At 45.4% G+C, this 72,089-nt stretch overlaps 1 protein-coding gene across 1 annotated transcript; it reads left to right on the top strand.

Annotated features, from left to right (window-relative positions):
- Positions 1 to 13,480: 13,480 nt before the first annotated feature.
- On the top strand, positions 13,481 to 38,339 carry LOC120999347 (nicotinamide N-methyltransferase-like). The gene is made up of 3 exons (XM_040430218.1): positions 13,481 to 13,646; positions 14,820 to 15,027; positions 37,740 to 38,339. Exons 1-3 carry the CDS (start codon positions 13,496 to 13,498, stop codon positions 38,161 to 38,163), a joined length of 783 nt encoding a protein of 260 aa, XP_040286152.1. The 5' UTR covers positions 13,481 to 13,495; the 3' UTR covers positions 38,164 to 38,339.
- The last annotated feature ends 33,750 nt before the right edge of the window (positions 38,340 to 72,089 follow it).

Here is a 72,089-nt window from a genome sequence, read left to right as displayed (position 1 = left end):
ATTTCTCCTGGACTCCATGCAAATTGAAAAACATCAACATGCCTAAGAGTGGGCCCCACGAGTATGCTTTGGTCTGTGTAGACCAGTTTTCTGGATGGCCGGAGGCTTGGCCCATTAAAAAAGCTAATGCCACAACGACCGCCAAAAAGATCCTTTCTAAGGTTGTCTGTCGATGGGGAGTACCCGAAGCCATTGAATCCGACCGGGGGACTCACTTTATGGGACAAGTTTTCAAGGAGATATGTGAGGCTCTCCACATCAATCAGGCTCTCTATACTCCTTATCAGTCCCAAAGCAGTGGCAAGGGGGAGAGACTAAACAGTACTATCAAGAACAAGATCTCAAAGATCTCTGCTGACACGGGTAAACCATGGCCCGAGTGTTTGTCCATTGCTCTCTACTCTGAGCGCAATGCACCAAGACGGCCTCATGGGCTGTCCCCATATGAGATTCTGTTCAGGAGTAGACCAAAGATGGGGTTGTACTTTCCCCAGCAGCTGTCATCTTTACATTCTCAGCTGACAGAGTATGTGCAGTCTCTTCAACGGGAACTCCAAAAGATACACCAGAGAGTTTATGAATTTATTCCTGATCCAGAATCTATAACTGGTTTGCATTCTATACAACCAGGCGATTGGGTGGTCGTTAAAAAACATCAGCGCCAGGGACTGGAGGCGAGATATACCGGGCCTTACCTCTACTTACAACACCAACCTCCCTCAAGGTCGAGGAACATGACGGATGGATCCACGCCAGCCATTGCAAGAAACTACTGGACCACAAAGCGCAATGATAAGGTACCTCGTATTCCTTTATTCTTTCTGTCTAATGCACTTTGGAAAATGTTATGAGGAGTCACATCCGAATTTGTTATTCAGAATGCATTTGCAGTTAGCAAAGACGGCAAATAGATCCAACTGCTGGGTGTGCTCCAAACCACCTCCGGGTCAGAGCCTCCCGGCCATGGCGGCAGTTCATGCCCTTTATGACATCAGGGTGGGCATGAGAAAAATCAACCCTTTAGGTAAATCTATGGAGCGTCACCTATCCATAGAGTTCAACCATACATTCTTAGATGGTAACGTCACTTATGGTCTTGATTTCAGCCCTGAGACTTGTAGTAGGCTTAGTAGACCCGTGTGGGTATCCGGTCGATTAGGGCGACCCCAGATTTGTTTTAATATCAGCTCTGGATTTGGAGCTAAGTCCATGGGTGGGACCGAATGCCCATCTGGGATCACTGTCCATATCGACCATAGAATCCCTGACCGTAACAACCTAACCACCAGACACGACTATATCTGCTGGGGGGAGGGTGTGACATTCAGGACGGTGCAGAAATCCCTTTATCCATACAGCTGTTGCTCAACTCCCATAACCGGAACCCTAATGACCTTTGTGTCTCTCTAACTGGGCCCTATTACTTCTTGTGTGGGCAGGCTGCTTATAGAGTCATTGCCATGAATGCTAGAGGGTCATGCTCCTTAGTCAGGTTAGTCCCCGCCTCCTACATTGCTGATGGTCACAAGGATCTGATGGTGCAGAGGAGGGTGAGTATGGGAAGAAGGACTAGGAGGGAGCTGTTCTCTGCAGGGGACCGTGCTTGGGCACGGTTTCCGGCATGGACCGGATGGGGTATGGAACTTATGAAGCGGCTGAACAAATTTTCTACCATAGTGGATGAGATGTTCAACTAGACAGTTGAAGCCATGAGAGAAGTCTCCTCCAAACATCAAAAGTTTAAAACTCTTCTCCTTCAGGAGTAGATGGCTCTCGACTATCTTTTAGCTGAAAAGGGGGGTTTCTGTGAATTCATCGGGGAGGATTGCTGCACCTGGGTGGAAGATACTGGTGACAAGGTGCAGGTCCATCTAGATAAGGGGAGTTAAGGCGTTACAGTGTGATTGCAGATGAAGGTTAGAACCCCTTTAAAGGTCTGGGGGGCTTCGGTGATATGATGTTCTCTATAGGATCGTGGCTTAAGGAAATAGGAGTGTATGTCCTGTTACTGCTGTGCTTTCTATTTCTTTTCTATGTGGCGGTGAGAATGACCTGCTGCTTGATGAATCGAGTCTCGAGGAGCCGTTCAGAGGACCACGTTATGATCGCAGAGAACCATCGCCTAGAGCAACCGGATTCTTACTCCAGGAGGACCAACCCAAGAAGAACCACCGCATTTTAAGGAACCGTCATGGAGAATCACCCTTCCTTTTGAAGGCATTTCTTTATTAGAGACACTTTAGAGACTTTTCACTGTCACCACCCTTGCCGGATGTCGCGGTCAAGCAACTGAAGAGGCCCAAGAATGATAGGCCAGGATCTTCTTGTTAGTTCATCTGTGGTGCAGCATGTTCCCCTTTACATGTTTATTCCCTTTAGAGGTCTGATTTGAGTGATTGTAGTGTTAGGAAGCCGCTGAAATGACGACATATGGCGAAAAAGGGGAGAACTGTTGTGGAAAATTATTGTTCGCCGTATGGTCGCCATCTATCCTATGGAGATGCGCAGATTCATTCTTATTCGCATCTGCGCAGAGACTTTCGCACCATGGTCTGGTCGTCCCGACCTGTAGCTGATTTGTGCCCGGCCTGGTATTGCTGCAGGATACCAGTGTCATGGCGCCGGCTGAGGCAGGAGGGATGGGGACCGTCGAACAAAGGTTTCTTCATCCACGAGGATAAGCGTCGCAACGGAAAGGGCACGAATAAGTGTGCGAACATAAGTTTGCGCGATCATTCACATCTTCGCCAGCCAATCACTTCATACCATAATCTGTCTCCCTATTGGTCATGATTGTAAGACCGCCTTCCAGCCAATCACTTCATACCATAACCTGTCTCCCTGTTGGTCATGATTGTAAGACCGCCTCCCATCTTCTGGTATACATAAACCACGCCTAGCCGTTGGAAGCAGGCACATTATTGAAACCTACTTGAGAACGTCTCTGTGATGTTATTTTGGAGGAATTGCGCACACATCGACGCACACTACACCAAGGATTTCCCGATTGTACTTTTGGCGGTCGTTTTCGGTTGTGAGAATGAGACAAAAGAGCAAACGGCAATATCAGAACATAACAGGCAGTACTACTTTACATACCCGAATATACCGCTCCCTTATACTCTCCTATGTTCATAAAAAATTTTTTACATTTTTTTTGTAATACTTTATAACTGCTGCATAAAAGGAGAAATATGATGCAGTTAGGAGAAGTAATCTCCTACACTCCAAGCTGTAAGGGAAAAACGGGAGGACACCCAGAAGGACTGAGCTTTACCTAAAACCAGCTGCAAGAAAACCTGCCGAAAGACCGGTGGGACCAAGAACCGTTACATGGATTATGTGGGGTATCGTATAGACAAAATAAAGAAACTGGCGACTTAAGTACTACCCATTCTGGACTCAACAAGATTTTTACACCATACAAATTAATTACTTCAGACGACCACCTTAGGAATCCATTTAAAGGGGGGCGTCGTGCTTCCGTGCCGGGGGCAACAGACGTCACGAAACCAACACTGACAGAGGGGCTTTGTCACTTTCTTTGTTTGTTTATTTATTTAATTTATTTTTCTCTTTAATTTTTTTAATGATTTTTTGTGGACGTATAGTCTGGGAAAACCTCTTCTATAGGATATGAATACCCCAAGTGCTAAACCCGCAGTTGCACAAGCTCAGGTAAACTAAACCAAAGGAGTTTTAAAACCAGAAATGCTACCCATGAAGCTATTGCAGTACCACGGAGCTACCAGCTCGACTGGAGGGGCGGGGGACCCCGTATCTAAAAGTGCCCATAGTAATGATTCTAAATCTGCACAAGACCTCCCACCCCCCATCCCCCAGAGCATTAGTACTCACCAGTCATAGGAAGGGACAGCACCACCGAAGAAGCGGGTACAGGAATTCCATCCTGGTGGGCCGCTGCAGTGACCAGGCGAAGAACCCTGGATTTATGGTCAGGCACCAGCCTCTTACAGTTTTCGATCGCAACATCAGACCAGACTCCTCAGATGCACCTGACATTCCGTCCGAAGACGACGGTAAGTGCCACCTGGAGGATCTGGCGCGCCTACTTTTCCCGGAAACCCTGGAACGGCAACGGGACTGGCGTTTGCAGGACCCACGTCAGCCATGCCTCCTGACCACCTGCGAGGAGGAGAAAAAACAGAGAGCTCCCTGTGCCTGTGTGACCCCGTGGGGAGAGGAGTGCCAAAATGGGTTTCAAATGAGTGCTGAAGGGGCACTGATCACAGAAGTATGGACAGCCGGAACACCCCTTCGAGGCAAGCCTATAGGCATGGGTGCACTGCAATCAGGCATGGCGAGAAAAACAGGGGGAGGGGGGGTGCCATAACAGGCTCCAACAGAGACCCCGATCACCCCACAGTACTAGTGGGGCACTGACCACGGAAGTGGGGGTGGCAGGAACTCCCCTTTGAGGCAATATTATATTAGCGGTAACATCGTAATCCGGAATGGAGAATGGAGGGGGGGGTATGGGGATGCCAGGGGCGGGCGAAGAGCTCTCCCGAGGCCTCAGAGGAACAAACAAACTCACCTGCCAAGCGTCGCCCATTACGAGCGACCTGTAAACGCTGCAGGGGAAGGGGGCCCTACATTTGCAAGGAGGGGGGCACAATAGTCTACAATGGAGGGGGTGTGGGTCTAACAATCCTGCCTGGCATGCGTTGCCCAACACCCATGTACCAGAAGTGCTGCAAGGGAGGGGCGGAGCCATGGCACAGCGCCGCAAAACTTCCCTAGGCTGGGCTGGAAAAATGGTGCACACTCCACTCTAGACATGCCGGGGAGAGTGGGCAGCTGGGGGATTATGACCGAGTCGAAGGGGCCCTGCCTGAAGCAGTGGGGGTTGCGGGTGACCACCTCATGCTGCCCTACATTAGCAGGGAGGGGAGGCACAATAGGCTACAATGGGGGGGTGTATTTTTTCAGGGAGTGAGGAGCTGTCTCGCGCCCCCCCCCCCCCTCATGTCTAACAATCCTCCCTGGCAAGCGCTGTCCATTCACGTACCAGAAGCGCTGCAGGGGAGGGGCGGAGCCACGGCACAGCGCCGCAAAACTTCACTAGGCTGGGCCGGAAAAATGGCGTGCACTCCGCTCTAGACATGCCGGGGAGAGCGGGCAGCTGGGGGATTATGACCGAGTCGGGTGGGGGGACGAGTATGCCGAGCAGACCGCCGTTCCCCCCCCCGCTGAAGCGCTGGAGCGGCACGAAAGCAGGCACAGGGGAGGAGGATGTCAGGTGAGAGCCAAGGCTGCTCAAAACTGAGAGCAGCTAACCCTTACCCTCCTCATGAACCTCGCCAGGAGGCTTCCTTAAGGGCAGCATCTCCCGCGTCATCTTGGTGTGGACAGAGCAAAGAGGTACATACCACACCAATCTGCTTTCACTTGCAAGAACAGAGAGAAGGTATATGTGACCTTCAGGATTTCCTGCACCGCCCCCATCATGTCTAAGGAGGATCCCCAGTGAATTAATCCTTAATGGCCCTAATCTGAAACCTACTTAACCACTTCAGCCCCCCTAGCTTAAACACCCTTAATGACCAGGCCACTTTTTACACTTCTGCACTAAACTACTTTCACCGTTTATTGCTCGGTCAAGCACTTACCACCCCAAAATTAATTTTACCTCCTTTTCTTCTCACTTTCATTTGGTGGTATTTCATTGCTGCTGACATTTTTACTTTTTTGTTTATTAATCAAAATTTAACGAAATTTTTGCAAAAAATATGACATTTTTCACTTTCAGTTGTAAAATTTTTCAAAAAAAAAGACATCCATATATAAATTTTTCTCTAAATTATTGTTCTACATGTCCTTTGATAAAAAAAAATGTTTGGGTAAAAAAAAAAATTGGTTTGGGTAAAAGTTATAGCGTTTACAAACTATGGTACAAAAATGTGAATTTCCGCTTTTTGAAGCAGCTCTGACTTTCTGAGCACCTGTCATGTTTCCTAAGGTTCTACAATGGCCAGACAGTACAAACACCCCACAAATGACCCCATTTCGGAAAATAGACACCCTAAGGTATTCGCTGATGGGCATAGTGAGTTCATAGAACTTTTTATTTTTTGTCACAAGTTAGCGGAAAATTATGATTTTTTATTTTTTTTCCTTACAAAGTCTCATATTCCACTAACTTGTGACAAAAAATAAAAACTTCCATGAACTCACTATGCCCATCACAAAATACCTTGGGGTGTCTTCTTTCCAAAATGGGGTTACTTGTAGGGTAGTTATACTGCCCTGGCATTCTAGGGGCCCTAATGTGTGGTAAGTAGTTTGAAATCAAAATGTGTAAAAAATGACCTGTGAAATCCTAAAGGTGCTCTTTGGAATGTGGGCCCCTTTGCCACCTAGGCTGCAAAAAAGTGTCACACATCTGGTATCGCCAGATCCAGAAACATACCGGAACACGTCACACTGTAAGGGGCACGCTCCCACATGCATCCATAAACATACTGGACACAGTAACACTGTAAGGGGCATGCTCCCACATGCATCCATAAACATACTGGACACAGTCACACTGTAAGGGGCACGCTCCCACATGCATCCATAAACATACCGGACACCGTCACACTGTAAGGGGCACGCTTCCACATGCATCCATAAACATACCGGACACCGTCACACTGTAAGGGGCATGCTCCCACATGCATCCATAAACATACCAGACACCGTCACACTGTAAGGCCCCCTGCACACGAACGTGTGCGCCCCGTGGTCGTGCTGCGGCCCGCAAAATGAGGGCCGCAATGCACGAACACAGTCAGTGGGACAGCCACAGCGGATCGCTGACCCATTCACTTGAATGGGTCCGCGATCTGGCCGTTCCGCAAAAAGATAGGACATGTTCTATCTTTTTGCAGTACGGAAGTACGGGACGACACCCCACGGAAGCACTCCGTAGTGCTTCCGTAGGGTTTCGTTCCGTCCTTCCATTCCGTACCATTCTGCATCTCCGGATTTACGGACCTATTCAAGTGAATGGGTCCGCATCCGTGATGCGGAATGCCCACGGAATGACACCTGTGTATTGCAGATCCGCAAATGCGGTCCGCAATACGGCAACGGGAAGCACACATTCGTGTGCAGGGGGCCTAAGGGGCACTCTCCCACATGCATCCATAAACATACCGGACACAGTCACATTGTAAGGGGCACGCTCCCATCATAAATATATATATATATATATAATATATATATATTCAAGGTAAACCTTATATACTGACCTGGCAATCAGTTAAAACCGATGTATAAGGGTACTTTCACACTTGCGGCAGGACGGATGCGACAGGCCGTTCACCCTGTCGGATCCGTCCTTCCGCTATTTTGCCGTGCCGCCGGACCGCCGGACCGCCGCTCCGTCCCCATTGACTATAATGGGGATGGGGGCGGAGCTCCGGCGCAGTTCACGGTGAGAGGCCGCCGGACTAAAAAGTCGGACATGCAGGACTTTTAGTCCGGCGGCCTTTCGCCGTGCACTACTGTGCTGCGCCGGAGCTCCACCCCCTTCCCTTCCCGGGGGTCCGGCGGCAAAGCGAAATAGCGGAAGGACAGGTCCGACAGGGTGAACAGCCTGTCGGATCCGTCCTGCCGCAAATGTGGAAAGTACCCTAACCACAGGAAAGTGAAATGCACACACTGCAACTCCAAAAAGGAGAATGTGCAAAAAGATTCAGTCCAAAACACAAGTACGGGTGCCTAAAAAAAGGATTTTAAACTAGACAAAAGCAGCCTTATTACAAAAATAGGATTATCCGTTATATTCAAAGTTTATGTTATTAGATTACTAATAGACAAACAGTCCCCCAATCCCGGACAACCCCTTTAACCATTACCGTGACGGGGCCAGATTCCATAAACGCCCCTAAGGGGAAAAGGGTGGAGGGGGAGGACCATTAGTCCCTAAACACCCTCCCTATACAGTCGGGCACTTTGCCATAGTGCATTGTAAAGGGGATCAGACCCCAAAAGTTGAAGTCCCAGAGTGGGACAAAAAAATAAAGTGAAACAAAATAAAAATAAAGTTTTACCACATGACCTAACCCCTCAGATGAACACTGTAAAAAAAATAAAAATAAAAAGCCCTTTTTGTCACCTTACATCACAAAAAGTGTAATATCAAGTGTGGCGAAACCAAACCTCGCCACTGGTGGTGGAGAATCCTGGTTGCCAGCCTCTTGCCTCAGGATTATGGGCCCTCTCATCAGCCCATGCTAAACTAAAACTCCATGGCGATTTGACTGTGTTCTTGGCATCTGAGCGCTGTTTGGATATTTTGAACGCTCAGATCCAAGCCATCTGGGGATATGTTAAATGTCTATGTTAATGTAATGGTTGGGACATTGTATATTTAAATAGTGATGTCTGTCCTATTGTCTCCACGTGTGTATTTGCGATTTCCCTTTGTCCTGAGAGATAATTGAATTACTCCTCGGTTGTCTCCAGGTCAGAAGACATTGGCCCAGATTCAAGAAGCACTTGCGCGGGAACAAGTGTGATTTGCGCCGCGCAAGTACTGATTTGCTCCTATGCAAATTTGCGGCTGATTCTGTAAACCAGTTAAGCCTGAAATGCGGCCATTTTCCCGCGCACGCAGCCTAGCTGTTCCTGCGCAATTTTGCGCGGGGTGTAAGTTGCGCCTTCATGGAATTCCCTCAGCGAATATGCAATTAGGTAACTGCCGATGATCAGAGACATGCGCGTGTGATGCGCATCTTGCGCTGGAAGCGTGCAAGCTTTTTTCCCTGGGCAAACTTGCTCCTGTTAAAAGCAGGGCAAGTAGCAAAGATGGCCAAAAGGTCATCTGAAGGAGCGCGCAACTTCAGCAGCACCTAGACAGACGATCTGAACAAGCAGAGCACCACATTTTCGGACCTCACATCTGTGCACCAACATGCAGGGGCAGCTATGGTTCTTGATATTCTATTGACTGAGCCGACTCGTAGGAGGGCACGGGAGAGGATTTACAGAAGGGCGCTACAACCTTTTTCAGATGACTGATACTGAGGTGTATCGCATGTTTCGCTTTAGCCCTGAAGTCATCCTTGAGTTGGTAACATTCCAGCAGGAGTGCACACCCCCCCCCCATTCACACACCAGTCACACTGTGTATATACACTCCTCAACCGTGTGTAGGGACTACAAATAAATATAAAAAACTCATATCCTGAGCATATAAAAAAAAAATAATCTCATACCCTGAGCATATAGAAAAATAAAAAAAAAAATCATATTGTGTTGAGCAAAAAAAATGTAGACATAAAATTTATTTTTTAGTTTTTTCTTTGGGCCAAGGGTGCCCCGGCTCTGGCTCCTCAATCTCCGTGGTGCGGAGAGGCATGGGGTGGGGATGGAGGGGGTGGGGGGAGGAGGGGGGGAGGAGCATCAACCCCTACTTCCACACTCCTTGCAGGTGGTGGCTGCATGCCCTCCATGGCGTTGGCCAGGCGGGCAAGGATGGTGTTGGTCTGGGCCAACATCCGCATTTGGCGGGTGGTGGTATCCCGCTGATGCCCGGCGGGTAACTCTCGCCTCCTCCTGCACTGCAGTGGTGTTGGCCTGCACCGCAGCTGTCATCCTGCTTAACAAAGCTGGTGTGGTCTCCAGAGCCACCAAGCAGGTGACTATGGCCTTAGAGTTGCCACTAATTTCCCCCAGGCTCTGTGCCACATGTTTTGTCCTCCGGTCTTCATGCAGGGTGAGGGCATGCTGCATAGAGGTGGAGGTGGATGCCATGCTGTCCGCCAGACGAACGCACCTCTCCACCATGGCCCCTATATGGCGGGTCTGTAGGGCCTGGCTCCTCCAGCAGACCGTCACGGAGGCTGGAGGATATATGCCTCGTTTTGGACAGAGCCTTCCTGGGAGGAGAGGCTCGGCCACGGACAGAGGGAGAAGGGGAGGGGTCCACAAGGGAGGGGCTTGCCCTGGAGGGGGATGACGTGCTGGGCGGGGGGGTGGTGGGTTGCCACAGGGATGGTGGTATCCTCCTGGAGGGAGCCAGAGTCCTCCTGGATGAGGAAAAAGGAATCCTCCTCCAATACCACTTGCTCCTCCATACTTGGCCCCGGTATGATCTCCTCCTGGACCAGCATAGCCAGAAATGTCCATGGGGCCTGACTGGGACCCCTGGCTCTGGTCTGGATGGGCTGGGTCGAGCCCGCAGCCGAAGACGGCCCAGCTTCTTCTTCCTCATCACCACCTGTGGATGACACCAAAACGACATATTTTGCTGTTGCAACACACTTCTCATATGTTCACTTGTACCCCCTCCCATGATGCACAAGCAGATATGAAAGAAAAATAACTTACCAGTCCCCAAGTTCCCAACAGTGGAGTCGTACCCTTCAAGTCCCTCCACCTGCTCCTGCACGAACGTTGTGCAATAAGCTGCTCCTCCTGATTGAGCCGGATCATACATCGCGGACCACCTCCCGTGCCACCGGGTATGCTTCCTGATATGAGCCAGTTTTTCACGGACCCCTGCGCCTCATATCATTTAATTTCTTCTGGATGTCATCCCAGGTACGCACTTTCATTACCCAGGGCATTGATGTCCAGGGCAATGGCTTCATATATAGCCCTCCTTTGGGCAATGGTGGTGTTTGCCCGCTGGGCACCATATAGGACTTCCTTATGCTGCTGGAGTGCAGCAATCAGGATGTCCATCTCTGCAGCCACAAAGTTGGGCTTCCTTTTTTTGGTCCCTTTGGGAGGTGCCATGTCTTGCAAAAGGGCTGAGAATTCCTTGCTCAGGGGGGGTAGAAGGAAAAAGCAGGATGAAATTCAGCAAAGAACCTGCGCAAGTCTGCTCCTATTTATTTGCTCAGTGCAAGCAGCTGAGCAGGATTTGCCCTGAAATTATGCTAGCAAACCTCTGCTGAGCCGAAAATTCCTCATTTACATAGGGGCACACCCACTTTGACTTGCACGGCCTTGCGCCCTCAGCTTTGCCTTAAACAGGAGCAAATTAAATGAACAAACGATTCCTGAATCAGGTGGCAATTTGGCAAAATTGCTCCAGCGCAGAGAAATTCAGCTGAGCGGCTCAGGTGTAAGTAATGGGCAAATCTACCTGAATCTGGGCCATTGTGTATTCTCCTGCCTGTGATAATGACATCAACCCATTGTGTAAGGTAATTGTATCACAGGCAGAGGGGAGGATTTTGTGTGGGAGTGTTTTACTGTATTGTACGTGTTTATTGGTTGTTTTTACAAAACCCTGTGGGTGGTACTAGTGTGTAACAATGTTATATAAGATCAATAAACACACAGCTCTGGGTGACCACTGCTTGACCCTCAACACGGAGCCTCGTCTCGTTCTTGGGGGGATTCACTGTATGCTGTTAGAGACTGATTGCTAGGAGTGTAAGCCGCTTGGGTGCGTTTCCTATTCGTCTGCTAGCAGCTATTCGTGAGGTTCCGTTCGGGAGTTTGGAGCATTCCCTTGTATGCCGTAACACCAAGCGATGAAAAAGTCATAAGCACCCCAAAAGTGTGCCAATCAAACCATCATCGCATCCCGCAAAAAATGAGACTCTACCTAAGACAATCCCCTAAAAAATAAAAATAAACTATGGCTTTCAGAATATGGAGACACTAAAACATGATTTTTTTTTTCCAAAAATGCTGTTATTGTATAAAAATTTAATAAATTTAAAAAAGTATACATATTAGGTATTGCCACGTCCTTAAGAACCTGCTGTATAAAAATATCACATGACCTAAACCCTCAGGTAAACACTGTAAAAAAATAAAAAAATAAAGTGTGTCAAAAAAGCCATTTTTTGTCACCTTACATCACAAAAAGTGTAATACCAAGTGATCCAAAAGTCATATGCATCTAAAATAGTACCAATCTCATACAAAAAAAGAGCCCCTACATAAGACAGTCACCCAAAAAAATTACAAAAAACTATGGCTTTCAGAATATGGAGACACAAAAAAATATTTTTTTCCAAAAATGCTTTATTATGTAAAATTGAAACAAAAAAACTTAAAAATAGTCATATTTGGTATTGTTGCGTCCGTAACAACCTGCTCTATAAAAATACCACATGATCTAACCTGTCAGATGAACATTGTAAATAACAAAAAATTAAAATGGTGCCAAAACAGCTATTTTTTGTTACTTTGCCTCAAAAAAAGTGTAATATAGTGCAACCAAAAATCATATGTACCCTAAAATCGTGCCAACAAAACTGACACCTTATCCCGTAGTTTCCAAAATGGGGTCTTTTTTTGTTTGTTTCTACTCTAGGGGTATATCAGGGGGTCTTCAAATTTGACATGGCAACTTAGAATTATCCCAGTGATATCTGCCCTCCAAAAACCATATGGCATTCCTTTCCTTCTGCGCCCCCTGCCATATGCCTGTACAGCAGTTTAAGACCACATATGTGGTGTTTCTGTAAACTACACGATCAGAGCAATAAATATTAAGTTTTGTTTGGCTGTTAACCCTTGCTTTGTTAGCGGAAAAAAAATGGATTCAAATGAAAAATCTGCTAAAAAAGTGAAATTCTGAAATTTCATCTACATTTTCCTTTAGTTCTTGTGAAACACCTAAAGGGGTTAACAAAGTTTGTAAAATCAGTTTTGAATACCTAGAGGGGTGTAGTTTCTAAAATGGGGCAATATGGGTGGTTTCTATTATGTAAGCCTCACAAAGTGACTTCAGATCTGAACTGGTCATTAAAAAGTGGGTTTTGCTTCTAAACTTCTAAGCCTTCTAACGTCCCCCCAAAAAATTGCATTTATAAAATGATCAAAACATGAAGTAGATATATGGGAAATCTAAAGTAATAACTATTTTAGGAGGTATCACTATCTGTTTTAAAAGCAGAGAAATTGAAATTTTGAAAATTGTGAATTTTTCTCCATTTTTGGTAAATTTTGTATTTTTTATAAATAAAAATTAAATATTTTGACTCAAATTTACCACTGTCATGAATTACAATATGTGACTAGAAAACAGTCACAGAATGGCTTGGATAAGTAAAAGCATACTTACTTTATTACCACATAAAGTGACACTAAAAATGGCAAGGTCCTTAAGGGGTTAAATTGATCAAATTGATTTGCTTATCTTTAGCATGTTTATTTATACACAGTATCCTTGTCTCTCTCTCTCTCAAAATTGTTTCGTGTCCAAACAAAAAAATTCAGCTAACCTGAAACCAAGCGAATCTTAAAAGGTTTGCTCATCTCTAATGTGAATCTATTATACCACATATTCCTGTCACTGTCTAGTGAAAATAACAACTCATGATGTGATAAGTAATCCTTAGTTACATAATTTTTCAAATTTATTATTGCAAATGTTCCCATGACTGTCTCATGAAACATGTATGACCTGACAAGTAATTCTTGGTTATATAAACTGCAAATCTAATCCAGAAAATTCAAAACCTAGAACGTCAGTGTAGAAGGTGTGAAACCATCTGTGACAAAAGATTTAACAATGGATTCCAGTACCCACAAGTTCTATCATTTACATGATTTCGATTCGAGACAATATCTGGAAAATTATGTTTCAAATAAGGACGACATGGTCTTTGCAGAGGATTCCTTGTTATTTCCAATTGAAAATCTTACAAAAACCTTTGCATCAGGTAAGTCTTTTTCCATACTTAATAAATTGTATTTCTTTTTTTACTTTTAGTGTAGAACATTTGTAATTCCTGCAACATTAAAGGGACGTCTGAGACACATCGCTAGGATATGCCCCCATTGTTTGATAGGTGCAGGTCCCAGAGTTTCATTCCTTCTTTATTACTTTTATTGTAGAACATTTTCAATTCCTGCAACATTAAAGGGATATTCCCATATGAGACAATGGGGCATATCACTAGGATATGCCCCCATTGTCTGATAGGTGTGGATACCACCTCTGGGACCTGCACCTACACCGAGAATGGAGCAGGGAAGGTGGTGGCTGGAGGACCCTGTGTTTCCCCGGGGCCGGCCACCACCAAGCGCTCTCCCCACAGTATGAATGAGTGCGCAATGCGCTTGCGTGGCCACTGCTCCCATACATTTCTATAGGGCCGACGGAAATAGCCGAGCCAGCACTATTTTCAGCAGCCCCATATAAATGATTGGAAGGTGGCTGCGCATGCGCAGTGTGCCCTCCACAACTTTCAGGACTCCGTTCTCGGTGTAGGTGCAGGTCCCAAAGGTGGGACCCACACCTATCAGACAATAGGGCATATTCTAGCTATATGCCCCCATTGTCTGAGATAGGAAAACCATTTTAAGAACATTTCATTATTAACATCACAGTATCTTTTTGGATTTTAAATAATTGACTATGAATATGATGGAAAATACAGCATGGTTTAGTAGTTAGTAGTAATTTGTGAGTAATGTTCCATGTAGTAATAATCTTTGTATGTTAATAAGCAATCTTATTTCTTATAAAACCGTTTTAAAATGCAAAAAATGAACTGAAAAATTTCCAACATTGTTTTTTTTGGGGGGGCGGAAGGGGTAGAAAAAAATAATAAATGTACATTTGGAGGGGGCGGTTGTTTTTTTATTTCATTTAAACAAAAACTTACTCTGTGGTATAAATTATATGTTAACTGTATTTTACTGATTGATACAAATATAGTGACACACATTTTTATATATTTTTTTAGGTATGTTTTATTATGGTTTACTACTTTTAATTGGTAAAAAAAAACATATTTTGCCACATATAGACGTAATGTGAGTCACTGTTCATCCACAACTTCTTTATACGTTTAACATATTAGATATGTTAATACAAAAAATTTTTGCAGGTCATATTAAAGGAGATATCTTGATTGACCTCACCATGGGTTCACTGGTTCATCATCTGTATACAGCCTGTGAGTTTTTCAAATATATCATAGTGCTGAAGGTCAGTGATCGATGCATCATGGAGCTGAAAAGATGGGTCGACACACGTACAGGAGCATTTGATTGGAGTCATGCTGTGAAACTTCATGCAGACATTGAAGGAAAAAGGTGAAGAATTTATGCAAATATAGGGGAAACCCACTATCATTGTCATTGTAGATACTGTACTAAAAATATGTAGCATATCTAGGAAATGTTTAGGCTGTATACTTCTACCTATATTATATTCAAATCAAATTTCTCATCTATTCTGAATCATCTATATTTACTTACTCCATTAAATATTTTCATCCATATAGTTCCTTCTGTTGGAACAATAAACTGGATACTTAGTACACCAGCTTTGATTGAATTCAAACTTTTCCTCCAGTAATGGAAACCAATAGAAATCAGCAATTCTCTTGAAATTCGTTCAAGGTCTGAATTGTTCAAAAGATTTGATTTGGGTACTAATGAATTCAACCCGAATCAAAAATGCTCAGATTGTCCTGAAAAGTTGTGTATGGCACATATCACATGTTCGTGATACAGCAAAATAAGCTTATTTGTGCACTTAACTGTAGAAATTAAAATTAACTGTAGAAAATTTGCAACAGGTGTTTGGAATGAAAAAGGAGTAACTGTGTAATGTCTATGACATAATCCACGTTGAAAATATATTCATTTGTACTAGAGATAAGTGATTCAGTTTGTAATGAATCGGGTCATTACGAACTTCCTAAAGTTTCCAAATGAACCCAAAGCTTTTCAGCTTCGTTTTTAAGCAATTCCAGTAAAAACAGCACACAGTGCCATTTTGCTGCACCTCGATGGGAAAAAAAACAAAGGAGGAAGAAGAAGGGTACTCACATCACATGACCCTAAGGTGAAGTGGAGGGGCACTTGCCCTCATTGGCTCACAGGCTAACAGACAGCCTAGATAATTCAATCAATGCTGCAGAAGCCTGGGAGGTGCCCTTGAAAAACAAGCTGAACATTAGTCTGTTTTGGGCTATGAATGAGGGTGGATGGGTCTTTAAAGTGTCTGACAGAAAATGATCATAAGGACAGTATGCAGTCACAATCAAGCTACTATTCTAGTGTCGGGGACTGTTTATGGAAAGGCTAGACAGAAGAATAATTGTGCAAAATAGGGGAAGGCAGGGAAAGCTTTAAGCCAGGAAGTTAGGAGTGAGGGGCTGAGGCTGGGTGTGCTAGGTAGAGCACAGGGGCAGCTGCTGAAAAATCTCAAAAGGAGCTACATACCAGAACATTTTATTTTTTTCCCTTTTGAACAGAATTACAGCATTTTTTTCCAAGTGTTGGTGAGGAGGAATAAGCTCAGCACAATTGACAACAGGTATTTTATCATACAGAAGATAGTGTTCTCTCAGTGAGAACACATGAAATAATAGTCTGAAATCTGTGAATCTTTTTTTTTTTTTCTTTGGGGGGGATAGCAATATACATGTTTAACACGTGTTTTACAATCCAGAGGGTAATGTTTTAACTCTCAGTGACAACACATGACATAATAGTACAAATTATGGGACAGAGCATCTCCAGACTGCTTAAAGGTTATTTTTGTTTTGCGAAAAATAGCAAAACAAATGTGCAATGCATGTTTTAACCCCTTGGATACCAGAGTTTTTTTTTTCGTTTTTGCTTTTAAATTTTTCTTCCCTGGAGCTATCTTCCTGGAGCCGTAGCTTTTTTATTTTTCCCGTTCACATATCCATATGAGGTTTTTTTTTTGCGGAATAAGTTGTAATTTCTAATTCTTCTAGTGGGAAAAAATTAAAATTGGGTGGAATTAGAAAAAAACGCAATTCCTTCACTGTTTTACAAGTTTTCTCCCTACGTTGTTCCCTTTGTGGCAAAACTGACCTGTGCCCTTAATTCTCTGGGTCAGTATGATTACAACTAGAGTTGAGCGAACACCTGGATGTTCGGGTTCGAGAAGTTCGGCCGAACTTCCCGGAAATGTTCGGGTTCGGGATCCGAACCCGACCCGAACTTCGTCCCGAACCTGAACCCCATTGAAGTCAATGGGGACCCAAACTTTTCGGCACTAAAAAGGCTGCAAAACAGCCCAGGAAAGAGCTAGAGGGCTGCAAAAGGCAGCAACATGTAGGTAAATCCCCTGCAAACAAATGTGGATAGGGAAATGAATTAAAATAAAAAAAAAATTAAAAAAAATTAACCAATATCAATTGGACAGAGGTCCCATAGCAGAAAATCAGGCTTCACGTCAGCAGAGAATCAGTCTCTTCATGCCATAGCAGAGAATCTGACTTCATGTCAGCAGAGAATCAGTCTCTTCATGCCATAGCAGAGAATCTGGCTTCATGTCAGCAGAGAATCAGACTTCATGTCATAGCAGAGAATCAGGCTTCACGTCACCCACCACTGGAACAGGCCACTGTCACATATTTAGGCCCAGGCACCCAGGCAGAGGAGAGAGGTCCCGTAACAGAGATTCAGGCTTCATGTCAGCAGAGAATCAGTCTTCATGTCATAGCAGAGAATCAGGCTTCACGTCACCCACCACTGGAACAGGCCACTGTCACATATTTAGGCCCAGGCACCCAGGCAGAGGAGAGAGGTCCCATAACAGAGATTCAGGCTTCATGTCAGCAGAGAATCAGTCTTCATGTCATAGCAGAGAATCAGGCTTCACGTCACCCACCACTGGAACAGGCCACTGTCACATATTTAGGCCCCAGGCACCCAGGCAGAGGAGAGAGGTCCCATAACAGAGATTCAGGCTTCATGTCAGCAGAGAATCAGTCTTCATGTCATAGCAGAGAATCAGGCTTCACGTCACCCACCACTGGAACAGGCCACTGTCACATATTTAGGCCCAGGCACCCAGGCAGAGGAGAGAGGTCCCATAACAGAGATTCAGGCTTCATGTCAGCAGAGAATCAGTCTTCATGTCATAGCAGAGAATCAGGCTTCACGTCACCGACCACTGGAACAGGCCACTGTCACATATTTAGGCCCCGGCACCCAGACAGAGGAGAGAGGTCCCGTAACAGAGAATCTGGCTTCATGTCAGCACAGAATCAGTCTTCATGTCATAGCAGAGAATCAGGCTTCACGTCACCACCACTGGAACAGGCCACTGTCACATATTTAGGCCCCGGCACCCAGACAGAGGAGAGAGGTCCCGTAACAGAGAATCTGGCTTCATGTCAGCAGAGAATCAGTCTTCATGTCATAGCAGAGAATCAGGCTTCACGTCACCCACCACTGGAACAGGCCACTGTCACATATTTAGGCCCGGCACCCAGGCAGAGGAGAGAGGTCCCGTAACAGAGAATCTGGCTTCATGTCAGCAGAGAATCAGTCTTCATGTCATAGCAGAGAATCAGGCTTCACGTCACCCACCACTGGAACAGGCCACTGTCACATATTTAGGCCCAGGCACCCAGGCAGAGGAGAGAGGTCCCATAACAGAGATTCAGGCTTCATGTCAGCAGAGAATCAGTCTTCATGTCATAGCAGAGAATCAGGCTTCACGTCACCCACCACTGGAACAGGCCACTGTCACATATTTAGGCCCAGGCACCCAGGCAGAGGAGAGAGGTCCCATAACAGAGATTCAGGCTTCATGTCAGCAGAGAATCAGTCTTCATGTCATAGCAGAGAATCAGGCTTCACGTCACCCACCACTGGAACAGGCCACTGTCACATATTTAGGCTTAGGCACCCAGGCAGAGGAGAGAGGTCCCATAACAGAGATTCAGGCTTCATGTCAGCAGAGAATCAGTCTTCATGTCATAGCAGAGAATCAGGCTTCACGTCACCCACCACTGGAACAGGCCACTGTCACATATTTAGGCCCAGGCACCCAGGCAGAGGAGAGAGGTCCCATAACAGAGATTCAGGCTTCATGTCAGCAGAGAATCAGTCTTCATGTCATAGCAGAGAATCAGGCTTCACGTCACCCACCACTGGAACAGGCCACTGTCACATATTTAGGCCCAGGCAGAGGAGAGAGGTCCCGTAACAGAGATTCAGGCTTCATGTCAGCAGAGAATCAGTCTTCATGTCATAGCAGAGAATCAGGCTTCACGTCACCCACCACTGGAACAGGCCACTGTCACATATTTAGGCCCCGGCACCCAGACAGAGGAGAGAGGTCCCGTAACAGAGAATCTGGCTTCATGTCAGCACAGAATCAGTCTTCATGTCATAGCAGAGAATCAGGCTTCACGTCACCCACCACTGGAACAGGCCACTGTCACATATTTAGGCCCAGGCACCCAGGCAGAGGAGAGAGGTCCCGTAACAGAGATTCAGGCTTCATGTCAGCAGAGAATCAGTCTTCATGTCATAGCAGAGAATCAGGCTTCACGTCACCCACCACTGGAACAGGCCACTGTCACATATTAAGGCCCCGGCACCCAGACAGAGGAGAGGTTCATTCAACTTTGGGTTGCCCCGCACTATAATGGTAAAATGAAAATAAAAATAGGATTAAATGAGGAAGTTCCCTGGAGTACAATAATATATTGTTAAGGGGAGGTAGTTAATGTCTAATCTGCACAAGGGATGGACAGTTCCTGTGGGATCCATGCCTGGTTCATTTTTATGAACGTCAGCTTGTCCACATTGGCTGTAGACAGGCGGCTGCCTTTGTCTGTAATGACGCCCCCTGCCATGCTGAATACACGTTCAGACAAAACGCTGGCCGCCGGGCAGGCCAGCACCTCTAAGGCATAAAAGGCTAGCTCTGGCTACGTGGACAATTTGGAAACCCAGAAGTTGAATGGGGCCGAACCATCAGTCAGTACGTGGAGGGGTGTGCACAGGTACTGTTCCACCATGTTAGTGAAATGTTGCCTCCTGCTAACACGTTCCGTATCAGGTGGTGGTGCAGTTAGCTGTGGCGTGGTGACAAAACTTTTCCACATCTCTGCCATGCTAACCCTGCCCTCAGAGGAGCTGGCCGTGACACAGCTGCATTGGCGACCTCTTGCTCCTCCTCTGCCTTCGCCTTGGGCTTCCACTGGTTCCCCTGTGACATTTGGGAATGCTCTCAGTAGCGCGTCTACCAACGTGCGCTTGTACTCGCGCATCTTCCTATCACGCTCCAGTGTAGGAAGTAAGGTGGGCACATTGTCTTTGTACCGGGGATCCAGCAGGGTGGCAACCCAGTAGTCTGCACACGTTAAAATGTGGGCAACTCTGCTGTCGTTGCGCAGGCACTGCAGCATTTAGTCGCTCATGTGTGCCAGGCTGCCCAGAGGTAAGGACAAGCTGTCCTCTGTGGGAGGCGTATCGTCATCGTCCTGTGTTTCCCCCCAGCCACGCACCAGTGATGGGCCCGAGCTGCTTTGGGTGCCACCCCGCTGTGAACATGCTTCATCCTCATCCTCTTCCACCTCCTCCTCATCCTCGTTTTCCTCGTCCTCCAGTAGTGGGCCCTGTCTGGCCACATTTGTACCTGGCCTCTGCTGTTGCAAAAAACCTCCCTCTGAGTCACTTCGAAGAGACTGGCCTGAAAGTGCTAAAAATGACCCCTCTTCCTCCTCTTCCTCCTGGGCCACCTCCTCTTCCATCATCGCCCTAAGTGTTTTCTCAAGGAGACATAGAAGTGGTATTGTAACGCTGATTACGGCGTCATCGCCACTGGCCATGTTGGTGGAGTACTCGAAACAGCGCAACAGGGCACACAGGTCTCGCATGGAGGCCCAGTCATTGGTGGTGAATTGGTGCTGTTCCGCAGTGCGACTGACCCGTGCGGGCTGCAGCTGAAACTCCACTATGGCCTGCTGCTGCTCGCACAGTCTGTCCAGCATGTGCAAGGTGGAGTTCCACCTGGTGGGCACGTCGCATATGAGGCGGTGAGCGGGAAGGCCGATGTTACGCTGTAGCGCAGACAGGCGTGCAGCGGCAGGGTGTGAACGCCGAAAGCGCGAACAGACGGCCCGCACTTTATGCAGCAGCTCTGACATGTCGGGGTAGTTGCGAATGAACTTCTGCACCACCAAATTCGGCACATGCACCAGGCAAGGGATGTGCGTCAAACCGGCTAGTCCCAGAGCAGCAACGAGATTTCGCCCATTATCGCAGACCACCAGGCCGGGCTTGAGGCTCACCGGCAGCAACCACTCGTCGGTCTGTTGTTCTATACCCCGCCACAACTCCTGTGCGGTGTGGGGCCTGTCCCCCAAACATATGAGTTTCAATACGGCATGCTGACGTTTACCCCGGGCTGTGCTGAAGTTGGTGGTGAAGGTGTGTGGCTGACTGGAATAGCAGGTGGAAGAAGAGGAGGAGGAAGCTGAGTAGGAGGAGGAGGAGACAGGAGGCAAAGAATGTTGCCCTGCGATCCTTGGCGGCGGAAGGATGTGCGCCAAACAGCTCTCCGCCTGGGGCCCAGCCGCCACTACATTTACCCAGTGTGCAGTTAGGGAGATATAGCGTCCCTGGCCGTGCTTACTGGTCCACGTATCTGTGGTTAGGTGGACCTTGCCACAGATGGCGTTGCGCAGTGCACACTTGATTTTATCGGACACTTGGTTGTGCAGGGAAGGCACGGCTCTCTTGGAGAAGTAGTGGCGGCTGGGAACAACATACTGTGGGACAGCAAGCGACATGAGCTGTTTGAAGCTGTCTGTGTCCACCAGCCTAAATGACAGCATTTCATAGGCCAGTAGTTTAGAAATGCTGGCATTCAGGGCCAGGGATCGAGGGTGGCTAGGTGGGAATTTATGCTTTCTCTCAAATGTTTGTGAGATGGAGAGCTGAACGCTGCCGTGTGACATGGTTGAGATGCTTGGTGACGCAGGTAGTGGTGTTGGATGTACATCCCATGTTTGCTGGGCGGCAGGTGCCAACGTTCCTCCAGAGGCGGAGGAAGAGGCCGAGGCGGCGGCAGCAGCAGAAGAGGCCGATGCGGCAGCAGCAGAAGAGGTAGCAGGGGGAGCCTGAGTGACTTCTTTGTTTTTAAGGTGTTTACTCCACTGCAGTTCATGCTTTGCATGCAGGTGCCTGGTCATGCAGGTTGTGCTAAGTTTCAGAACGTTAATGCCTCGCTTCAGGCTCTGATGGCACAGCGTGCAAACCACTCGGGTCTTGTCGTCAGCACATTGTTTAAAGAAGTGCCATGCCAGGGAACTCCTTGAAGCTGCCTTTGGGGTGCTCGGTCCCAGATGGCGGCGGTCAGTAGCAGGCGGAGTCTCTTAAGGCGGGTGTTCTGATTTTGCCCACTGCTCCCTCTTTGTCTTTTGCTACGTTGTTGGCTCGGTCTCACCACTGCCTCTTCCTCCGAATTCTGAAAGTCAGTGGCACGACCTTCATTCCATGTGGGGTCTAGGACCTCATCGTCCCCTGCATCGTCTTCCACCCAGTCTTCCTCCCTGACCTCCTGTTCAGTCTGCACACTGCAGAAAGACGCAGCAGTTGGCACCTGTGTTTCATCATCATCAGAGACGTGCTGAGGTGGTATTCCCATGTCCTCATCATCAGGAAACATAAGTGGTTGTGCGTTAGTGCATTCTATCTCTTCCACCCCTGGGGAAGGGCTAGGTGGATGCCCTTGGGAAACCCTGGCAGCAGAGTCTTCAAACAGCATAAGAGACTGCTGCATAACTTGAGGCTCAGACAGTTTCCCTGATATGCATGGGGGTGATGTGACAGACTGATGGGCTTGGTTTTCATGCGCCATCTGTGCGCTTTCTGCAGAAGACTGGGTGGGAGATAATGTGAACGTGCTGGATGCACTGTCGGCCACCCAATTGACTAATGCCTGTACCTGCTCAGGCCTTACCATCCTTAGAACGGCATTGGGCCCCACCAAATATCCCTGTAAATTCTGGCGGCTACTGGGACCTGAGGTAGTTGGTACACTAGGACGTGTGGCTGTGGCAGAACGGCCACGTCCTCTCCCAGCACCATAGGGTCCACTAACGCCACCACGACCATGTCCACGTCCGCGTCCGCGTCCCTTATTAGATGTTTTCCTCATTGTTCCCGTTCACCACAATTTTGAAAATGGCAAATTTGGGAATACTTTTTCAACCCAGAACAAAAACTGTGCTTTATGGGTCACTACAACTAATTTGACCAGCTAAAACAGTACAGATTTGGTTGAATAGAAATGTAAGGCCTATTTTTTACGCGCTGTGTGACAGATATACCTTTAATCACAGAATTAGACTTGTATCTGCACGGTAGCGTGTGTGTTAAGTTTTTCAGAATGACACTATCAGCACCTTCAATCTAAGATATCCTTTTTGGGATAGATTTAAAGTAGGCCTGATATAGCAGAAACTACTAATTTTGAGAATGGAAAATTTGGGAATAGTTTTTCAACCCAGAACAAAAACTGTGCTTTTACAGTCACTACAAATAATTTGACCAGCTAAAACAGTACAGATTTGGTTGAATAGAAATGTGAGGCCTATTTTTTACGCGCTGTGTGACAGATATACCTTTAATCACAGAATTAGACTTGTATCTGCACGCTAGCGTGTGTGTTAAGTTTTTCAGAATGACACTATCAGCACCTTCAATCTAAGATATCCTTTTTGGGATAGATTTAAAGTAGGCCTGATATAGCAGAAACTACTAATTTTGAGAATGGAAAATTTGGGAATAGTTTTTCAACCCAGAACAAAAACTGTGCTTTTACGGTCACTACAAATAATTTGACCAGCTAAAACAGTACAGATTTGGTTGAATAGAAATGTGAGGCCTATTTTTTACGCGCTGTGTGACAGATATACCTTTAATCACAAAATTAGACTTGTATCTGCACGGTAGCATGTGTGTTAAGTTTTTAAGAATGACACTATCAGCACCTTCAATCTAAGATATCCTTTTTGGGATAGATTTAAAGTAGGCCTGAGATAGCAGAAACTGCTAATTTTGAGAATGGCAAATTTGGGAATAGTTTTTCAACCCAGAACAAAAACTGTGCTTTTACGGTCACTAAATATAACTTGACCAGCTAAAACTGTACTGATTTGGAGGAATAGAAATGTCAGGCCTATTTTTTACACGCTGTGTGACAGATATACCTTTAATCACAGAATTAGACTTGTATCTGGATGGTAGCGTGTGTGTTAAGTTTTTCAGAATGACACTATCAGCACCTTGAATATAAGATATCCTTTTTGGGATAGATTTAAAGTAGGCCTGATATAGCAGAAACTATAAATTTTGAGAATGGCAAATTTGGGAATAGTTTTTCAACCCAGAACAAAAACTGTGCTTTTACGGTCACTAAATATAACTTAGCGTAGCGGCATGACGTAGGCGTGCCGCGCTCCGCCTCTGGCCGCCCTCTCCTCTCTCTCTGCCTCACCGCCTCATCGCTGCGCTCTGCCGATTTCCTCGATGTGGTGCCGGGATCCTAAAGAACGCCGCCCCCTGATCAGACCTGGTTAGCGGAGCCCAGATGCTCTGGAGGGGAGTCAGCCGGCTGCTGGTGCCTGTGGTGAGCCTCCGCTGAATATCGATCCTTCGGGGGGATGCCGAACGCTGAGGGCCGATTGCTCTGACTTCCTACGGTGTTCCTGCTGCTGGGACCGGTCGTGTGGTGCTCCGTCGCTGTGGATCTGCTGGGCGCCAGGTGCTGGAGCTGCTGGAGCTGCGCTCTGTTCTGTGCTGCCAGGCTATCGCGGCTTGCCCGATACACCTCGTTGTGATCAGCTGGTTTCTCTCTGGCTGCCTGGGAGGTGCCGGGTATCGGAGCTGGTAAGATACCGGGGCTTGCAGGATATTAGTTAAATCGGGATCTCGACTCCTCTGGGGGCGGTGGGCTTTCGGGGCCGGACGCAGGTGGCATGGGGTGCTTTTCAACATCCCTGAAACAATGACTTGAGAATTTTCTGGCTCTTGGAGCGGGTGAGGGGTGGTAGTGGGATGGTGTCCCCTAACCTACTGCGGTATTACTGTTAATAGGTTTTGTGGGCAGCTGTGCCCGCCGTGAGCTTTGGGTTTATTCCCTGTGGCAGCTGCGGTGCCCGCTGGAGTCTGCGGCTCCGCTGTTTGGTGAACTAACCCCCCCCCCTCTTTCCATAAGGTATAGAGGACTATATAAGGAATAAAAGACCCCCTTCGCCCTATAGTCCTGGCCCCTGCCTTCTTTCTTATGGATGGACTGGCAATTGGAAAATTTCTGGACAAAATTTCTGGACACTTCAATATTGTCTTTGGAACTAGAGACATCATTCTTGTTTAGGGGATATATAAATCTGATCTTTGGTAACCTGTTAAGGGCCTGATCTCTTTTGTGAAAACCATAGCTATACGGCCGTGATTTAGCTGTGGGTATCTATACTCTATTCTTTTCTGTGGGGGACTAACTAACCACCTAGCTCGCAGCTATGACGGGTACCTGGGTGGAAGGTGAGAGGTTGATGGGTATTGTACTATGGCCTGTCAACCATGCAGGGGGGTGTTTTGGGGGTGGGTTTGAGGGTGGGATTGACTGTCGTTCTCTCTTTTCTCGTGGCTGTGCAGGCCTCTCCGCTGAGAGGGGGGCTACTTCCTTGTACTTCTTATGGTAGGTAACATTCTATGTTGGAATGTGAGAGGGTTGGGAGATAGAGTGAAGAGGACGGTGGTATTTGATCTTGTGGTCCGTCATTTGCCTGCGATCGTGGCACTACTAGAGACCCATGCAATAGAAGATAGGATCTTTACACTGAAAAGGAAATGGGCTTCTTTTGAGTATCATGCCTGCTATTCTTCTTATGCAAGAGGTGTTAGTGTATATATTCATCGTGGGCTGGATTTCCAACCACTAGATAGTATCATTGATAAAGAAGGGAGATATGTATTTCTTCATGGGTTCTGGAAAGGGCAGGAGGTGATATTGGCCTTCATCTATGTCCCCCCGCCATTTAAACCAACGGTTTTCTCTCATCTAGCCCAATATATAACTTCTAAAAATCAATGTGCCTTATTGGTGGCAGGTGATTTCAATGCAGTACTGGACCCTGAGTTGGATCGGTTTTCCTCTGCATCCGGGCGAGGCCGCAGCGGATCTCCTTTGATCGCTGTGTGCCAGGAGCTGGCGCTGGTGGATATCTGGCGCCACCTCTATGGCAACAAAAAAATCTTTTCTTGCTTTAGCCATTCATACGGGTCTATGTCCCGTATTGACTTGGCCTTCGCAAGTCGGGATCTGTGCGGCCGCGTCCTGAGGATGAGGTATGAACCGCACGGAATTTCGGATCATTCCCCAGTTCTGATTGCGTTTACGGAGGATTTACCCTCCGGAAGAACTTTTAAATTGAACCCGCATTGGTTTGAGGTGATTGGGGAGCAGTCCCGAGTAGATCAGGATATTCAGGAGTTCTGGGGCTTCAACGTTGGTTCGACACATATACATTTTGTGTGGGACGCGTTGAAGGCCCACATTCGGGGTTTGTACTTTAATAAGATCCATAGATTTAGAAAGGAAGCACGACGAAGGGAGAAAGAACTCACAGACTTAATAAGGAGCCTACGTGCTGCACTGATTGTTTGCCATAGCGAGCAACTTATCACCCGAATAAAGGAGGCTAACTTTCAGCTTAAGACACTTTTATATAAAAAGGCACAACACAAGCTTTTGTTTCAGGGCCAAAATCGTTTTTGCGAGTCTGGTAAAACGGGTAGGTTTTTGGCTCGGTTGGTGGCCAATCAGAGAGAGGACACTTCTATAAAAGAGATTAGGAATTCACAGGGAATTGGAGTGAGATCAGTAGAGGAGATTAGAGAGGAATTTGTGAAATATTACTCTACTCTATATAAATCTGAGTCTGTGGTTAGTCGTTCTGACATTGATTATTATCTTCAACAACTATCGCTCTCCCAGCTATCTATTGAAGGCAGTAAAATGTTGGATTCCCCCATTCTTTTGGAGGAACTTCAGGAGATTCTCCCGGCCCTAAAGTATAGTTCATCTCCCGGTTTAGATGGCCTGCCATTTGAAATCTATAGGTATCATGCTAAATCACTCTTGCCTATCCTCCTTCGGGTTTTTAATGAATCCTGTGCATTTGGTTCTTTACCCCCTTCATTTAGGGAAGCCGTGATTGTCATGGTCTTGAAGAAGGATAAGGACCCATGCGATGTGGGGTCATATAGACCTATATCGCTCCTAAACACCGACTATAAGTTTTATGCAAAAATCCTTGCTACTCGCTTGAAGAGGGTTATAGCCAGTCTGGTGCATCCCGACCAGACGGGCTTTATCCCGGGTCGACAAATTCATACAAGTATAAATAGGGTATATTTGAATCTGTCTGTAGGAGGCAGTGCGGACCACTCCGTCCTGTCATTAGATGCCGCAAAGGCGTTTGACAGGATGGAGTGGACTTTTCTTTGGGGTACAATGTCTGGTTTTGGTTTTGGGAAACCCTTCTTGGAAATGACTCAAATGTTATACGAACAGCCGGTTGCATACATTAAGATTAATGGTATCGGTTCCTCTCCTGTTATGATGCGGAGAGGGATGAGACAGGGTTGCCCCCTGTCTCCTCTCCTCTTCGCGCTTTTTATTGAACCGCTGGCTTGTCGGATTCGTCTTGATAAATCTATAGAGGGCTTTGGGCTCGCGGGAGTGAGCGACAAAATAAGTCTATACGCAGACGACGTGATTCTGTTCTTGGATCAGGGTTATAAAATCCTCCCACATGTTATAGAGGTAATAGAACAGTATGGTAAATTATCAGGGTATATGATTAATTGGATAAAGTCATTGCTCCTCCCGCTGAGCCGGAAAGCTCTAGATGTAGGGACGCGAGTTCGAGTTTTGGCCCCTGATGATACCTTGGATTATTTGGGGGTTAAGATTGGGATTCCAATAAGCAGGTTCTACGAGCTTAATCTGGCCCCAGTTTTAGATAAAGTTAGGACCAAGGTTGGCGCTTGGCGCAAATTGAATCTGGCACAGATAGATCGAAACGCATTGATTAGAATGATTATTTTGCCTATGGTTCTGTTCCCAATTTGTGCCTCTCCTATTTGGATTGATGACATCTTCTTCCACAGATTGGAGACCTCTATTAATGACCTAATCTGGGGCAGAAAGAGGGTGCGTATAAAGCAGAGATATTTATGCTTGTCGGAGGTGGATGGTGGGCTTTCATTTCCCTTCTTTCAGGGTTATTATTTATGTGCACAGATTCAACGGTGTTGTAATGGGAAAGAGAACCTACTTATACGTTTTCTGAATAAAGTTATTAATAAGCCAATAGATAATATTTTTGCATGTTTGGAAACAGGGATTATGGGAATGAGGAAGTCGTTGTTGATCCCTTATTCACTACAGAGGGTGTGGAATAGGTTAAAAGAAATACTTAAAGTTCCCGGCCCGCTTGTTTTTACCCCTTTGTGGAGGAACGAGGGGCTAGAGGAATTTTGTAAAATTACTGAATTTGGTTATTGGACACGTAAAGGCATCAGTAGGGTGTCTCACTTATTTTATTTAGGTCATTTTAAGTCATTTTCAGAATTTGGTTTAACCGATAGTTCATCACTAGACTTATTTATGTATGCACGTTTGAAACATATATTTGAAGCCTCTAGGAACAGGGGCCTTATTTTTCCACAAGAGAATATTTTCTTTGATTACTGTGATGCCCAGAGGGATGTGAAGGTGAAGCTATCTAGCTTATATGCTAAATTTCGTAGAGCACTGGCAACTGTAACGCCTTTTAAAAGCCCAAGTAGATGGGAACAAGAGCTGAATTGCTCCCCTCTACAGTGGTCCACTATCTATAGGAACGTGAGAAGGGCGACAGTTTCCAGTGCTCATAGATTAATCCAATTTAAGATTCTCCATAGACTGTATTATACCCCTAAAACCCAGGGAAAATTTCCCCAGAATAGGGATCGGGTTTGTTGTTGCCCTAAATGCGGATATGTGAATGCGAATTATGTCCATTTGCTTTGGAGCTGATTTTGGCTCAGAAACAGAAGTTCCCTCGTATGTCAGACGGATCTGGATGAGAGGATTGATGGTAGCAAAGGTCATACTGGTCAGGTGTTGGGGCGCTGCCGCCCCGCCCTCGTCAAGGGAGTGGGCTTTATACTTTCAGCAAATTAAAATATATGAAGAGATTGAAAGGAATCGGAGAGATGCACGCAGAGCCACGTAGAAATAACCTATTTGTGTTTCGCGCCTTTTTTTGACTGAACTGAGGGGAACGACAGCCATTGGGGGGGGGGGGGGGGGTTGTTATGGGAATGCTTATGTTTTTCTATGCTATGTACACGGTCGTGATATGTGATATATTTATATATACTATACACTAAAGTGATTATTAATTGGCTATGTATTTATTCTATGTTTCTTTTGTAAAATAAAATAAAATAAAATAAAAAAAATATAAAACTTGACCAGCTAAAACTGTACTGATTTGGAGGAATAGAAATGTCAGGCCTATTTTTTACGCGCTGTGTGACAGATATACCTTTAATCACAGAATTAGACTTTTATCTGCACGGTAGCGTGTGTGTTAAGTTTTTCAGAATGACACTATCAGCACCTTCAATTTAAGATATCCTTTTTGGGATAGATTTAAAGTAGGCCTGATATAGCAGAAACTACTAATTTTGAGAATGGCAAATTTGGGAATAGTTTTTCAACCCAGAACAAAAACTGTGCTTTTACGGTCACTACAAATAACTTGACCAGCTAAAACAGTACTGATTTGGAGGAATATAAATGTCAGGTCTATTTTTTAGGCGCTGGGTGACAGGCTCAACTTGCCCCTGATGTAGTATATGGCCAAAAAATAACCACACTATTGATGGTTAAATGCACTTGGGTGACACAGGCTCAGCCTGCACCTGATGTAGTATATGGCCAAAAAATAACCACACTGTTGATGGTTAAATGCACTTGGGTGACACAGGCTCAGCCTGCACCTGATGTAGTATATGGCCAAAAAATAACCACACTGTTGATGGTTAAATGCACTTGGGTGACACAGGCTCAGCCTGCACCTGATGTAGTATATGGCCAAAAAATAACCACACTGTTGATGGTTAAATGCACTTCGGTGACACAGGCTCAGCCTGCAGCTGATGTAGGATATAGCAAAAAATAACCACACTATTGATGGTTAAATGCACTTGGTGGTAGCTTGTGCTGGCGCACCACAAGCCACAAAATGGCCGCCGATCACCCCAGAAAAAAGTGATATAAAAACGCTCTGGGCAGCCTAAAAAAAGTGAGCAATTCAATATTAGCACTTCAATGATCCACAGCTGGAGATCGATCACTGAATTAAGTCTTTTGGAGGAGTTAATCTGCCTAATCTCGCCCTAACGTCGCAGCAGCAACCTCTCCCTATGCTTGAATCAGCAGAGTGACGTGCAGCGCTACGTGACCCAAGCTTATATAGAGGCTGGGTCACATGCTGCACCGGCCAATCACAGCCATGCCAATAGTAGGCAAGGCTGTGATGGCCTCTTGGGGCAAGTAGTATGATGCTTGTTGATTGGCTGCTTTGCAGCCTTTCAAAAAGCGCCAAGAAAGCGCCGAACACCGAACCCGAACCCGGACTTTTACGAAAATGTTCGGGTTCGGGTCCGTGTCACGGACACCCCAAAATTCGGTACGAACCCGAACTATACAGTTCGGGTTCGCTCATCCCTAATTACAACGATACCACAATTCTCTGGGTCAGTATGATTACAACGATACCACATATGTATAGGTTTTTATGTCTAAATAGTGTAAAAATAAATGAAAACTTAGAAAAAAAAAAAAATTTATATCACCATATTCTGACCCCCATACCTTTTTTTTATAGCTATGTCTACTGAGCTGTGTGGGCCTCATTTTTTGTGATACTCTGCCATTTTGACCCTTTTTTCCGTTGCGGCATTCACCTTATTGAGAATTAATTTTATATTTTAATAGAACGGACATTTTCGGATGCGGTAATTCCTATGATATTTAGATTTTTTTTAATTTATGTATTTATTTTTTTATTCTATGGAAAGGGGGGTGATTTAAATTTTTATATTTTTTTATTTTTTATGTTTTTGTAGCCAATTTTTATTAATCAATATAATCATGTTTCATAAAGAACCATGATGATAGCTGAATTGCTAATTTCTTATTTTGGCCTGGTAGCCAAAATAAGAATTGCAGCTCCAATACCCTGGATCTCTATAGAGTGCAGGCAATGTACAGCCAAACCTCCAAAATAACAGTTTTTTTTTATCTGCTCTGAAACTAGTGAGGCTGCTAATACTTTTGGTTTAAGAGCAAAATGTGATAGGCCTAAGCCAAGTTCGGCTTCCACTAGCTCTGTGCGAGCAACTTCCAAAACCTCAGCCATGTATAAGATCTGCAAGATTACAATCGGCAGTTCAAACACAAGCATATGTATCATAGCTTTATGGCAGCACATGAGGTGGTATGACCATCTACAGTACTTTGGAAAAATACAACTGGCCAGCATTCACGATCAGAATAAGTCTGTCCTCCTTCTCCTGGTCTTCTTTTTGGCAGCCATCCCACATTCCCAAGGAATGCAGTGTCCTTGTCATCATCATCAGCTTTTTCTTCTCCTACTCAGACTCCTCATCTATGTCCTACGCTCCATCGTTAAACATCCATAACGGAATGTGTGGCCATTAAAAAACTATCCTGGACCAGCAATTAGTTTGTCTATGAGCTAAACCCCCACCTTGCCAAGCTGCTGATGGTGCACTTACTGCCATACCATTTAGTAGAGTCTGCTATCACAAGGCAGAGAACCTGGGCCACTCTTTAGGATTCTCGTTATGCGGCAAGGTTCAAGCCACAATGGACACCTGGAGCAGCTGTTATGGGCAGGAACAGGGGCGGACTGACCGGTCGGGCACTTCGGACATGGTCCGAGGGCCCGGTCTGGATGGGGGCCCGCCGCAGAATAGCAATGTGTTATGCTGGCCTGGTAATGGTGGTAATGGCAGCGGGGCCCGGTGCACTCATTGTATTCTATCGCATCGGGCCCCGCTCACTGTAATACTAATTTTCATATGTGAACAAGAAGAGAAATCCTCTGCCATCCTCTCCCTCTCTGTACTCACAAACACAGTAGCAGGCAGGCCGGGCAGCAGCGTAACTCACTGACGTCACGCGCCTGCTCCACCTGCTTCATTCATAAAGTGGGAGGAGCAGGCGCGTGACGTCAGTGAGTTGCGCTGCCGCCCGGCCTGCCTGCTACTGAGTTTGTGAGTACAGAGAGGGAGAGGATCGCAGAGGATTTCTCTTGTTCTTGTTCACATATGAAAATTAGTATTACAGTGAGCGGGGCCCGGTGCGATAGAATACAGTGACTGCACCGGGCCCCGCTGCCATTACAACACCAGATGCCGGCCCCCAGACCCTGTATTGGGGGTCATTCACTCACAGGGACACTGTTATGGGGGATCTGTGGATGACACATATATAGCATAAGGTGCTATATATGTGTCACCCACAGTGCCATCCACAGAGCCCAAACAACAGTGCCATCCACTGAGCCCCCACAACAGTGCCATCCACAGAGCCCCCACAACAGTGCCATCCACAGAGCCCCCACAACAGTGCCATCCACAGAGCCCCCACAACAGTGTCATCCACAGACCACCATTAGTTCAAAACCCACCAAAAGCACACCTTTTGGTTCAAAATATTTTTTAATTTGGCTATTCCCCACCCCTCTTGTAATTGTTCCGCTACTTGTGGGCTGCGCGGGCATGAGTTCAGTCACTTCGGTGCCCAATCCCGTCCTACAGCGCGTGATCCCGCGAGACCCGCCGCTGTAGGTCACGGGTCTCGCGGGATCACGCGCCGAAGTGACTGAACTCATGCCCACGTAGCCCGCAAGTAGCAGATCAGTGGAAGAAGTACAAGGTGGAGGGGACTGTTTCTAACAGAGGCTCACTAATGGACGCTGAGATTAGATCACCCCATACGAAAGCATTGAATCAATGCTTTCCTATAGGGAAAAATCTGACCCTGGAGGTCATCATGCAGAGTGTGAGGACGTCCAGCATCAGATACCAGACCAAAGGTCTGTTTTAATCCAGGAAGCCCTCAGGTGGCTGCCAGCCACTAGAGCAGTGATGGCGAACCTATGGCACGGGTGCCAGAGACGGCACTCAGAGCCCTTTCTGTGGGCACCCGCACTGTGAAAAAAGTCTAAGGTGTTCCAATATGCCTTCGACTTTTCCTGCCATTTATCAGTGCAGGGCGCACTATGAACAGCGCAGGCAGGGCACTGAATGTAGGCAGGCTTTAATAGCTAAATGATAAAGTACATGGAATATATACTATATTGAACTATAGTATTCAGGTTAAATTGCCGTGTTGGCACTTTACGATAAATAAGTGGGTTTTTGGTTGCAGTTTGGGCACTCTGCCTCTAAAAGGTTCGACATCACTGCACTAGAGGCTGACTTATTGCTGGAACGTAAACAATGCAGTTTCTCTAGAACATTGCAACTCGATTTGCAAAAGGGACACTGTACCCAGACCACTTCAATGAGCTGAAGTGGTCTGGGGGCCTTTTGTGTCGCTTTAACTTTGAAATCTTATTAAAGATTGTGTAGGGTGTGGCTGGAGGCGGGGCATGGAGGCGGGACAAGGGTGGGGCTTGCAGCAGAACATGGGTAGGGCCTGTATGGGGGCCCTTGATTTATTTTGCCCGGGGGCCCTGAGGGTTCTCAGTCCGCCCCTGGGCAGGAACTGCAGCAGGGAACAGCGTTGCTCCAATTCCCCTGTTGTTTATCACAACATCCTACTGGCTGTTACATCACCAACTCCAACTGGGCAAGGTAATCAGTGACAATAGCCACAACATCGTGACTCCGCTGAACCTGGGGGAAATAACACATGCTCCCTGCATGGCTTATGACATCTACTTGTGCAATGCTTTTTAATAAGGTAGACTGATTTTCGCAAGGTGCTAGTAATGTCCAGGTGACTGTCCACGGATTTCAGACTGTCCAACCCATTTCAGCACTCTTGGAATTACAGCGACAAAAACATCTGCGGTTACACCACTTAATCTACAGCATTCCAAAGGGCTGGAATTCAACATTGCATATGCCGGAGCATCTGTACAAGCAGCAGGAAGCTGTGAATGATTTTGTCATGCACCAGACCCCCACCTCAGCAAGGGGTATGTGTTGTTTCGAGGTCAGTAAGTGGCAGGTCATCTGAGATGACTGTTGGGTGCTGAAGCCCTTCGAAGAGGCCACAAAATTTGCCAGTAGGGACAACAGTGGAATGAACAACCTCACTTCCTCCCCAGCCACAGGCTCCTCGGGCACACTGACCAGACTGGTGACCTGTATGCTCGGTTGCTTACATGCTGACATAGTAACATAGTGACATAGTTTATAAGGCTGAAAAAAGACATCTGTCCATCCAGTTCAACCTGTTATCCTGCAAGTTGTACCAGAGGAAGGCAAAAAAAAAACCTGTGAAGTAGAAGCCAATTTTCCCCAATTTAGGGGGGAAAATAATCCTTCCCAACTCCAACCATGCAATCAGAATAACTCCCTGGATCAACGACCCCTCTCTAGTTGCTAAAACCTGTAATATTATTACACTCCAGAAATACATCCAGGCCCCTCTTGAACTCTTTTAGTGAACTCACCATCACCACCTCTTCAGGCAGAGAGTTCCATAGTTTTACTGCTCTTACCGTAAAGAATACTCTTCTATGTTTGTGTACAAACCTTCTTTCCTCCAGACGCAGAGGATGTCCCCTCGTCACAGTCAAAGTCCTGGGGATAAACAGATGATGGGAGAGATCTCTGTATTGACCCCTGATATATTTATACATAGTTATTAGTTCTCCCCTGAGTCATCTTTTTTTAAAAGTGAATAACCCTAATTTTGATAATCTTTCAGGGTACTGTAGTCCACCCATTCCAGTTATTTTAGTTGCCCTCCTCTGAACCCTCTCCAGCTCTGCTATGTCTGCCTTGTTCACAGGAGCCCAGAACTGTACACAGTACTCCATGTGTGGTCTGACTAGTGATTTGTAAAGTGGTAGGACTACGTTCTCATCACGGCATCTATGCCTCTTTTGATGCAACCCATTATCTTATTGGCCTTGGCAGCAGCTGCCTGACACTGGTTTCTACAGCTTAGTTTGCTGTTCACTAAAATTCCTAGGTCCTTTTCCATATCAGTGTTACCCATGCATTATTCCTTCCCATGTGCATAATCTTACAATTGTCAGAAATAAACCTCATCTGCCACTTATCTGCCCAAGCCCCCAATCTATCCAGATCCCTCTGTAGTAGTATACTGTCCTCTTCCGTGTTAATTACTTTATACAGTTTAGTGTCAACTGCAAAAATTGATATTTTACTGTGCAAGGCTTCTACAAGATTATTAATAATTGAAGGGAATAGGGCCCAATACTGACCCCTATCCTGACAGGCATATAATTGACATCAAGCAGTCTGATAATTACTGGATAGTTATTCATTTAGATTCTCACTATCAAAGCAAAATGTTTTTCTCCCTCTGAAAGAGAGGCCAAATTATGGTATTGCCAGGAACAGTGTATGTAGCTTACCACAGATTTTCACAAGCAGCCTCCTGCCATTAGTCCATCTAAAAGGGAGCCCCTCTCTGCCACTCTATCCCCCGTAAGAGTCACTCACCTCCCTCAGCCACAAACAGCAGTAGCTATTTCAGTCTCCTCAACATGATGGAGCAGTTTTTTCACGTGCCATGCCAGGTGGAGGCAAATTAACAAGCCAAGACCTCCTGTCGCAATGCTCAGGTTCAGGCCTACATACAGTTTGGCCCTTCTCTGGCAAATACCCTGTTCCCTGACCCCATGCACTTCTGGGTAGGCTAGACTAGAACAGTGACCCAAACTGGCACAGTTCTTCTTTTTTGCCCAGCCTCCAGTGTTATCTTGGAGAGGGTTTTCAGCTCTGCAGGGGGTTTATTAACACCCAAATGGAGCAAGTTTTCCTCCGCCAGTATCCAAAACTTCGATTTTGTCAGAAAGAACCAAGCCTGGATTTGGGAGGATTTCCACACTCCTTTGGCTCAATTTGATGAATAGTTCTAGCCTTGCTGATGGTGCCCTATCTTACCGCTGCTGCTGTCTGGCTGCCTTCCTGCCTACCATTATGTTGCCTTCATACCATCTTGTTATGCACTGCTGCTGCTACCTCCATCATGCAACTGCCTGTCGGCCTGCCTGAAAACATGTGCCATATGGCTGCTGTCACCACCACCACATCTGCTATTTCTCGCTGCAAATCCTCTACTGCCACTATTATTAATGTTAAGCATCTGTCACTAATATTACTACTACTGCTACTACTATCACTACTACTAATCCCCACAGACTGCCTTGGATGTTCCATGTTAAGTTTCTTCTGCTGTTGCTACTATTGCATATACATACCTATAATACCTTACCCTTTCCACATCCACACTGTACAGTTGCTCCTATTTTAAAGGGAGCCACTTTTTATTCAGACAATTAGCCCTCCAAGCATTACAAACCCTATAAATGCATAATTTTGGGATTTTTAATCCTATAACACCAATCCTCCCCGAGGGGGACACTTTGTGGAAGCTTTGGAATATGAAAAAGCATAACACATACGGTGTCACAGTATGTTTTTAAACACATTGTTTGTTAATACTGTAAAACATGCATTTACCCACAGCTATGTACAGGTGAAACTCAAAAAATTTGAATATCGTGCAAAGTTAATTTATTTCAGTAATGCAACTTAAAAGGTGAAACTAACACATGAGATAGACACATTACATGCAAAGCGAGATATTTCAAGCCTTTATTTGTTATAATTTGGATGATTATGGCTCACAGCTTATGAAACCCCAAAGTCACAATTTTGAGGTACCCTTTGCTCAGGGGATATGGATTAATTAGCTGACTAGAGTGTGACACTTTGAGTCTAGAATTCTGAACCTTTTCACAAAATTCTAATTTTAAGCTGCATTAGTGCAATTCCTTTTAATTTGCATTACTGAAATAAATGGACTTTTGCACAATATTCTAATTTTTAGAGTTTCACCTGCATTCAAGAGCTTAGGGAGGGAGGAGAGAAAAACGTAAAATTCATATAAATTTAACAATACAAGATAACATGTTTTCCTATAAATTCTGAGTCCTAGGAGACTAGAGGGTGGTATATACCAATTTCCAGGGCAATTGTAGCCACTTGGTTCAGACCAAATGGATTCAGGTCCGAACTAAACTTAAAAAAAAAAATCAGCAAATCAGAACCAAACCGAATCTCAAAAGGTTTGCTCATCTCTAATCTGTACACATTAACTGTAGAAAATTTGAAACAGGTTTTTGGAAGAGAAGAGACCCACACAACACTAACTCAACCTATCCATAGTGCTAAAAGCCACTCCATTAATAAATTCATTATTTTTACCACTATATATTTTCTCACTTCCTAACACCATCCCTTTAAGACCCTACAATGTATGTGTGTCTAATAGCTGTGCCTGTGAAAGGCATGTCTCATAACATCAGTGGCTGAGTTCAAAAAGCTGTTTCTGTTGGACCCTTACATAGTGTTTAATAGACCAATTAATATGTTCCCTCACACATGACTGAGGCTGAGTGCAAGCTCACATGCCAAGGTCCCACTCAGGGTCATGTGATCCTTCATCTTCCCTTTGCTGTTACCCTCACAAGTGTACTGAATTTGATTCAGTAAAACAATAAACACCATTTTGGTGCATTGATCAAGTCAAATCAAATCGCCAAAAAGTCTGCTTCGAATCCAATTAGTTTAGAATGATTTCACTCATTTCTAATGCTGACTTTTTTGTGTTGATTGTAAGATAATCACTTTCTTCATTTTCTCATTTCTGTCAGTCATCCGGAACAGGACAAAGAAGACAAAGTGAGAGCAACAATGCAACATGTTGTGAAATGTAACCTGCAAAAAGAAAATCTGACGGATCCGATAGTATTACCGCTAGCCGATTGTCTCATCAGTCTTTGGCTCCTAGATGTTATCAGCAAAGACAAAGATGATTACATCAGATATCTTAAGAAATGCGCTAAGTTACTGAAACCTGGAGGGCACCTCATATTAATTGGAGATTTAGACACCACATATATCACTGTCGGGAAACACAAGGTCCATTATCTCACATATAATGAGGAGTTTGCCAGAAATGCTTTAGCTGGAGAAGGGTTTGTCATTGATTGCTGTAAGGTTAAACAGAGAACAGTTGTGAGTGACCTTTGTGACTATAAAGCTGTCATATTCATTGTAGCTCACAAAAACAAGTAGGGCTGAGTTGAAACTTATCAATAAGGTCTGTATGTCAACAGTTTATAAGTGAGACTTTAAAACAGACTCGAATGTCCACCTGTTACATCGAAAATCCAATCCAATCTTCAGGCAGCATGTTATAGAACAGGAGCATTTCTGCTGATATATATATGCACAGTCAGGAGCGTAGCTATAGGGGGTGCAGAGGTAGCAGTCGCTACCGGGCCCAGGAGCCTGAGGGTGCCCAAAAGACCCTTGTGTCACATAAGAAGACACCAGTATTATAGAAAGTCATTGATCGTCACATCTCTGGCTGGAGGGAAGGGGTTAGGTTGAGAATTTAGCTTGGGGGTGTGCCGTTTAAATTTTTGCCTTGGGCAGCACGAAGGCTTTGTGCTCCCCTGCCCCTGGCCACAGAGCACTGAGGGAAGGGGGGCACCGTAGCTGAACTCTTGCACCAGGGCCCATGAGCCTTTAGGTACGCCCCTGTGCACAGTCTTACAGTAAAGGCTGTCAGTCACTGATTGCTGATTGAACTCTTAAGTCCCGAATGAGCAGAGATTTAAATGAGGAAGTCATAGTGGAGCTTTTGGTACAAGACTATATATCAGTCTAATGAGTTGCTCATGCTCGATAACATGATGCCTGTGGATTGAAATGTATTTTAAATGTGACAAATTTGCTTTGTTAATCAAACCAAGGCTTCCTTTAGGATTGTGTTTAGGGTTAGTTCATAAGTCATTGTTTTGGGCTAGGCTAGGCTATGTTATGCATGCTCCTCGGGGCTCGGATCAACTTATAAGCACAAAAATAAAAAGTAGGACTTTCTCAATAAAGATAGATCAGATTGATGCAAGACAGGGGTCCTACCACTCAACCTTACCAGGCAATATGTCTGGTTCACTAGGGTTGATTATGATGACAGATGCTGTTTAAAATCCTCATGTTATACTACTACTTTAATATTCATTGTTGAAAATCAAGGGTGAACATTAAGTAATAATTTAAAAATTGATATTTATTGCAATCATACACCCTTCACTTTTGTTTTATTGAACTTCAAATTCTCTGCATAAACAGAATTAAAAGATAAACTTATATTATTGAATGCAGTGAGCTCTGTAAATGTTTCTTCACCTGTTTATTTCAGTAGTCATAATTTGTTAAAATTTTCAGCAGCATAAACAGTTTACCATTACTTTGTCAGGAGACCATTACTCTCAACCTTTTAAAAATCAAAGGAGCGCATAGGTCCCTTGGCGTCTGTCCAGACCCATCTAGTCCTCCAAGAGACGTTATTTCCTGATTTTTAGATTTTAGGGTGAAGGAGTACATTCTGAAAAAACGCTAAAGAATCCAGATCTTGTGAATACAGTATCAGAGTCATCAAATTGCTTAGCGTCCCTCACTCTTAATAAGTGCAGGATCTTGAAACCACTCACGGATGCTTTGTGCTCCAAGAAGATACTATACAGATGGATGTTCACTTTTGAATAGAGTTGAGCGGACACCTGGATGTTCGGATTCGACGGGTTCGGCCGAACTTCACAAAAAAGTTCGAGGTCAGGACCCAAACTTGACCGGAATTTAACCCCAAACCCCATTGAAGTCAATGGGGACCCGAACTTTGGAGCACTAAAATGGCTCTAAAAAAGTCATGGAAAGGGCTAGATGGCTGCAAAAGGCAGCAAAATGTGGTTAAGAGCATGGCAAGTGCTCTGCAAACAAATGTGGATAGGGAAATGACTTAAAATAACATAAAATACATAAAAATAAAAAGTAATAATCTTGATCTAGGAGGAGGAGGTCCATATGTAGTAGGAGGTTGAGGAGGCGGTGGATGTGGCGGTGTAGGTGGAAGCAGCGGTGGAGGAGGAGGAGCCAACACTAATTTTTGTTTTTTATTTTATTTTATTATTATTATTTTTTTGTTCAAATTTGAGTAGACCCCAAAACATTGGGAAATATAAAAAATAAAACAAAGAGAAAGTGCGCTGGAGTACAACAATGGCTGGGTGAGGCCGGTATACCTGTCTATTCTACACAAGGTACGGATAAGTCTTGCGGGATCCCTGCCTGGTTCATTTTAATGAACGTGAGCTTGTCCACATTGGCTGTGGATAGGCGGCTGCGCTTTTCTTTGATAACCCCCTCCTGCCGTGCTAAACAAACGTTCAAACAATACACTGGCTGCAGGACAGGCCAGCACCTCCAAGGCGTAAAGGGCAATCTCAGGCCATGTGCCCAATTTGGAGACCCAGAAGTTGAAGGGGGCAGACCCATCAGTCAGTATGTGTAGACATGTGCACACATACTGCTCCACCATGTCACACGTCCCCGTGATGTCCACGATCCAATTGGATATCTTCCCTTTCAACTTTCGATGTTCTTTTATGCACCTACCATGGTGATCACGGGTAACAGGGAATCAGGGTTCCATGCCGGAGAGGGAGCCTGAGAAAGGGATACCACATCCAAGGGAGGTCAATGGATGAAATGTGATAGAGCGGAAATGTGGCACAAGTTGTTAAAGCGGAAGCATCCAAGTTTAAAGGAGGGGGAACGCTGCAATTACCCACTCCCTAATCGGGGAGGTAGTGATGATAAATAATACAGGACTGTTGCCCTGTTATTGGAATGATTAATAAAAGATTACAGGGAATGTCACTGCAGTATTTTGGATTAGGAAACGTTAGACAGGAGAGGCCTGCTGCCGCTTTCTTTTATGCGCCTACCATGGTGATCACGGGTATTGGGGAATCAGGGTTCCATGCCGGAGAGGGAGTGTGAGAAACGGATCCAAGGGAGGTCAATGGCTGAAATGTGATCAGGCGGAAATGTGGGACATGTTATTAAAGTAAAAGGATCGAATGAAAGGAGGGGGCGTCAATTAAAGACGACTTTTAGAAAGTCACTTTAACCTATGCAGAGCAGGGTTTTTTCAACGGTAAAAAATGGGTTAATATCACCCACCAATGGAACAGACGATTTAAAAAAATTTCGGTCCCTGTCAACTATGCAGAGCAGGGGTATATTCACGGCAAAACTGAGTGCCTGTCACCCACCAATTGAACAGACGATTTTACAAAAATTAGGTCCTTGTCACCTATGCAGAGCAGGGTTTTATATACGGCAAAAATGGTAAAATGTCACCTGAGAATCTAACAGACGATTTTTTTAAATTTATTTCCCTGTCACCTAAGCAGAGCAGGGGTTTATTTACGGCAAAAATTGTAAAATGTCACCCAAGAATGTAACAGACGCTTTTGCATCCTGCTCCCTCTTTTGCTGGGCTGATGCCTCTGTGCGACCACCGCCTCTTCCTCCAAACTGCACACGTCACTCGCATGACCTTGATTCCATGTGGGCTCTAGTACCTCATCATCCTCTACATCATCTTCCACCCAATCTTTACCCCTGCCCTCCTTGTCGGTCTGCAGACTGCAGAAATCCACAGCAGTTGGCACCTATGTTCAGTCATCATCAGAGAGGTGCTGCGGTTTTCTTCCCATGTCCTCATCCTGAAACATAAGTGGTTGGGCATCAGTGCACTCAATCTCTTCCACTTCTGGGGCAGGGCTATGTTGATGGCCCACGGAAACCCTTCCAGCAGAGTCATCAAAAAGCATAAGAGACTGCTGCATGACTTGGGGCTCAGAATGCTTGCCTGAATTGCAAGGGGGTGAGTTAAAAGACAGATGGCCATGGGCTGTAGGTGCCAACTCTGATCTTTCAGAAGGGGACTGGGTGGGAGACAATGTGAAGGAACTGGAGGCACTGTCCTAAATGCAAGTGAGGCCGCAAATGTACTTTCTAGCGCAAAAGATGAGCATTTGTCACCCAACAATGTAACAGATGAATTAGTGAAATGTATCTCCATGTGCCCTAGGTAGAGCAGGGGTATATCACAGCCAAAATTGGTGAATGTCACCTAACAATGTAACAGATGAAGTAGTAAAACGTATTTCCCTGTCCACTAGGTAGAGCAGGGGTATATCACAGCCAAAAATTGAGGAACTGGAGGCACTGTCCTAAATGCAAGTGAGGCCGCAAATGTACTTTCTAGCGCAAAAGATGAGCATTTGTCACCCAACAATGTAGCAGACGAATTAGTGAAATGTATTTCCCTGTCCACTATGTAAAGCAGGGGTATATCACAGCCAAAAATTTGGGAATTTCACCCAACAATGTAACAGACGAATTAGTGAAATATATTTCCCTGTCCACTATGTAGAGCAGGGGTATGTCACAGCCAAAAATTAGGGAATTTCACCCGACAATGTAACAGACAAATTAGTGAAATGTATTTCCCTGTCCACTATGTAGAGCAGGGGTATATCACAGCCACACATTGGTGAATGTCACACAACAATGTAACAGATGAATTAGTGAAATGTATTTCCCTGTCCACTATGTAGAGCAGGGGTATATCACAGCCAAAAATTTGGGAATGTCACTGTCATGCCCCACTCTGACGAGGTGCGGAGGTCGGCCAGGATAGCAGCACGAGTTTAGTATTTGTTTTGATGCTGGATCCGCCTCTCATCAGGTGCACTGGGTGGAGTCATTAGTTTAAATGGTCTCCAGCTAAGTGCTCTGAGCGGATTATACTGATCATTTTGGTCTGGGAAGTTTGGAGGGAAGGTTGGCTGTCAGTTCCTGCTCTCAGAAGATAAGTGTCATTTCTTAATAGAAATAGAATGGGCACTCTTATACCTAGTACACTAGGTAGGCAATGCGACTCAAGCGATATGCTATAATATAGTAATTTATTGGTAGCGATGAATACAGATATATATCAATATACAGTTGATAGTAAAAACCTAATAGCTTAACCCTCTAAATACATTAATAAAAATTCACATAAAATTGATAAATAAAATAAGCATAGATCTATCCACTGTTATAGCTAATGGAAAGACAGAGGTCCAGTCTTGCGTGGATAGAGGAGGCACAATATAGTCCGTTACCTACAACAGTGGTTTAGCAGCAATTATAACTCCAGGGAAATTTGTGAATAAATAGATGAATCAATAGATAATATGTGAAAAATCGACAATGCGTGAGATAACACAGTGACTAAAAGTGATAAGATATATTAAAACAATAATATAGTGTAAATGAATAAAATCGTGAAAAAATAAATAAATTAATAAATATCTCTGGAGAATGGATCTAATTGCTGTCTCCCACTTGTGGTATTGTTACAAGACAGTGTCTCTAGTTGATGGAAAACGTATGGGCTGGCTCGCTGTTTAATCCACACAATTGTCCGCAGGTAGACTCAGTTTAGATACATGGGCTGTATCATTAAACAGCCGCGGCAGTATAAGTGTATCCAATACTGTTGCAATTAGGTGGAGCAATAGTGTGATTGTAGCAAACAGTATCAAAGTTAAGCAGCAGTACGTGTATGTCCAGCTATATTGTATCAATTCACAGATATCGGAGCTAGTAGCTCTTACTCACATACATTCCCACCGTGGCGTCCCACGTGGTGTAAGTTTGAGCAGCCTTGTCTCTCTGTAGCGCAGCTGTGCTGTATGTTGCCGATGCTGTCTCACCCCGACTGTGAAGAAAGTGCTGGCTGTGTAGCGCTGCTGTTGCGTATCCGGTTTCTTTAGTTGGGATCAATGTTCCACCTGTTTAGGTCAATCCTGATCCTTGAACATTTGGGCTATCAGTCTCTATATCAATTCAGAGTGATCCATAGTTCGATTCTAATTAGAACCGTAATTCTGACATCCTTTGGAAAAGCGCTTTCTTAATCCAGTATAATAGAAAATGTTGCCGGTATGTTGTCAGATCCAATTGCTCCTTACCAGACGCGTTTCAAAGGCTTCCTGCCTTCTTCCTCAGTGGCTAATTTGGAACTGACTAACTAGCCGGCTTTTTATCCTCCATAGGGCTCTTTAGTGGACCTGAAATGGACCCACATGGATCTGGGTTTCGCAAGTGCATTTGGTATATATTGCGATAATCTTGCGGTATATATGCGGTTTTTATACACCCATGCGTTTTTATATATTCTATATTCCTATGTCTACCAGCATCCTTCTCCATATCAAATTTATGTTATAACTGATTGTAGTTAGATCTTATATGAATAAAACCATCCTATATCATAAATAAATGTCAGCATAATATAAACTCCTTTATTTTACTAAAATACAATATTTATACATCTTTATTATGTTAAAAATATATTAAATAGTTGAGAGCTTCTGTATTAGGTCTAAAAATATTATATAAAAATCTAAAATATAAATATAAATATAAATAGTTATTTCGGTGATATACTCAACACGTACATATATAAATATCCTTTTTTGGTTGATATGCAGCAAGCCATAACTAATGGGGCTCATCCTCTACAATGGTTCGGGCAGAGTGTATGGGATATAGATGAATGAACTGGGATCGGGGATCTCCAGCGCAGGGAGGGTCATAGTGCTGCTAAACAGCCCGACTAGTACCCCCCATGAGCCGAAGACACCCGACCCATCTGTCATGGTCTTACCTGCTTGCTGCTCTCCTTCGTTTGACATGTGCTGGTGGCCATCTTGGTTTCTGGGTTTCTTGTAGCCTTCCACCCTGCGGCTCCTCCTTCCCCTGGGAGGAGCTGGATGCCTAGCTCATATATATAGGAGGTCTGTGGCTTCAGTTCCTTGCTTGGTCCTCTTGTGTTCACATGCTTCTAAGACTGCTGCTGCTTCTGGTTCCTGATCCTGGCTTCGTCTGACTACCCTTCTGGTTCCTGATCCTGGCTTCGTCTGACTACCCTGCTGGTTCCTGATCCTGGCTTCGTCTGACTACCCTGCTGGTTCCTGATCCTGGCTTCGTCTGACTACCCTGCTGGTTCCTGATCCTGGCTTTGTCTGACTACCCTTCTGGTTCCTGACCTCTGGCTTCGCAAAGACTCTGCTCGGTTTCACCATCCGTTTGGACTTTTGCTTTACAGCTTTATTTTCAATAAAGCCTTCTTATTTTCACTTCTCTCTTGTTGTACGTCTGGTTCATGGTTCCGTGACATTAGGACCAAGCCATGAATTCTGACGGTACAGGGCCATCCTCGCTACCCACGCTGGTTGCCAGACTTGATCAGCAGGATCACCTGTTGGGTCGGTTCGCTGTGGCGTTGCAAACCCTGCTTGAACGCACGGCTCATTTCGCTCCCGTTGCCGATGGGTCGGTTGTCGCTCCTGGGCTCGCTCCTACTGCCGCTCCGGTTGTTGCGCCAGAGTCTACCCCGACACCTGTTGTTGCGCCTGCGGTGTTTCGGGGTATGACCGGTTCTGCCCCTCTTCCACAGCGCTTTGGGGGAGAGCCAACTCAGTGCCGAGGTTTCCTTAACCAGGTGGGCATTTATTTCGAGTTGCTGCCACATGCCTTTACTACTGAGAGATCAAAGGTGGGCTTCTTGATCTCGCTGCTCTCGGACAAGGCCTTGGCCTGGGCCAGCCCTTTATGGGAGAACAACAATCCGGTGGTTGCCGAGTTTTCCGGTTTTGTTGCTTCTCTTCGGAAGGTATTCGATGTGCCGGCTCGTGCTGCCTCTGCTGCGAAGCTCCTTATGTCCATCAGACAGGGTTCACGATCCGTAGCTGAATACGCCATTGAGTTTCGTACCCTGGCAGCAGAGGTGGGCTGGAATAATGAGGCTCTGGTCGCTGCTTTCTCTCATGGTCTCTCGGATGCCTTGAAGGATGAGGTTGCAGCTAAGGACCTACCAGTTGAGCTCGAGTCTCTTATTTCTTTCCTGATTTTGATTGACACCAGACTCAGGGAGAGACCTTCCTTTAAGGAGAACCTGCGGAGGTCTTCTAACAGATTGGTGCCTACGTTTGCTGTCCCACCCGTGCCTCCCTCTCCTCCCACGCCTCCTGGGGATGACTTGTCTGGGGGTGAACCCATGCAGCTGGGGTTTGCTCGCCTGTCCGAGGGGGAGAGGGCACTCCGGAGACGTGAGGGCCGATGCATGTACTGTGGTCTCGGTGGGCATTTTCGGTTGGCATGTCCGAACCGTCCGGGAAACGCTCGTACCCTGAGATCCTGTCGGGGGCAGATCTTGGGTGGAGTCTCCTCGTCCCCGGTTTCCCGTGTTGACAAACCACTGATCACTGTTGTCCTCTCCTGGGTCGGGGGCTCGGTGACGACCCAGGCGTTGGTGGACTCTGGTGCTGGTGGTTTGTTCATTGATAGTGTGTTCGCTGCCGCCAATTCCATTCCTCTGCAGGCTCGAGGTTCCCCACTGGCTCTTGAGGCGATAGACGGCAGACCCCTTCTGCCGCCACACGTGACTCATGAGACCCTTCCAGTGGGGATAGCCATTGGTGCCATTCACAGAGAGTCGGTCTGCCTCCAGGTTATTTCGTCTCCACACTACTCGGTGGTCTTGGGGTACCCCTGGCTCCAGAAGCATAATCCGACTTTCGATTGGAGATCGGTCGAGATCCTCTCGTGGTCACCGCAGTGTGGGGCTAGTTGCATCCATGGGTCTGTCAAGTTGCTGTGTACTTCCTCGGACTCTCTGTTGCCTCCTGAATATGAGGAGTACCAGGATGTATTCGATAAGGTGCGCGCGGTTGCCCTACCTCCGCACCGTCCATATGATTGTGCCATAGAGTTACAATCTGGTGCCGTTCCTCCTCGTGGCAAAGTCTATCCACTGTCGGTAGCGGAGAATGAGGCCATGGAGGAGTACGTGAGGGAGGCGCTTTCACGCGGACACATTCGCAAATCTTCGTCCCCGGCAGGGGCTGGATTTTTCTTTGTGAAAAAGAAGGGCGGTGAGTTGAGGCCTTGCATCGATTACAGGGGTCTCAATCGCATCACGATCAAGAACGCTTACCCGATACCCTTGATTTCCGAGCTGTTCGATCGCCTTAAAGGGGCCACGGTCTTTACCAAACTCGACCTGAGGGCGGCATATAACCTGGTAAGGATCAAGGCGGGCGATGAGTGGAAGACCGCGTTTAACACCAGGACCGGTCATTACGAATCCTTGGTTATGCCCTTTGGGTTGTGCAATGCGCCCGCAGTCTTTCAGGAATTCATCAACGATGTTTTCCGTGACCTGTTGCAGCAGTGTGTGGTAGTCTATTTGGATGACATCTTGGTATATTCTGAATCCATGGAGGCCCCCATTCTGCATGTCAGACGAGTGTTGCAACGGTTACGAGAGAACAAGCTGTTCGGTAAGCTTGAGAAATGCGAATTTCACCGATCCCAGGTAACCTTCTTAGGTTACATCATTTCCGCTGAGGGGTTCTCCATGGATCCTGAGAAGGTTTCGGCTGTCTTACAGTGGCCCCAGCCCAGTGGTCTTCGTTCCCTGCAGCGCTTTTTGGGCTTCGCCAATTATTATCGGAAGTTCATCAGGGACTTTTCCATGCTGGCCAAGCCTCTCACGGATCTGACCAGGAAGGGCAGTAATTCCCAGGTCTGGCCGCTCGAGGCCATCCGAGCTTTTGAGGCCCTAAAGTCCGCCTTTGTGTCGGCTCCGATTCTGTCGCATCCCAACCCTGGGTTGCCCTTTGTCCTCGAGGTGGACGCGTCTGAGACGGGAGTAGGCGCCCTTCTGTCTCAGCGTAGAACACCAGAGGGTCCTCTGCTTCCTTGTGGGTTTTACTCCCGGAAACTGTCTTCCGCGGAGTGCAACTATCAGATTGGTGACAGGGAGTTATTGGCCATCGTGCAGGCCCTTAAAGAATGGAGGCACTTGCTCGAGGGTTCGGTGGTTCCGGTTCTCATCCTGACGGACCACAAGAATCTGACCTACCTTTCTGAGGCCAAGAGATTGACACCACGTCAGGCCAGATGGGCTCTGTTCTTGTCACGTTTTAATTACGTGGTCTCCTACCTACCCGGTTCCAAGAACATCAGGGCGGATGCCTTATCACGGCAGTACTCCGAGCTGTCCAGGGAGGAGTCGATTCCGACTTCGGTCATACCTCGAATCAGATCCTGGCCGCCATTCGCACCAGCCTGACCTCTCCCCTGGGTGAGCAGATTTTGGCGGCTCAATCTGGTGCTCCCTCTGGGAGACCCAACGGCAGATGTTTTGTGCCTGAGGAGTTGCGCACTCGGTTGTTGCGAACCTACCATAACTCCAAGACCGCGGGGCATCCTGGAAAGAATCAGCTGTCCTGGGCTGTTTCACGTCTGTTCTGGTGGCCTTCCCTACGTTCCGACATCGCCGCATATGTAGCGGCATGCTCCGTTTGTGCCCAGAGTAAGTCTTCTGCAACCCATAGCCACCGGGGAGCGTCCATGGTCACACCTGGGGATGGATTTCATTGTGGACCTCCCTGCATCCCGAGGCCATACGGTCATTCTCATGATTGTGGATCGGTTTTCCAAAATGTGCCACTGTGTTCCTCTCAAGAAGTTACCCTCTGCACAAGAGTTGGCCACGATTTTTGCCAGGGAGGTCTTCCGGTTGCACGGTTTGCCTAAGGAGATTGTGTCGGATCGGGGGAGTCAGTTTGTGTCCAGGTTCTGGCGCGCCTTTTGCTCCCAGTTGGGGATTCATCTCTCCTTCTCCTCGGCCTACCACCCTCAGTCCAATGGGGCCGCAGAACGATCCAATCAGGCCTTGGAGCAATTCCTTCGTTGCTATGTCTCCGATCACCAAGACAATTGGGTTGACCTCCTGCCTTGGGCTGAGTTTGCCAGGACCACGGCGGTGAACTCTTCCTCTGGGACGTCTCCCTTCATGGCCAATTATGGGTTCCAACCTGCCGTGTTACCGGAGGTATTCTCTCCCCAGGATATTCCGGCTGTGGAGGATCACCTTTCCGTCCTACGTGCTTCTTGGGTACAGATCCAGAAGTCCCTTGAGGTCTCTGCGCAGCGCCAGAGACTCCAGGCTGATCGCAGACGAGCGCCTGCTCCTTCCTACCAGGTCGGAGACCGTGTATGGTTGTCCACCCGCAACCTCAACCTTCGAGTGCCCACTCCCAAGCTGGCGCCTCGCTTTGTTTGGTCCCTTCCGAGTGCTTCGCAGGGTAAACCCGGTAGCCTAGGCCCTTGCGCTTCCTCCTGGCATGCGGATCTCCAACGTGTTTCATGTCTCCCTGTTGAAGCCACTGGTGTGTAATCGTTTCACTTCCTCGGTTCCTCGGCCTCGTCCGGTCCAAGTGGGCAATCGTGAGGAATATGAGGTGAGCAATATCCTGGACTCACGCCTGGTCCGCGGTCGGTTGCAGTTTTTGGTCCATTGGCGTGGTTATGGTCCAGAGGAGCGTTCCTGGGTTCCCTCCGCAGATGTCCATGCTCCTGCCCTGCTCCGAGCCTTCCACACACGCTTCCCTCAGAAACCGTTTTGTGCTCAGCGGAGGAGGGGCCCTTGAGGGGGAGGTACTGTCATGGTCTTACCTGCTTGCTGCTCTCCTTCGTTTGACATGTGCTGGTGGCCATCTTGGTTTCTGGGTTTCTTGTAGCCTTCCACCCTGCGGCTCCTCCTTCCCCTGGGAGGAGCTGGATGCCTAGCTCATATATATAGGAGGTCTGTGGCTTCAGTTCCTTGCTTGGTCCTCTTGTGTTCACATGCTTCTAAGACTGCTGCTGCTTCTGGTTCCTGATCCTGGCTTCGTCTGACTACCCTTCTGGTTCCTGATCCTGGCTTCGTCTGACTACCCTGCTGGTTCCTGATCCTGGCTTCGTCTGACTACCCTGCTGGTTCCTGATCCTGGCTTCGTCTGACTACCCTGCTGGTTCCTGATCCTGGCTTCGTCTGACTACCCTTCTGGTTCCTGACCTCTGGCTTCGCAAAGACTCTGCTCGGTTTCACTATCCGTTTGGACTTTTGCTTTACAGCTTTATTTTCAATAAAGCCTTCTTATTTTCACTTATCTCTTGTTGTACGTCTGGTTCATGGTTCCGTGACACCATCATAGAAACCCAAATATTTCCAACTCGGCGTTGAGTCCATCAGGAGCCAAACTGCCGAATTCGAATATCTTCCTAGACTCCGCCCTAGACATTCGGGCAATATGGTTGCCCCCCCTCCAATGCCGTTCTATTTGTTCAAATGCTGCAAAGGTTAGAGACTTCGGATCTTGATTATGTATCAGTTTAAAATGTTTTGATAGTACATGTTTTTCGTACCCTTTCTTAACCACCTCAGCCCCCAGTGCTTAAACACCCTGAAAGACCAGGCCACTTTTTACACTTCTGACCTACACTACTTTCACCGTTTATTGCTCGGTCATGCAACTTACCACCCAAATGAATTTTACCTCCTTTTCTTCTCACTAATAGAGCTTTCATTTAGTGGTATTTCATTGCTGCTGACATTTTTACTTTTTTTGTTATTAATCGAAATTTAACGATTTTTTTGCAAAAAAATGACATTTTTCACTTTCAGTTGTAAAATTTTGCAAAAAAAACGACATCCATATATAAATTTTGCTCTAAATTTATTGTTCTACATGTCTTTGATTAAAAAAAAATGTTTGGGTAAAAAAAAAATGGTTTGGGTAAAAGTTATAGCGTTTACAAACTATGGTACAAAAATGTGAATTTCCGCTTTTTGAAGCAGCTCTGACTTTCTGAGCACCTGTCATGTTTCCTGAGGTTCTACAATGGCCAGACAGTACAAACACCCCACAAATGACCCCATTTCGGAAAATACACACCCTAAGGTATTCGCTGATGGGCATAGTGAGTTCATAGAACTTTTTATTTTTTGTCACAAGTTAGCGGAAAATGATGATTTTTTTCTTTTTTTTTTTTTTCTTACAAAGTCTCATGTTCCACTAACTTGTGACAAAAAATAAAAACTTCCATGAACTCACTATGCCCATCACGAAATACCTTGGGGTCTCTTCTTTCCAAAATGGGGTCACTTGTGGGGTAGTTATACTGCCCTGGCATTCTAGGGGCCCAAATGTGTGGTAAGGAGTTTGAAATCAAATTCTGTAAAAAATGACGAGTGAAATCCGAAAGGTGCTCTTTGGAATGTGGGCCCCTTTGCCCACCTAGGCTGCAAAAAAGTGTCACACATCTGGTATCTCCGTATTCAGTAGAAGTTGGGGAATGTGTTTTGGGGTGTCTTTTTACATATACCCATGCTGGGTGAGATAAATATCTTGGTCAAATGCCAACTTTGTATAAAAAAATGGGAAAAGTTGTCTTTTGCCAAGATATTTCTCTCACCCAGCATGGGTATATGTAAAAAGACACCCCAAAACACATTCCCCACCTTCTCCTGAGTACGGAGATACCAGATGTGTGACACTTTTTTGCAGCCTAGATGGGCAAAGGGGCCCACATTCCAAAGAGCACCTTTCGAATTTCACTCGTCATTTTTTACAGAATTTGATTTCAAACTCCTTACCACACATTTGGGCCCCTAGAATGCCAGGGCAGTATAACTACCCCACAAGTGACCCCATTTTGGAAAGAAGAGACCCCAGGGTATTCGCTGATGGGCATAGTGAGTTCATGGAAGTTTTTATTTTTTGTCACAAGTTAGTGGAATATGAGACTTTGTATGAAAAAAAATAAATAAAAAAAATCATCATTTTCCACTAACTTGTGACAAAAAATAAAAAATTCTAGGAACTCGCCATGCCCCTCACGGAATACCTTGGGGTGTCTTCTTTCCAAAATGGGGTCACTTGTGGGGTAGTTATACTGCCCTGGCATTTTCCAGGGGCCCTAATGTGTGGTAAGTAGGTAAATGACCAGTGAAATCCGAAAGGTGCTCTTTGGAATGTGGGCCCCTTTGCCCACCTAGGCTGCAAAAAAGTGTCACACATCTGGTATCGCCGTATTCAGGAGACGTTGGGGAATGTGTTTTGGGGTGTCTTTTTACATATACCCATGCTGGGTGAGATAAATATCTTGGTCAAATGCCAACTTTGTATAAAAAAATGGGAAAAGTTGTCTTTTGCCAAGATATTTCTCTCACCCAGCATGGGTATATGTAAAATGACACCCCAAAACACATTCTCCACCTTCTCCTGAGTACGGAGATACCAGATGTGTGACACTTTTTTGCAGCCTAGGTGGGCAAAGGGGCCCATATTCCAAAGAGCACCTTTCGGATTTCACTCGTCATTTTTTACAGAATTTGATTTCAAACTCCTTACCACACATTTGGGCCCCTAGAATGCCAGGGCAGTATAACTACCCCACAAGTGACCCCATTTTGGAAAGAAGAGACCCCAGGGTATTCGCTGATGGGCATAGTGAGTTCATGGAAGTTTTTATTTTTTGTCACAAGTTAGTGGAATATGAGACTTTGTATGAAAAAAAAAAAAAAAAAAAAATCATCATTTTCCACTAACTTGTGACAAAAAATAAAAAATTCTAGGAACTCGCCATGCCCCTCACGGAATACCTTGGGGTGTCTTCTTTCCAAAATGGGGTCACTTGTGGGGTAGTTATACTGCCCTGGCATTTTCCAGGGGCCCTAATGTGTGGTAAGTAGGTAAATGACCAGTAAAATCCGAAAGGTGCTCTTTGGAATGTGGGCCCCTTTGCCCACCTAGGCTGCAAAAAAGTGTCACACATCTGGTATCGCCGTATTCAGGAGACGTTGGGGAATGTGTTTTGGGGTGTCTTTTTACATATACCCATGCTGGGTGAGAGAAATATCTTGGCAAAAGACAACTTTTTCCATTTTTTTATACAAAGTTGGCATTTGACCAAGATATTTATCTCACCCAGCATGGGTATATGTAAAATGACACCCCAAAACACATTCCCCAACTTCTCCTGAGTACGGCGATACCAGATGTGTGACACTTTTTTGCAGCCTAGATGCGCAAAGGGGCCCAAATTCCTTTTAGGAGGGCATTTTTAGACATTTGGATACCAGACTTCTTCTCACGCTTTGGGGCCCCTAGAATGCCAGGGCAGTATAAATACCCGACATGTGACCCCATTTTGGAAAGAAGACACCCCAAGGTATTCAATGAGGGGCATGGCGAGTTCATAGAAATTTTTTTTTTTTGGCACAAGTTAGCGGAAATTGATATTTTTTATTTTTTTCTCACAAAGTCTCCCGTTCCGCTAACTTGGGACAAAAATTTCAATCTTTCATGGACTCAATATGCCCCTCACGGAATACCTGGGGGTGTCTTCTTTCCGAAATGGGGTCACATGTGGGGTATTTATACTGCCCTGGCATTCTAGGGGCCCTAAAGCGTGAGAAGAAGTCTGGAATATAAATGTCTAAAAAATTTTACGCATTTGGATTCCGTGAGGGGTATGGTGAGTTCATGTGAGATTTTATTTTTTGTCACAAGTTAGTGGAATATGTGACTTTGTAAGAAAAAAAAAAAAATTCCGCTAACTTGGGCCAAAAAAAAGACTGAATGCAGCCTTACAGAGGGGGTGGGGGGATCAATGACAGGGGGTGAACAATGACAGGGGGTGATCAATGACAGGGGGTGATCAGGGAGTCTATATGGGGTGATCGACCCAACTGTCATTGATCACCCCCCTGTAAGGCTGCTTCAGACGTCCGTATGATTTTTACGGATCGATCAGTCTATCAGTGGATCCGTAAAATCATGCGGACATCTGAATGGAGCTTTACAGGGGGGTGATCAATGACAGAGGGGTAACTCAATGACAGGGGGTGATCAGGGAGTCTATATGGGGTGATCACCACAGTCCATTGATCACTCCCCTGTAAGGCTGCATTCAGACGTCCGTATGATTTTTACGGATCCGATCAGTCTATCAGTGGATCCGTAAAAATCATGCGGGACATCTGAATGGAGCTTTACAGGGGGGTGATCAATGGACAGAGGGGTAATCAATGACAGGGGGGTGATCAGGGAGTCTATATGGGGTGATCACCACAGTCATTGATCACTCCCTGTAAGGCTGCATTCAGACGTCCGTATGAATTTTTACGGACCGATCAGTCTATCAGTGGATCCGTAAAAATCATGCGGACATCTGAATGGGCTTTACAGGGGGGTGATCAATGACAGAGGGGTAATCAATGACAGGGGGGTGATCAGGGAGTCTATATGGGGTGATCACCACAGTCATTGATCACTCCCCTGTAGGCTGCATTCAGACGTCCGTATGATTTTTACGGATCCGATCAGTCTATCAGTGGATCCCGTAAAAATCATGCGGACATCTGAATGGAGCTTTACAGGGGGGTGATCAATGACAGGGGGGGTAATCAATGACAGGGGGGTGATCGAGGAGGTCTATATGGGGTGATCACCACAGTCATTGATCACTCCCCTGTAAGGCCTCCTTCAGACGTCCGTATGATTTTTACGGATCCGATCAGTTCTATCAGTGGATCCGTAAAAATCATGCGGACATCTGAATGGAGCTTACAGGGGGGTGATCAATGACAGAGGGGTAATCAATGACAGGGGGTGATCAGGGGAGTCTAATGGGGTGATCACCACAGTCATTGATCACTCCCCTGTAAGGCTGCATTCAGACGTCCGTATGATTTTTACGGATCCGATCAGTCTATCAGTGGATCCGTAAAAATCATGCGACATCTGAATGGAGCTTTACAGGGGGGTGAATCAATGACAGGGGGGTGATCAGGGAGTCTATATGGGGTGATCCCCTCCGTCATTTATCACTCCCCTGTAAGGCTGCATTCAGACGTCCGTATGATTTTTACGGATCCGATCCGTCTATCAGTGGATCCGTAAAAATCATGCGGACATCTGAAGGAGCTTTACAGGGGGGTGATCAATGACAGGGGGGGTAATCAATGACAGGGGGGTGATCAGGGAGTCTATATGGGGTGATCACCACAGTCATGATCACCCCCCTGTAAAGCTCCATTCAGACGTCCGCATGATCTATCAGTGGATCCGTAAAAATCATGCGGACATCTGAATGGAGCTTTACAGGGGGGTGATCAATGACAGAGGGGTAATCAATGACAGGGGGGTGATCAGGGAGTCTATATGGGGTGATCACCACAGTCATTGATCACTCCCCTGTAAGGCTGCATTCAGACGTCCGTATGATTTTTACGGATCCGATCAGTCTATCAGTGGATCCGTAAAAATCATGCGGACATCTGAATGGAGCTTTACAGGGGGGTGATCAATGACAGGGGGGTGATCAGGGAGTCTATATGGGGTGATCACCTCCGTCATTTATCACTCCCCTGTAAGGCTGCATTCAGACGTCCGTATGATTTTTACGGATCCGATCAGTCTATCAGTGGATCCGTAAAAATCATGCGGACATCTGAATGGAGCTTTACAGGGGGGTGATCAATGACAGGGGGGTAATCAATGACAGGGGGGTGATCAGGGAGTCTATATGGGGTGATCAGGGGTGATCAAGGGCTAATAAGGGGTTAATAAGTGACGGGGGGGGGGGGTGTAGTGTAGTGGTGCTTGGTGCAACATATTACTGAGCTGCCTGTGTCCTCTGGTGGTCGATCCAAACAAAGGGGACCACCAGAGGACCAGGTAGCAGGTATATTAGACGCTGTTATCAAAACAGCGTCTAATATACCTGTTAGGGGTTAAAAAAATCACATCTCCAGCCTGCCAGCGAACGATCGCCGCTGGCAGGCTGGAGATCCACTCGCTTACCTTCCGATCCTGTGAACGCGCGCGCCTGTGTGCGCGCGTTCACAGGAAATCTCGCGTCTCGCGAGAGGACGCACCGGCGCGTCCACCCAGAACAACAGGACCGCCGCAAAGACGCAATCCTGCGTACGGCGGTCCTGAGGTGGTTAATATTGTTGATGTGTTCCGCTATCCTAACTTTTAGGGGTCTTTTAGTCCTACCAATATATTGTTTGGCACATGGGCATTCAATAATGTAGATTACGTTTGAGCTATTGCAAGTGAGAAGATTTTTTATCTCAACTGAAAAATTATTTTGTGTTGAGGTCACTCACATAGTTTTTTTTGGGAATGACGTATTCCTACAGTTTATACAGCCTCCACATCTGTAGAATCCACTCATTTTTAACCATTTATTAACAGAACCGGTTTCTCTTATCTGATTTTTAATGGATGGTGCTATTTTCAGGCCCAAATTGGGGGCCTTTGTATACACTATCACCGGTAATGGTGGGATTAGGGGGCCTATGGTTTTATCTTTCTGGATAAGGTGCCAATTCTTTTTAATGCTTTGCTCTATTTTTTTATGTTGTGCATTAAAAGGTAGTATTATACGGAATTTGTTATCATCAATGGGTTTGTCATCCTTCTTCTGTTTACTCTCAAAAAACATTTTTCTATCCATTTTTCTGACCTTACAAAGTGCTTTTTCAACAACTATCTCTGGGTATTCTTTCTCCAAGAATTTTTCTTTCATAATCACAGCTTCATCCTCAAATTCTGTCTGGTTAGTGCAGTTCCTCTTTATTCTACGGAACTGTCCTGTAGGTATATTTAATAACCATACAGGCAAATGACAGCTAGAAAAGAGGATGAAGCTGTTCTTAGCTACTTCTTTCTGGAAAGTGGTGCAAACAAAATGATCTACCTGCGTAGTAATCCGAATGTCTAGGAATTCTGTATATTCCTGATTAATATTGGAGGAGAATTTAAGATTGCAATCATTTCTATTGATATCTTCCAAGAAGGTGTGGAGGCTAGATATATCTCCCTGCCAGACAAAAATAATGTCATCTATGTAACGCTGCCAGAGCACCAGGTCCGACCCCAGCCTGGGCAAGATGGTCTCCTGTTCCCACTGTGCCATAAACAAATTGGCATAGCTGGGGGCGAACCTGGTGCCCATGGCAGTGCCACGTGTCTGCAGGTAATAAGCCCCCTCTAAAAAGAAATAATTATGTGTTAAGATGTATCTTACACCCTCTCCCAAAAATTCTATTTGTCTCTCTCCAAGATTCCCATAGTTTCTCAGCTGTAATTTCATGTTATTTATGCCCTGTTCATGGTCAATCACGGTATAGAGCGATTGTACATCCAATGTTCCTATAAGCCAGTGAGGCTCCACCTTCAGATTTTCTAAAATCTGGACAATCTGTGTGGTGTCTTTTAAATATGATGGAGTGTTCTTCACTGTAGGTTGAATTAGTTGATCTATATACTTAGACAAATTGGATGACAAAGACTCTATACCCGAAATTATAGGGCGACCTGGTGGATCCGACATGCTTTTGTGTATCTTGGGGAGACAATAAAACACAGGTAGTCTCTGCTGCGTCCCCAGGATGAAATCAAATTCCTGTTTAGAAAGCAGTCCATCTTCCAAACCTCCCTCACAGTATTGGTTTAATAATTCTGAGAATTCTTCTATTGGATCCTCCCTCAGTTTCTTATATGTTGTTATATCCGCAAGCTGTCTTAAACACTCTGCATTGTATTTTGCGGTTTCAAGAAGCACAATAGCTCCGCCTTTGTCAGCGGGCCGAATAGTGAGATTATTGATTTTTTGGAATTCTTTAATTGCTTTAGTCTCCTGTCAGGTCAGATTGTTTCTCCTTGAATATTTGTCAGATACTTTCCTCAAGTCTGTCTCTATATTCTTCCTAAAAGTCCCTATCTCTATTCCAATTTCCTGTCTAGGGAATTTTTTAGACTTTGGTTTCAAGATTGTATGTTGGACTTCACCATCCACATGTTCATCTGTATTTCCTAGTATCGGATTTTTAAAAAAATATTTTTTCAAGCACAGCTTCCTCACAAATTTTTCTATCCCTATATACGTGTCAAATTTATTCAGTTTCGCTGTAGGTGCAAACTTAAGACCCCTGTTTAGCAGTCTTTTCTGGGGATGAGTCAAGACGACCGAACTGAGGTTCACTATAGCGTCTGAGTTATTTATCTGTGTCCGTTGTAAGTCCCTCTTTTTTCTTTGGGACCTTCGTATCTTTCTTTTGGGTCTAGATTCTGTGGATATCTGTGGGTCCCCTCTCTCAGATGTTTGGGTGTCTGTTGCTGTCTGTAATTCTGAGGGGGACGAATCCTCTGTTGTGGCTCGTAATCGTCTATTTGATGATTGAGCCTGGTCCTCAGATTGTATGTATGTGGTTGTTCTCTTGTTGGTGATCTCGATCTGTGTCTGGTTCTCATGTTGTGGCCTGTTCCTATCTGTTGGTGTTGGGCATATGTATTGGTTGGTGTCAATGATCTCTGTCTGATTCTTGTCTTGTGGTGGGGTGGAGTTCTGTCTAAAAAATGGTTATCATTCAATGCCTCAAATCTATTATTCACCGGTATATTGTATCTGGGAGGATGTATATCATCATTGTGATGATCCAAAAATCTTGTATTTAGATCACCTTCTTGTGAATTGTTTCTATTTTGATATCCTTCCATTGGTTTGGCATTAAATCTATATTTTTTTGTTTTTTTATATATTATTTCTGATTCCATTTTGTCTAAACTTCTGCATATGCGTGCCTGCCATATAGCTAATTCTTCATTGGCTGGTATTTTTTCAACAGAGATTTTTATCGTATTAATTCTCTCAGTTAGTTTTTCCAATAGTTTACTTCTCCTTTTTATAATAAGTTGTATTAGCATTATTGATTGGGAGAAGAGCAATGCTTCCCACTCCTTATTGAATTCTTCATTACAAAGATCTTGTGCAGGGATTTTAGATATCATTAACCCCTTAGGGATTTTCTTATCCTCAATACATAGTTTCAGCGACTTGATTTCCCACTGTTGTCTTAGTTGTTTTAGCAACAGTGGTTCAAGTTCCCTGAATATTTCTTCTATAGATTTGTCTCCCCCAGTGGCATTTAAATCATGAGTGGTAAAATCTTCAAACCTATATGTTTCCACTTTGAGTCGCTTGCTTTCCATGTGATTCCAGATATCCATCACTAAGCAGGGGGAGCTCTATCCTCAGTGGGTACAAATATAAATAGGTATAAAGGAGGGATAGAGGATGGCTCACCTCTGGTTAATGATGGCAAGGTGCACCAGACAGATGTTGTACCCAGTCACCAAAAAACAATAGTAATAGAAATAGAATGGGCACTCTTATACCTAGTACACTAGGTAGGCAATGCGACTCAAGCGATATGCTATAATATAGTAATTTATTGGTAGCGATGAATACAGATATATATCAATATACAGTTGATAGTAAAAACCTAATAGCTTAACCCTCTAAATACATTAATAAAAATTCACATAAAATTGATAAATAAAATAAGCATAGATCTATCCACTGTTATAGCTAATGGAAAGACAGAGGTCCAGTCTTGCGTGGATAGAGGAGGCACAATATAGTCTGTTACCTACAACAGTGGTTTAGCAGCAATTATAACTCCAGGGAAATTTGTGAATAAATAGATGAATCAATAGATAATATGTGAAAAATCGACAATGCGTGAGATAACACAGTGACTAAAAGTGATAAGATATATTAAAACAATAATATAGTGTAAATGAATAAAATCGTGAAAAAATAAATAAATTAATAAATATCTCTGGAGAATGGATCTAATTGCTGTCTCCCACTTGTGGTATTGTTACAAGACAGTGTCTCTAGTTGATGGAAAACGTATGGGCTGGCTCGCTGTTTAAGCCACACAATTGTCCGCAGGTAGACTCAGTTTAGATACATGGGCTGTATCATTAAACAGCCGCGGCAGTATAAGTGTATCCAATACTGTTGCAATTAGGTGGAGCAATAGTGTGATTGTAGCAAACAGTATCAAAGTTAAGCAGCAGTACGTGTATGTCCAGCTATATTGTATCAATTCACAGATATCGGAGCTAGTAGCTCTTACTCACATACATTCCCACCGTGGCGTCCCACGTGGTGTAAGTTTGAGCAGCCTTGTCTCTCTGTAGCGCAGCTGTGCTGTATGTTGCCGATGCTGTCTCACCCCGACTGTGAAGAAAGTGCTGGCTGTGTAGCGCTGCTGTTGCGTATCCGGTTTCTTTAGTTGGGATCAATGTTCCACCTGTTTAGGTCAATCCTGATCCTTGAACATTTGGGCTATCAGTCTCTATATCAATTCAGAGTGATCCATAGTTCGATTCTAATTAGAACCGTAATTCTGACATCCTTTGGAAAAGCGCTTTCTTAATCCAGTATAATAGAAAATGTTGCCGGTATGTTGTCAGATCCAATTGCTCCTTACCAGACGCGTTTCAAAGGCTTCCTGCCTTCTTCCTCAGTGGCTAATTTGGAACTGACTAACTAGCCGGCTTTTTATCCTCCATAGGGCTCTTTAGTGGACCTGAAATGGACCCACATGGATCTGGGTTTCGCAAGTGCATTTGGTATATATTGCGATAATCTTGCGGTATATATGCGGTTTTTATACACCCATGCGTTTTTTTATATTCTATATTCCTATGTCTACCAGCATCCTTCTCCATATCAAATTTATGTTATAACTGATTGTAGTTAGATCTTATATGAATAAAACCATCAAATATCATAAATAAATGTCAGCATAATATAAACTCCTTTATTTTACTAAAATACAATATTTATACATCTTTATTATGTTAAAAATATATTAAATAGTTGAGAGCTTCTGTATTAGGTCTAAAAATATTATATAAAAATCTAAAATATAAATATAAATATAAATAGTTATTTCGGTGATATACTCAACACGTACATATATAAATATCCTTTTTTGGTTGATATGCAGCAAGCCATAACTAATGGGGCTCATCCTCTACAATGGTTCGGGCAGAGTGTATGGGATATATATATATATATATCACCGAAATAACTATTTATATTTATATTTATATTTTAGATTTTTATATAATATTTTTAGACCTAATACAGAAGCTCTCAACTATTTAATATATTTTTAACATAATAAAGATGTATAAATATTGTATTTTAGTAAAATAAAGGAGTTTATATTATGCTGACATTTATTTATGATATAGGATGGTTTTATTCATATAAGATCTAACTACAATCAGTTATAACATAAATTTGATATGGAGAAGGATGCTGGTAGACATAGGAATATAGAATATATAAAAACGCATGGGTGTATAAAAACCGCATATATACCGCAAGATTATCGCAATATATACCAAATGCACTTGCGAAACCCAGATCCATGTGGGTCCATTTCAGGTCCACTAAAGAGCCCTATGGAGGATAAAAAGCCGGCTAGTTAGTCAGTTCCAAATTAGCCACTGAGGAAGAAGGCAGGAAGCCTTTGAAACGCGTCTGGTAAGGAGCAATTGGATCTGACAACATACCGGCAACATTTTCTATTATACTGGATTAAGAAAGCGCTTTTCCAAAGGATGTCAGAATTACGGTTCTAATTAGAATCGAACTATGGATCACTCTGAATTGATATAGAGACTGATAGCCCAAATGTTCAAGGATCAGGATTGACCTAAACAGGTGGAACATTGATCCCAACTAAAGAAACCGGATACGCAACAGCAGCGCTACACAGCCAGCACTTTCTTCACAGTCGGGGTGAGACAGCATCGGCAACATACAGCACAGCTGCGCTACAGAGAGACAAGGCTGCTCAAACTTACACCACGTGGGACGCCACGGAGGGAATGTATGTGAGTAAGAGCTACTAGCTCCGATATCTGTGAATTGATACAATATAGCTGGACATACACGTACTGCTGCTTAACTTTGATACTGTTTGCTACAATCACACTATTGCTCCACCTAATTGCAACAGTATTGGATACACTTATACTGCCGCGGCTGTTTAATGATACAGCCCATGTATCTAAACTGAGTCTACCTGCGGACAATTTTGTGGATTAAACAGCGAGCCAGCCCATACGTTTTCCATCAACTAGAGACACTGTCTTGTAACAATACCACAAGTGGGAGACAGCAATTAGATCCATTCTCCAGAGATATTTATTAATTTATTTATTTTTTCACGATTTTATTCATTTACACTATATTATTGTTTTAATATATCTTATCACTTTTAGTCACTGTGTTATCTCACGCATTGTCGATTTTTCACATATTATCTATTGATTCATCTATTTATTCACAAATTTCCCTGGAGTTATAATTGCTGCTAAACCACTGTTGTAGGTAACGGACTATATTGTGCCTCCTCTATCCACGCAAGACTGGACCTCTGTCTTTCCATTAGCTATAACAGTGGATAGATCTATGCTTATTTTATTTATCAATTTTATGTGAATTTTTATTAATGTATTTAGAGGGTTAAGCTATTAGGTTTTTACTATCAACTGTATATTGATATATATCTGTATTCATCGCTACCAATAAATTACTATATTATAGCATATCGCTTGAGTCGCATTGCCTACCTAGTGTACTAGGTATAAGAGTGCCCATTCTATTTCTATTACTATTGTTTTTTGGTGACTGGGTACAACATCTGTCTGGTGCACCTTGCCATCATTAACCAGAGGTGAGCCATCCTCTATCCCTCCTTTATACCTATTTATATTTGTACCCACTGAGGATAGAGCTCCCCCTGCTTAGTGATGGATATCTGGAATCACATGGAAAGCAAGCGACTCAAAGTGGAAACATATAGGTTTGAAGATTTTACCACTCATGATTTAAATGCCACTGGGGGAGACAAATCTATAGAAGAAATATTCAGGGAACTTGAACCACTGTTGCTAAAACAACTAAGACAACAGTGGGAAATCAAGTCGCTGAAACTATGTATTGAGGATAAGAAAATCCCTAAGGGGTTAATGATATCTAAAATCCCTGCACAAGATCTTTGTAATGAAGAATTCAATAAGGAGTGGGAAGCATTGCTCTTCTCCCAATCAATAATGCTAATACAACTTATTATAAAAAGGAGAAGTAAACTATTGGAAAAACTAACTGAGAGAATTAATACGATAAAAATCTCTGTTGAAAAAATACCAGCCAATGAAGAATTAGCTATATGGCAGGCACGCATATGCAGAAGTTTAGACAAAATGGAATCAGAAATAATATATAAAAAAACAAAAAAATATAGATTTAATGCCAAACCAATGGAAGGATATCAAAATAGAAACAATTCACAAGAAGGTGATCTAAATACAAGATTTTTGGATCATCACAATGATGATATACATCCTCCCAGATACAATATACCGGTGAATAATAGATTTGAGGCATTGAATGATAACCATTTTTTAGACAGAACTCCACCCCACCACAAGACAAGAATCAGACAGAGATCATTGACACCAACCAATACATATGCCCAACACCAACAGATAGGAACAGGCCACAACATGAGAACCAGACACAGATCGAGATCACCAACAAGAGAACAACCACATACATACAATCTGAGGACCAGGCTCAATCATCAAATAGACGATTACGAGCCACAACAGAGGATTCGTCCCCCTCAGAATTACAGACAGCAACAGACACCCAAACATCTGAGAGAGGGGACCCACAGATATCCACAGAATCTAGACCCAAAAGAAAGATACGAAGGTCCCAAAGAAAAAAGAGGGACTTACAACGGACACAGATAAATAACTCAGACGCTATAGTGAACCTCAGTTCGGTCGTCTTGACTCATCCCCAGAAAAGACTGCTAAACAGGGGTCTTAAGTTTGCACCTACAGCGAAACTGAATAAATTTGACACGTATATAGGGATAGAAAAATTTGTGAGGAAGCTGTGCTTGAAAAAATATTTTTTAAAAATCCGATACTAGGAAATACAGATGAACATGTGGATGGTAAGTCCAACATACAATCTTGAAACCAAGTCTAAAAAATTCCCTAGACAGGAAATTGGAATAGAGATAGGGACTTTTAGGAAGAATAAGAGACAGACTTGAGGAAAGTATCTGACAAATATTCAAGGAGAAACAATCTGACCTGACAGGAGACTAAAGCAATTAAAGAATTCCAAAAAATCAATAATCTCACTATTCGGCCCGCTGACAAAGCGGAGCTATTGTGCCTTCTTGAAACCGCCAAAATACAATGCAGAGTGTTTAAGACAGCTTGCGGATATAACAACATATAAGAAACTGAGGGAGGATCCAATAGAAGAATTCTCAGAATTATTAAACCAATACTGTGAGGGAGGTTTGGAAGATGGACTGCTTTCTAAACAGGAATTTGATTTCATCCTGGGGACGCAGCAGAGACTACCTGTGTTTTATTGTCTCCCCAAGATACACAAAAGCATGTCGAGTCCACAGGTCGCCCTATAATTCGGGTATAGAGTCTTTGTCATCCAATTTGTCTAAGTATATAGATCAACTAATTCAACCTACAGTGAAGAACACTCCATCATATTTAAAAGACACCACACAGATTGTCCAGATTTAGAAAATCTGAAGGTGGAGCCTCACTGGCTTATAGGAACATTGGATGTACAATCGCTCTATACCGTGATTGACCATGAACAGGGCATAAATAACATGAAATTACAGCTGAGAAACTATGGGAATCTTGGAGAGAGACAAATAGAATTTTTGGGAGAGGGTGTAAGATACATCTTAACACATAATTATTTCTTTTTCGAGGGGGGCTTATTACCTGCAGACACGTGGCACTGCCATGGGCACCAGGTTCGCCCCCAGCTATGCCAATTTGTTTATGGCACAGTGGGAACAGGAGACCATCTTGCCCAGGCTGGGGGTCGGACCTGGTGCTCTGGCAGCGTTACATAGATGACATTATTTTTGTCTGGCAGGAGATATATCTAGCCTCCACACCTTCTTGGAAGATATCAATAGAAATGATTGCAATCTTAAATTCTCCTCCAATATTAATCAGGAATATACAGAATTCCTAGACATTCGGATTACTACGCAGGTAGATCATTTTGTTTGCACCACTTTCCAGAAAGAAGTAGCTAAGAACCAGCTCATCTTCTTTTCTAGCTTCATTTGCCTGTATGTTTATTAAATATACCTACAGGACAGTTCCGTAGAATAAAGAGGAACTGCACTAACCAGACAGAATTTGAGGATGAAGCTGTGATTATGAAAGAAAAAATTCTGGAGAAAGAATACCCAGAGATAGTTGTTGAAAAAGCACTTTGTAAGGTCAGAAAAATGGATAGAAAAATGTTTTTTGAGAGTAAACAGAAGAAGGATGACAAACCCATTGATGATAACAAATTCCGTATAATACTACCTTTTAATGCACAACATAAAAAAATAGAGCAAAGCATTAAAAAGAATTGGCACCTTATCCAGAAAGATAAAACCATAGGCCCCCTAATCCCACCATTACCGGTGATAGTGTATACAAAGGCCCCCAATTTTGGGCCTGAAAATAGCACCATCCATTAAAAATCAGATAAGAGAAACCGGTTCTGTTAATAAATGGTTAAAAATGAGTGGATTCTACAGATGTGGAGGCTGTATAAACTGTAGGAATACGTCATTCCCAAAAAAAACTATGTGAGTGACCTCAACACAAAATAATTTTTCAGTTGAGATAAAAAAATCTTATCACTTGCAATAGCTCAAACGTAATCTACATTATTGAATGCCATGTGCCCAAACAATATATTGAAGGACTAAAAGACCCCTAAAAGTTAGGATAGCGGAACACATCAACAATATTAAGAAAGGGTACGAAAAACATGTACTATCAAAACATTTTAAACTGATACATAATCAAGATCCGAAGTCTCTAACCTTTGCAGCATTTGAACAAATAGAACGCCATTGGAGGGGGGGCAACCATATTGCCCGAATGTCTAGGGCGGAGTCTAGGAAGATATTCGAATTCGGCAGTTTGGCTCCTGATGGACTCAACGCCGAGTTGGAAATATTTGGGTTTCTATGATGGTGTCACGGAACCATGAACCAGACGTACAACAAGAGATAAGTGAAAATAAGAAGGCTTTATTGAAAATAAAGCTGTAAAGCAAAAGTCCAAACGGATGGTGAAACCGAGCAGAGTCTTTGCGAAGCCAGAGGTCAGGAACCAGAAGGGTAGTCAGACGAAGCCAGGATCAGGAACCAGCAGGGTAGTCAGACGAAGCCAGGATCAGGAACCAGCAGGGTAGTCAGACGAAGCCAGGATCAGGAACCAGCAGGGTAGTCAGACGAAGCCAGGATCAGGCACCAGAAGGGTAGTCAGACGAAGCCAGGATCAGGAACCAGAAGCAGCAGCAGTCTTAGAAGCATGTGAACACAAGAGGACCAAGCAAGGAACTGAAGCCACAGACCTCCTATATATATGAGCTAGGCATCCAGCTCCTCCCAGGGGAAGGAGGAGCCGCAGGGTGGAAGGCTACAAGAAACCCAGAAACCAAGATGGCCACCAGGCACATGTCAAACGAAGGAGAGCAGCAAGCAGGTAAGACCATGACAGTACCTCCCCCTCAAGGGCCCCTCCTCCGCGGAGCACAAAACGGTTTCTGAGGGAAGCGTGCGTGGAAGGCTCGGAGCAAGGCAGGAGCATGGACATCTGCGGAGGGAACCCAGGAACGCTCCTCTGGACCATAACCACGCCAATGGACCAAAAACTGCAACCGACCGCGGACCAGGCGTGAGTCCAGGATATTGCTCACCTCATATTCCTCACGATTGCCCACTTGGACCGGACGAGGCCGAGGAACCGAGGAAGTGAAACGATTACACACCAGTGGCTTCAACAGGGAGACATGAAACACGTTGGAGATCCGCATGCCAGGAGGAAGCGCAAGGGCCTAGGCTACCGGGTTTACCCTGCGAAGCACTCGGAAGGGACCAACAAAGTGAGGCGCCAGCTTGGGAGTGGGCACTCGAAGGTTGAGGTGCGGTGGACAACCATACACGGTCTCCGACCTGGTAGGAAGGAGCAGGCGCTCGTCTGCGATCAGCCTGGAGTCTCTGGCGCTGCGCAGAGACCTCAAGGGACTTCTGGATCTGTACCCAAGAAGCACGTAGGACGGAAAGGTGATCCTCCACAGCCGGAATATCCTGGGGAGAGAATACCTCCGGTAACACGGCAGGTTGGAACCCATAATTGGCCATGAAGGGAGACGTCCCAGAGGAAAAGTTCACCGCCGTGTTCCTGGCAAACTCAGCCCAAGGCAGGAGGTCAACCCAATTGTCTTGGTGATCGGAGACATAGCAACGAAGGAATTGCTCCAAGGCCTGATTGGATCGTTCTGCGGCCCCATTGGACTGAGGGTGGTAGGCCGAGGAGAAGGAGAGATGAATCCCCAACTGGGAGCAAAAGGCGCGCCAGAACCTGGACACAAACTGACTCCCCCGATCCGACACAATCTCCTTAGGCAAACCGTGCAACCGGAAGACCTCCCTGGCAAAAATCGTGGCCAACTCTTGTGCAGAGGGTAACTTCTTGAGAGGAACACAGTGGCACATTTGGAAAACCGATCCACAATCATGAGAATGACCGTATGGCCTCGGGATGCAGGGAGGTCCACAATGAAATCCATCCCCAGGTGTGACCATGGACGCTCCCCGGTGGCTATGGGTTGCAGAAGGCCCAACGGAAGGTGCCGAGGGGGACTTACTCTGGGCACAAACGGAGCATGCCGCTACATATGCGGCGATGTCGGAACGTAGGGAAGGCCACCAGAACAGACGTGAAACAGCCCAGGACAGCTGATTCTTTCCAGGATGCCCCCGCGGTCTTGGAGTTATGGTAGGTTCGCAACAACCGAGTGCGCAACTCCTCAGGCACAAAACATCTGCCGTTGGGTCTCCCAGAGGGAGCACCAGATTGAGCCGCCAAAATCTGCTCACCCAGGGGAGAGGTCAGGCTGGTGCGAATGGCGGCCAGGATCTGATTCGGAGGTATGACCGAAGTCGGAATCGACTCCTCCCTGGACAGCTCGGAGTACTGCCGTGATAAGGCATCCGCCCTGATGTTCTTGGAACCGGGTAGGTAGGAGACCACGTAATTAAAATGTGACAAGAACAGAGCCCATCCCGCCTGACGTGGTGTCAATCTCTTGGCCTCAGAAAGGTAGGTCAGATTCTTGTGGTCCGTCAGGATGAGAACCGGAACCACCGAACCCTCGAGCAAGTGCCTCCATTCTTTAAGGGCCTGCACGATGGCCAATAACTCCCTGTCACCAATCTGATAGTTGCACTCCGCGGAAGACAGTTTCCGGGAGTAAAACCCACAAGGAAGCAGAGGACCCTCTGGTGTTCTACGCTGAGACAGAAGGGCGCCTACTCCCGTCTCAGACGCGTCCACCTCGAGGACAAAGGGCAACCCAGGGTTGGGATGCGACAGAATTGGAGCCGACACAAAGGCGGACTTTAGGGCCTCAAAAGCTCGGATGGCCTCGAGCGGCCAGACCTGGGAATTACTGCCCTTCCTGGTCAGATCCGTGAGAGGCTTGGCCAGCATGGAAAAGTCCCTGATGAACTTCCGATAATAATTGGCGAAGCCCAAAAAGCGCTGCAGGGAACGAAGACCACTGGGCTGGGGCCACTGTAAGACAGCCGAAACCTTCTCAGGATCCATGGAGAACCCCTCAGCGGAAATGATGTAACCTAAGAAGGTTACCTGGGATCGGTGAAATTCGCATTTCTCAAGCTTACCGAACAGCTTGTTCTCTCGTAACCGTTGCAACACTCGTCTGACATCCAGAATGTGGGCCTCCATGGATTCAGAATATACCAAGATGTCATCCAAATAGACTACCACACACTGCTGCAACAGGTCACGGAAAACATCGTTGATGAATTCCTGAAAGACTGCGGGCGCATTGCACAACCCAAAGGGCATAACCAAGGATTCGTAATGACCGGTCCTGGTGTTAAACGCGGTCTTCCACTCATCGCCCGCCTTGATCCTTACCAGGTTATATGCCGCCCTCAGGTCGAGTTTGGTAAAGACCGTGGCCCCTTTAAGGCGATCGAACAGCTCGGAAATCAAGGGTATCGGGTAAGCGTTCTTGATCGTGATGCGATTGAGACCCCTGTAATCGATGCAAGGCCTCAACTCACCCGCCCTTCTTTTTCACAAAGAAAAATCCAGCCCCTGCCGGGGACGAAGATTTGCGAATGTGTCCGCGTGAAAGCGCCTCCCTCACGTACTCCTCCATGGCCTCATTCTCCGCTACCGACAGTGGATAGACTTTGCCACGAGGAGGAACGGCACCAGATTGTAACTCTATGGCACAATCATATGGGCGGTGCGGAGGTAGGGCAACCGCGCGCACCTTATCGAATACATCCCGGTACTCCTCATATTCAGGAGGCAACAGAGAGTCCGAGGAAGTACACAGCAACTTGACAGACCCATGGATGCAACTAGCCCCACACTGCGGTGACCACGAGAGGATCTCGACCGATCTCCAATCGAAAGTCGGATTATGCTTCTGGAGCCAGGGGTACCCCAAGACCACCGAGTAGTGTGGAGACTAAATAACCTGGAGGCAGACCGACTCTCTGTGAACGGCACCAATGGCTATCCCCACTGGAAGGGTCTCATGAGTCACGTGTGGCGGCAGAAGGGGTCTGCCGTCTATCGCCTCAAGAGCCAGTGGGGAACCTCGAGCCTGCAGAGGAATGGAATTGGCGGCAGCGAACACACTATCAATGAACAAACCACCAGCACCAGAGTCCACCAACGCCTGGGTCGTCACCGAGCCCCCGACCCAGGAGAGGACAACAGTGATCAGTGGTTTGTCAACACGGGAAACCGGGGACGAGGAGACTCCACCCAAGATCTGCCCCCGACAGGATCTCAGGGTACGAGCGTTTCCCGGACGGTTCGGACATGCCAACCGAAAATGCCCACCGAGACCACAGTACATGCATCGGCCCTCACGTCTCCGGAGTGCCCTCTCCCCCTCGGACAGGCGAGCAAACCCCAGCTGCATGGGTTCACCCCCAGACAAGTCATCCCCAGGAGGCGTGGGAGGAGAGGGAGGCACGGGTGGGACAGCAAACGTAGGCACCAATCTGTTAGAAGACCTCCGCAGGTTCTCCTTAAAGGAAGGTCTCTCCCTGAGTCTGGTGTCAATCAAAATCAGGAAAGAAATAAGAGACTCGAGCTCAACTGGTAGGTCCTTAGCTGCAACCTCATCCTTCAAGGCATCCGAGAGACCATGAGAGAAAGCAGCGACCAGAGCCTCATTATTCCAGCCCACCTCTGCTGCCAGGGTACGAAACTCAATGGCGTATTCAGCTACGGATCGTGAACCCTGTCTGATGGACATAAGGAGCTTCGCAGCAGAGGCAGCACGAGCCGGCACATCGAATACCTTCCGAAGAGAAGCAACAAAACCGGAAAACTCGGCAACCACCGGATTGTTGTTCTCCCATAAAGGGCTGGCCCAGGCCAAGGCCTTGTCCGAGAGCAGCGAGATCAAGAAGCCCACCTTTGATCTCTCAGTAGGAAAGGCATGTGGCAGCAACTCGAAATAAATGCCCACCTGGTTAAGGAAACCTCGGCACCGAGTTGGCTCTCCCCCAAAGCGCTGTGGAAGAGGGGCAGAACCGGTCATACCCCGAAACACCGCAGGCGCAACAACAGGTGTCGGGGTAGACTCTGGCGCAACAACCGGAGCGGCAGTAGGAGCGAGCCCAGGAGCGACAACCGACCCATCGGCAACGGGAGCGAAATGAGCCGTGCGTTCAAGCAGGGTTTGCAACGCCACAGCGAACCGACCCAACAGGTGATCCTGCTGATCAAGTCTGGCAACCAGCGTGGGTAGCGAGGATGGCCCTGTACCGTCAGAATTCATGGCTTGGTCCTAATGTCACGGAACCATGAACCAGACGTACAACAAGAGATAAGTGAAAATAAGAAGGCTTTATTGAAAATAAAGCTGTAAAGCAAAAGTCCAAACGGATGGTGAAACCGAGCAGAGTCTTTGCAAAGCCAGAGGTCAGGAACCAGAAGGGTAGTCAGACGAAGCCAGGATCAAGAACCAGCAGGGTAGTCAGACGAAGCCAGGATCAGGAACCAGCAGGGTAGTCAGACGAAGCCAGGATCAGGAACCAGCAGGGTAGTCAGACGAAGCCAGGATCAGGAACCAGAAGGGTAGTCAGACGAAGCCAGGATCAGGAACCAGAAGCAGCAGCAGTCTTAGAAGCATGTGAACACAAGAGGACCAAGCAAGGAACTGAAGCCACAGACCTCCTATATATATGAGCTAGGCATCCAGCTCCTCCCAGGGGAAGGAGGAGCCGCAGGGTGGAAGGCTACAAGAAACCCAGAAACCAAGATGGCCACCAGCACATGTCAAACGAAGGAGAGCAGCAAGCAGGTAAGACCATGACAGATGGGTCGGGTGTCTTCGGCTCATGGGGGGTACTAGTCGGGCTGTTTAGCAGCACTATGACCCTCCCTGCGCTGGAGATCCCCGATCCCAGTTCATTCATCTATATCCCATACACTCTGCCCGAACCATTGTAGAGGATGAGCCCCATTAGTTATGGCTTGCTGCATATCAACCAAAAAAGGATATTTATATATGTACGTGTTGAGTATATCACCGAAATAACTATTTATATTTATATTTATATTTTAGATTTTTATATAATATTTTTAGACCTAATACAGAAGCTCTCAACTATTTAATATATTTTTAACATAATAAAGATGTATAAATATTGTATTTTAGTAAAATAAAGGAGTTTATATTATGCTGACATTTATTTATGATATAGGATGGTTTTATTCATATAAGATCTAACTACAATCAGTTATAACATAAATTTGATATGGAGAAGGATGCTGGTAGACATAGGAATATAGAATATATAAAAACGCATGGGTGTATAAAAACCGCATATATACCGCAAGATTATCGCAATATATACCAAATGCACTTGCGAAACCCAGATCCATGTGGGTCCATTTCAGGTCCACTAAAGAGCCCTATGGAGGATAAAAAGCCGGCTAGTTAGTCAGTTCCAAATTAGCCACTGAGGAAGAAGGCAGGAAGCCTTTGAAACGCGTCTGGTAAGGAGCAATTGGATCTGACAACATACCGGCAACATTTTCTATTATACTGGATTAAGAAAGCGCTTTTCCAAAGGATGTCAGAATTACGGTTCTAATTAGAATCGAACTATGGATCACTCTGAATTGATATAGAGACTGATAGCCCAAATGTTCAAGGATCAGGATTGA

The sequence above is a fragment of the Bufo bufo genome, chromosome 1 (assembly GCF_905171765.1).
Source record: "Bufo bufo chromosome 1, aBufBuf1.1, whole genome shotgun sequence".
Lineage (NCBI taxonomy): Eukaryota > Metazoa > Chordata > Amphibia > Anura > Bufonidae > Bufo > Bufo bufo.
The sequence above is the reverse complement of the archived record's forward strand: the minus strand, read 5'-3'. Positions and strand labels throughout refer to the sequence as shown.

Bases quoted from the DNA above. Each gene is read 5' to 3' on its own strand.
- LOC120999347 (XM_040430218.1), top strand. From the start codon at position 13,496: ATGGATTCCAGTACCCACAAGTTCTATCATTTACATGATTTCGATTCG. The intron at 13,647-14,819 runs GTAAGTCTTTTT...AAATTTTTGCAG, and splicing joins TACAAAAACCTTTGCATCAG to GTCATATTAAAGGAGATATC. The intron at 15,028-37,739 runs GTGAAGAATTTA...CATTTCTGTCAG, and splicing joins GCAGACATTGAAGGAAAAAG to TCATCCGGAACAGGACAAAG.